At 40.1% G+C, this 65524-nt stretch overlaps 2 non-coding genes across 2 annotated transcripts; one reads left to right on the top strand and one right to left on the bottom strand.

The window, feature by feature from the left end:
* Positions 1-40379: 40379 nt before the first annotated feature.
* LOC130978705 (small nucleolar RNA R71) lies at positions 40380-40487 on the top strand. The gene has a single exon (XR_009086323.1). It is a non-coding gene; the product is annotated as a small nucleolar RNA R71 (small nucleolar RNA).
* A 13481-nt stretch (positions 40488-53968) lies between these two features.
* LOC130977548 (small nucleolar RNA R71) lies at positions 53969-54076 on the bottom strand. The gene has a single exon (XR_009085236.1). It is a non-coding gene; the product is annotated as a small nucleolar RNA R71 (small nucleolar RNA).
* Between the last annotated feature and the right edge of the window lie 11448 nt (positions 54077-65524).

Consider the following 65524-nt stretch of genomic DNA (forward strand, 5'->3'; position numbering starts at 1 on the left):
TAAACGCCGGAACTGGCACCTAATTGGGAGTTAAACGCCCAAACTGGATTAAAAGCTGGCGTTTAACTCCAGAAAACGTCTCTACACGAAATTCCTTCATTGCTCAGCCCAAGCACACACCAAGTGGGCCCGGAAGTAGATTTTTATGTCATTTACTCATCTATGTACACCCTAGACTACTAGTTTTCTATATATAGGACCTTTTACTATTGTATTTTGATCTATCTTTTGATCATGTTTTGATGATTGAACCCTCATTGGGAGGCTGGCCATTCGGCCATGCCTAGACCTTGTTCTTATGTATTTTCAACGGTGGAGTTTCTACACACCATAGATTAAGGTGTGGAGCTCTGCTGTACCTCGAGTATTAATGCAATTACTATTGTTCTTCCATTCAATTCCGCTTGTTCTTTGTCCAAGATATCACTTGTTCTTCAACTTGATGAAGGTGATGATTGACGCCCATCACCATTCTCACCCATGAATAAGGTGACTGACAACCATTCTTGTTCTACAAGCATCTGAGGCTTAGTGAATATCTCTTGGATTCTTCGGAATCTTCGTGGTATAGGCAGGACCTGATGGCGGCATTCAAGAGAATCCGGAAGGTCTAAACCTTGTCTGTGGTATTCTGAGTAGGATTCAATGATTGAATGACTGTGACGTGCTTCAAACTCCTAGCAGGCGGGGCGTCTGGTGACAGATGCAAAAGTATCGATGGATATTATTCCGGCCTGACCGAGAACCGACAGCTGAATTCCGCTATGCCGTGACAGGACATATGCAATCGCTTTCACTGAGAGGATGGGAGGTAGCTGCTGACAACAGTGAGACCCTACACGAGCTTGCCATGGAAAGGAGTAAGAAAGGATTGGATGAAGACAGTAGGAAAGCAGAGAGACGGAAGGGAAGGCATCTTCATACACTTGTCTGAAGCTCTTACACCAATGAATTACATAAGTATCTCTATCTTTATCTTTATGTTATTTTCGTTCATCACCATTATACATTTGAGTCTGCCTGACTAAGATTTACAAGATGACCATAGCTTGCTTCATACCACCAATCTCCGTGGGATCGACCCTTACTCGCGTAAGGTATTACTTGGACGACCCAGTGCACTTGCTGGTTAGTTGTGCGAAGTTGTGTAATGCCATGGTATTGAGCGCACCAAGTTTTTGGAGCCATTACCAGGGATTATGAGAGTTGTGAATAAGTATAGTTCACAATTTCGCCGACCAGTCTCTGAGGTCGGGACGCACCTAAGGAGGGGGTTTGCGAATCCTCTTCTGTATAATACGTCGTGAATTAGTGTATAATTCTGGGCGTCTTTCGTGAGTCTTTTAGTTTCTTTTCTTTCGGCGGGGAGAGTTCCCGACTTCAGGTAGCTGAGTATGGGGGTCATCCATCCTTGCTGCTGGTCTGATATATTTAGCGTTTCTTCCTCTCTTATCACGGAGGGAGATTGTAGGGTTTCCTGGAGGAGACTTCTGTTGTTGCCTCCTGGTTTGGTGCTGGCGAGCTTTGAGAGGGCGTCTGCCCGGGCGTTTTGTTCTCGAGGTATGTGCTGGATCTGTATCTCTGGAAAGTGGCGTAATTGTGCCTGTGTTTGGTCCAGGTATTTTTTCATAGTTGGGTCTTTGGCCTGGTAGCTTCCATTTACTTGTGATGTGACGACCTGGGAGTCGCTGAAGATTGTGATTTTTTGGGCTCCGACCTCTTCGGCTAGTTTTAGGCCCGCTAGTAGGGCCTCGTATTCGGCTTGGTTGTTCGAAGCCTGGAACTCGAATTTTAGGGATAGTTCTATCCGCGTTCCTTGGTCGCTTTCGAGTATAACCCCTGCTCCACTTCCTGTTTTGTTTGAGGACCCGTCGACATACAGGTTCCATGAGAGTGGGGTTCCAGGGGTCTCAGTGTATTCTGCGACGAAGTCGGCTAGATACTGAGATTTTATGGCAGTCCGGGCTTCGTAGTGGAGGTCGAACTCGGACAGTTCCACCGCCCATTGTAGGATTCGTCCTGCCAGGTCTGTTTTTTGTAGGATGTGTCTCATGGGTTGGTTTGTTCGGACTTTGATGGTGTGGGCCTGAAAGTAGGGACGGAGCCTCCGAGCTGTGAATACTAGGGCATAGGCGAATTTTTCTATTTTCTGATAGTTTAATTCGGCCCCTTGTAGTGCCTTGCTTACAAAGTATATGGGGTGTTGTCCTTGGTCATTTTCTCGTATTAATGCTGAAGCGACTGCTCGATGTCCGACCGAGAGGTATAGTACGAGCTCTTCCCCTTTTACAGGTCGGGTTAGGATTGGTGGCTGCCCGAGGAATTCCTTGAACTCTTGAAAGGCTTTTTCGCACTCCGGGGTCCATGAGAAGGGTTTCCCTTTCTTTAGGAGTGAGTAGAGAGGCAGTGACTTTATTGCTGATCCTGCCAAGAATCTTGATAGGGCGGCTAGCCTTCCATTCAGTTGTTGTACTTCTTTGACACACGTCGGGCTTTTCATATTGAGTATCGCTTGGCACTTGTCCGGGTTTGCTTCGATGCCTCTTTGAGTCAACATGAAGCCTAAGAATTTTCCGGCCTCTGCGGCGAAGGTGCACTTTGTCGGGTTAAGTCTCATATTGTGTTTTCTGAGAGTACCGAAGACACTGGTGAGGTCGGTCAGCAAGTTCTTGTCTTCTTGTGTCTTTACTAACATGTCGTCGACGTACACCTCCAGGTGTAATCCGATGTGCTCCGAGAACACTTTGTTCATTAGCCTCTGGTAGGTTGCCCCTGCGTTCTTCAGCCCGAAGGGCATTACTACGTAGCAGTAATTTGCCCTTGGGGTTATGAACGAGGTCTTTTCTTGATCGGGTCCATACATCGGGATTTGATTGTATCCCGAGTATGCGTCCATGAAGGAGAGATATCTGTAGCCGGAGGCTGCGTCTACTAAGGCGTCGATGTTTGGTAGTGGATATGGGTCTTTGGGGCAGGCTTTGTTGAGATCTGTGTAATCGACGCACATCCTCCATTTTCCGTTGGGCTTTTTTACTAGGACCACGTTCGCGAGCCATAGGGGGTATTTTACCTCCCTAATGAACCCTGCATCTAGTAGTGCTTGTACTTGTTCTTCTATTGCTTGCATGCGCTCGGGTCCGAGCTTCCGGCGTCTTTGTTGGACAGGTCGGGATCCCGGGTACACTGATAGCTTATGGCACATCAGGTCGGGACTTATGCCTGGCATGTCGGAGGCTTTCCAGGCGAAGAGGTCGGAATTCTCTCTTAAGAGGGTTATGAGTTCCTCTTTTAGGCCCGCTTCGAGGTTTGCTCCTATGTTTGTTATTTTTTCAGGTGTGTTCCCAATCTGGACTTTTTCGGTCTCTCCCTCTGGTTGTGGCCGAAGATCTTCTCGGGCTTGAACTCGTCCGAGTTCTACTGTGTTGACCTCTTTCCCTTTTAGGCTTAAGCTTTTGTTGTAGCATTGCCGTGCTAGCTTTTGGTCGCCTTTTAGGGTAGCGATTCCCTTTGTGGTAGGGAACTTCATACAGAGGTGTGGGGTCGAGACTATAGCTGCCAGTCTGTTTAGGGTTGGTCGCCCAATGAGGGCATTGTACGCTGAAGTGACGTCGATTACAATGTAGTCGATGTTTAATGTTTTAGATTGCTCGCCTTTTCCGAAGGTAGTGTGTAGCGAGATGTATCCTAAGGGATGGATCGGGGTATCCCCTAGCCCAAATAGGTCGGTGGGATAGGCCTTTAGTTCTTTTTCTTCAAGTCCGAGCTTGTCGAATGCCGTTTTGAACAGGATATCTGCTGAGCTCCCTTGGTCAATCAGGGTTCGATGTAAGTTGGCGTTTGCTAAGATAATGGTGACTACCATTGGATCGTTGGTCGGCGAAATTGTGAACTATACTTTTTCACAACTCTCATAATCCCTGGTAATGGCTCCAAAAACTTGGTGCGCTTAATACCATGGCATTACACAACTTCGCACAACTAACCAGCAAGTGCACTGGGTCGTCCAAGTAATAAAACCTTACGTGAGTAAGGGTCGATCCCACGGAGATTGTTAGTATTGAAGCAAGCTATGGTCATCTTGTAAATCTTAGTCAGGCAAACTCAGATATATATGGTGATGAACGAAAATAACATAGAAGATAAAGATAGTGATACTTATGTATATCATTGGTGTATGAGCTTCAGACAAGTGTATGAAGATGCCTTCCCTTCCGTCTCTCTGCTTTCCTACAGCCTTCATCCAATCCTTTCTTACTCCCTTCCATGGCAAGCTCGTATAGGGTCTCACTGTTGTCAGCAGCTACCTCCCATCCTCTCAGTGAAAGCAATTGCATATGTCCTGTCACGGCATAGCGGAATTCATCTGTCGGTTCTCAATCAGGCGCGGAATAGAATCCAGTGATTCTTTTGCGTTATCACTAACGCCCCGCCCTCAGGGTTTGAAGCACGTCACAGTCATTCAGTCATTGAATCCTACTCAGAACACCACAGACAAGGTTAGACCTTCCGGATTCTCTTGAATGCTGCCATCAGGTCCTGCCTATACCACGAAGACTCCGAAGAATCCAAGAGATATTCACTAAGCCTCGAATGCTTGTAGAACAAGAATGGTTGTCAGTCACCTTGTTCATAGGTGAGAGTGGTGATGGGCGTCAATCATCACCATCATCATGTTGAAGAACAAGTGATATCTTGGTAAAAGAACAAGCGGAATTGAATGGAAGAACAATAGTAATTGCATTAATACTCGAGGTACAGCAGAGCTCCACACCCTTAATCTATGGTGTGTAGAAACTCCACCGTTGAAAATACATAAGAACAGGGTCTAGGCATGGCCGAATGGCCAGCCTCCCAATGAGGGTTCAATCATCAAAACATGATCAAAAGATCGATTAAAATACAATAGTAAAAGGTCCTATATATAGAAACTTAGTAGCCTAGGTGTACAAAGATGAGTAAATGACATAAAAATCCACTTCCGGGCCCACTTGGTGTGTGCTTGGGCTGAGCAATGAAGGAATTTCGTGTAGAGACGTTTTCTGGAGTTAAACGCCAGCTTTTAATCCAGTTTGGGCGTTTAACTCCAACTTTTATTCCTGTTCCGGCGTTTAACGCTGGAATTCCTGAGGCCGGATTGCTTTGCGGGTTTGGGCCATCAAATCTTGGACAAAGTATGGACTATTATATATTGCTGGAAAGCCCTGGATGTCTACTTTCCAACGCCATTGAGAGCGCGCCAATTGGGCTTCTGTAGCTCCAGAAAATCCACTTCGAGTGCAGGGAGGTCAGAATCCAACAGCATCTGCAGTCCTTTTCAGTCTCTGGATCAGATTTTTGCTCAGGACCCTCAATTTCAGTCAGAAAATACCTGAAATCACAGAAAAACACACAAACTCATAGTAAAGTCCAGAAAAGTGATTTTTAATTAAAAACTAATAAAAATATACTAAAAACTAACTAAAAGATACTAAAAACATACTAAAAACAATGCCAAAAAGTATACAAATTATCCGCTCATCACAACACCAAACTTAAATTGTTGCTTGTCCTCAAGCAACTGAAAATCAAATAAGATCAAAAGAATAGAATATGCAATGAATTCCAAAAACATCTGTGAAGATCAGTATTAACTAGATGAGCGGGGCTTTTAACCTTCTGTCTCTGAACAGTTTTGGCATCTCAATCTATCCCTTGAAATTCAGAATGGTTGGCTTCTTTAGGAACTCAGAGTCCAGATAGTGTTAATGATTCTCCTAGTAAAGTATGATGATTCTTGAACATAGCTATTTATTGAGTCTTGGCTGTGGCCCAAAGCACTCTGTCTTCCAGTATTACCACCGGATACATACATGCCACAGACACATGATTGGGTGAACCTTCTCAGATTGTGACTCAGCTTTGCTAAAGTCCCCAATTAGAGGTGTCCAGGGTTCTTAAGCACACTCTTATTTGCCTTGGATCACAACTTTATTTCTTTTCTTTTTCTTTCTTTTCTTTCCTTTTTTTTTTCGATTTTTTTTTTTTTTTTTTTTTTTTTTTTTTTTTGAATAGCTTTTTCTTGCTTCAAGAATCATTTTATTGATTTTTCAGATCCTCAGTAACATGTCTCCTTTTTCATCATTCTTTCAAGAGCCAACATTCATGAACCACAAATTCAAGATACATATGCACTGTTTACACATACATTCAGAGAACAAAAATATTGCCACCACATCAAAATAATTAAACTATTATAAAATTCAAAATTCATGCAATTCTTCCTTTTTCAATTAAGCACATTTTTATTCAAGAAAGGTGATGGATTCATAGGACATTCATAACTTTAAGGCATAGACACTAAGACACTAATGATCATAAGACACAAGCATGGATAACATAAAGCACTAAAAATTTCGAAAAACACGGGAATAAAGAACAAGGAAATCAAGGAATGGGTCCACCTTAGTGATGGCGGCTCTTCCTTGCTTTTGAAGGTCCTATGGAGTGCTTGAGCTCCTCAATGTCTCTTCCTTGTCTTTGTTGCTCCTCCCTCATGATTCTTTGATCTTCTCTAATTTCATGGAGGAGAATGGAGTGTTCTTGATGCTCCACCCTTAGTTGTCCCATGTTGGAACTTAATTCTCCTAGGGAGGTGTTTAGTTGCTCCCAATAGTTTTGTGGAGGAAAGTTCATCCCTTGAGGAATCTCAGGGATTTCTTGATGAGAGGGGTCTCTTGTGTATTCCATCCTTTTCTTGGTGATGGGCTTGTCCTCATCAATGGGGATATCTCCTTCTATGTCAACTCCAACTGAATAACAGAGGTGACAAATGAGGTGAGGAAAGGTTAACCTTGCCACAGTGGAGGTCTTGTCCGCCACCTTATAGAGTTCTTGGGCTATAACCTCATGAACCTCTATTTCCTCTCCAATCATGATACTATGGATCATGATGGCCCGGTCTATGGTAACTTCGGACCGGTTGCTAGTGGGAATGATTGAGCGTTGTATGAACTCTAACCATCCTCTAGCCACGGGTTTGAGGTCATGCCTTCTCAATTGGACCGGCTTTCCTCTTGAATCTTGCTTCCATTGTGCGCCCTCTTCACATATGACTGTGAGGACTTGGTCCAACCTTTGATCAAAGTTGACCCTTCTAGTGAAAGGATGCTCATCTCCTTGCATCATAGGCAAGTTGAACGCCACCCTCACACTTTCCGGACTAAAATCCAAGTATTTCCCCCGAACCATAGTAAGATAATTCTTTGGATTCGGGTTCACACTTTGGTCATGGTTCTTGGTGATCCATGCATTGGCATAGAACTCTTGAATCATCAAGATTCCGACTTGTTGAATGGGGTTGGTAAGTACTTCCCAACCTCTTCTTCGGATCTCATGGCGGATCTCCGGATATTCACCCTTTTTGAGTAAAAAGGGGACTTCGGGGATCACCTTCTTCAAGGCCACAACTTCATAGAAGTGGTCTTGATGCACCTTTGAGAGGAATCTATCCATCTCCCATGACTCGGAGGTGGAAGCTTTTGCTTTCCCTTTCCTCTTTTTAGAGGTTTCTCCGGCCTTTGGTGCCATAATGGTTATGGAAAAACGAAAAAGCAACGCTTTTACCACACCAAACTTAAAATGTTTGCTCGTCCTCGAGCAAAAGAAGAAAGAAAGGAGTAGAAGAAGAAGAAATGAGGAAGAGGGGGAGGGTAGTGTGTTCGGCCATTTGAGGGTGGGTTTGGGAGGGAAAGTGGTTTGAATTTGAAGGGTGAGGTTGGTGGGGTTTTATGAAGGATGGATGTGAGTGGTGAAGAGAAAGATGGGATTTGATAGGTGAGGGGTTTTTGGGGAAGAGGTGTTGAGGTGATTGGTGAATGGGGGAAGAAGAGAGAGAGTGATGGTAGGGTCCTGTGGGGTCCACAGATCCTGTAGTGTCAAGGAAAAGTCATCCCTGCACCAAAAGTTGCTCAAAATCACGTTTTGAGCCATTTCTGGCGTTAAACGCCGGGCTGGTGCCCATTCCTGGCGTTTAACGCCAGGTTGTTGCCCTTTACTGGCGTTTAACGCCAGTCTGGTGCCCTTTTCTGGCGTTAAACGCCCAGAAAGGTGCCAGACTGGGCGTTAAACGCCCAACTGCTAGGCTGACTGGCGTTTGAACGCCAGCAGCATCTTCCTCCAGGGTGTGCTGTTTTTCTTCCTGTTTTTCATTTTGTTTTTGCTTTTTTCATTGTTTTGTGACTTCTTATGATCATCAACCTACAAAAAAGATAAAATAACAAAAGAAAATAATTAATTATAAAACATTGGGTTGCCTCCCAACAAGCGCTTCTTTAGTGTCATTAGCTTGACAGAGGACTCCCATGGAGCCTCAGAAACACTCAGAACCGTGTTGAAACCTCCCAACACCAAACTTAGAGTTTGAATGTGGGGTTTCAACACCAAACTTAGAGTTTGGTTGTGGCCTCCCAACACCAAACTTAGAGTTTGACTGTGGGGGCTCTGTTTGGCTCTGTTTGAGAGAAGCTCTTCATGCTTCCTCTCCATGATGATAGAGGGATATCCTTGGGCCTTAAACACCATGGATTCTTCATTCACTTGAATGATCAACTCTCCTCTATCAACATCAATCACAGCCTTTGCTGTGGCTAGGAATGGTCTGCCAAGGATGATGGATTCATCCATGCACTTCCCAGTCTCTAGGACTATGAAATCAGTAGGAATGTAATGGTCTTCAATCTTCACCAAAACATTCTCTATAAGTCCATGAGCTTGTTTTCTTGAATTGTCTGCCATCTCTAATGAGATTCTTGCAGCTTGCACCTCAAGGATCCCTAATTTCTCCATTACAGAGAGGGGCATGAGGTTTACACTTGACCCTAAGTCACACAAGGCCTTCTTGAAGGTCATGGTGCCTATGGTACAAGGTATAGAAAACTTCCCAGGATCCTGCCTCTTTTGAGGTAGTTTCTGCCTAGACAAGTCATCCAGTTCTTTGGTGAGCAAGGGAGGTTCATCCTCCCAAGTCTCATTTCCAAATAACTTGTCATTTAGTTTCATGATTGCTCCAAGGTATTTAGCAACTTGCTCTTCAGTAACATACTCATCCTCTTCAGAGGAAGAATACTCATCAGAGCTCATGAATGGCAGAAGTAAGTCCAATGGAATCTCTATGGTCTCATTTTGAGCCTCAGATTCCCATGGTTCCTCATTGGGGAACTCATTAGAGGCCAGTGGACGTCCAGTGAGGCCTTCCTCAGTGGCGTTCACTGCCTCTTCTTCCTCCCAGAATTCGGCCATGTTTATGGCTTTGCACTCTCCTTTTGGATTTTCTTCAGTGTTACTTGGGAGAGTGCTTGGAGGAAGTTCAGTAACTTTCTTGCTCAGCTGACCCACTTATCCTTCCAGATTTCTGATGGAGGACCTTGTTTCATTCATGAAACTTTGAGTGGTCTTTATTAGATCAGAGACCATGGTTGCTAAGTCAGAATTATTCTGCTTAGAACTCTCTGTCTGTTGCTGAGAAGATGATGGAAAAGGCTTGCCATTGCTAAACCTGTTTCTTCCACCATTATTGTTATTGAAACCTTGTTGAGGTCTCTCTTGATTCTTCCATGAGAGATTTGGGTGATTTCTCCATGAAGAATTATAGGTGTTACCATAGGGTTCTCCTAGGTAATTTACCTCTTCCATGGAAGGGTTCTCAGGATCATAAGCTTCTTCCTCAGATGAAGCTTCCTTAGTACTGTTTGGTGCATTTTGCATTCCAGACAGACTTTGAGAAATCAAATTGACTTGTTGAGTCAATATCTTATTCTGAGCCAGTATGGCATTCAGAGCGTCAATCTCAAGAACTCCTTTCTTCTGACTAGTCCCATTGTTCACAGGATTTCTTTCAGAAGTGTACATGAATTGGTTATTTGCAACCATTTCAATCAGTTCTTGAGCTTCAGTAGGCGTCTTCTTCAGATGAAGAGATCCTCCTGCAGAGCTATCCAAGGACATCTTAGATAGTTCAGAGAGACCATCATAGAAAATACCTATGATGCTCCATTCAGAAAGCATGTCAGAAGGACATTTTCTGATTAATTGTTTGTATCTTCCCCAAGCTTCATAGAGGGATTCTCCATCCTTTTGTCTAAAGGTTTGGACTTCCACTCTAGGCTTACTCCATCTTTGTGGTGGAAAGAATTTTGCCAAGAAGGCATTGACTAGCTTTTCCCAAGAGTCCAGGCTTTCTTTAGGTTGAGAATCCAACCATATTCTAGCCCTGTCTCTTACAGCAAAAGGGAATAGCATCAGTCTATAGACCTCAGGGTTAACCCCATTAGTCTTGACTGTGTCACAGATTTGCAAGAATTCAGCTAAAAACTGATGAGGATCTTCCATTGGAAGTCCATGGAACTTGCAATTCTGTTGCATTAGAGAAACTAATTGAGGCTTAAGCTCAAAGTTGTTTGCTCCAATGGCAGGGATAGAGATGCTTCTCCCATAAAAATCAGGAGTAGGTGCAGTAAAGTCACCCAGCACCTTCCTTGCATTGTTTGCATTGTTGTTGTTTTCTGCTGCCATGTTTTCTTCCTTGAAGAATTCGGTCAGGTCCTCTAAAGAGAGTTGTGCTTTGGCTTCTCTTAGCTTTCTCTTCAGAGTCCTTTCGGGTTCAGGATCAGCTTCAACAAGAATGCCTTTGTCCTTGCTCCTGCTCATATGAAAGAGAAGGGAACAAGAAAATGTGGAATCCTCTATGTCACAGTATAGAGATTCCTTTAAGTGTCAGAGGAAAAGAGAAATAGAAAGAAGAAGGAGAAGATAAATTCGAACTTTAGTTAGATAAGGTTCGAATTGTGCATTGAGAAGGAGTGGCACTCCATAAATAGAAGGATGTGAGAAGGAGGGAAGAAGATTTTCGAAAATTAATTAAAATACTTTGAAAACATTTTTGAAAAACATCAATTGATTTTCGAAAATCAAAGTGGAAAAGAAACCAAGTGATTTTTGAAAAAGATTTTGAAATTAGAAATTAAAAAGATTTGATTGAAAACTGTTTTGAAAAAGATGTGGTTAAAAAGATTTAATTGAAAAGTTATGAGTTTAAAAAAAAATGTGATTGAGAAGATATGATTTGAAAACATTTTTAAAAGATATGATTTGAAAACCATTTGAAAAGATATGATTTTAAAAATGAATGACTTGCCTAACAAGAAAAGATATGATTTGAAACATTCAAACCTTTCTCAACAGAAAAGGTAACAATCTTGTGATGTTCAATCAAATCATTAATTGTTAGTAAGTATCTTTTAAAAAGGAAAGAAATTGATTTTGAAAACATTTGATTGAAAAGATTTGATTTGAAAAAGATTTGATTTTGAAAAATTTGAAAAAAATTGATTTGAAAACAAAATCTTCCCCCTGCACCATCCTGGCGTTAAACGCCCAGAATGGTATACATTCTGGCGTTTAACGCCCAAAATGCACCCTTTTTGGGCGTTAAACGCCCAACCAGGTACCCTGGCTGGCGTTTAAACGCCAGTCTGCCTTCTTCACTGGGCATTTTTGAATGCTCAGCTTTTTCTGTATAATTCCTCTGCAGCATGTTTTGAATCTTCAATTCTTTGTATCATTGACTTGAAAGGACACAAATTAAAAATATTTTTGGATTTTTGATAATCAAAATGCAAAAGGAATCAATTAACAATGCATGCAAGACACCAAACTTAGCAGTTTGTGTACTACTGACACTAACAACATGAAAATGCATATGAGACACACAAAATACTTCAAGTCAATAGAATTCAAAGATCAAAACAAAGAAATATATGCATGGATTCGAAAAATATAACAAAAACATGCATTTGACACTAAACTTAAGATGAGACTCTAGACTCAAACAAGAAATATTTTTGGGATTTTATGGTTTTGCAAATTTTTTTGTATTTTTCGAAAATTAAGTGAAAAAAAGGTATCAAAATTCTTAATGAGAATTCCAGGAATCAGTGCAATGCTAGTCTAAGGCTCCGGTCCAGGAATTAGACATGGCTTCACAGCCAGCCAAGCTTTCAAAGAAAGCTTCGGTCCAAAACACTAGACATGACCAAGGTCAGCCAAGCCTTAGCAAATCACTGCTCCAAAAGCAAGATTGATACGAAATCAACAAGCTCTTGTGGTGATAAGTTGAAACCTCGGTCCAATCAGATTAGACATGGCTTCTCAGCCAGCCAGATTTCAACAAATCATCATGAAACTCTAGAATTCACCTTCAAGAATTTCGAAAAAAATACCTAATCTAAGCAACAAGATGAACCGTCAGTTGTCCAGCCTAAACAATCCCGGGCAATAACACCAAAAATTTGATGTTGTTGCCGGATCTTGGCTCTGATGTTACCAAAAGCTTGCTCAAAACATGAACAATCCCCGGCAACGGCGCCAAAAACTTGGTGCTGTTGCCGGATCAAAACATGGCACTGTTATTGCAGGGAACAAATGCGAAACTGTAGTTAGGACATTTAATTCCCCGGCAACGGCGCCAAAAACTTGGTCGGCGAAATTGTGAACTATACTTTTTCACAACTCTCATAATCCCTGGTAATGGCTCCAAAAACTTGGTGCGCTTAATACCATGGCATTACACAACTTCGCACAACTAACCAGCAAGTGCACTGGGTCGTCCAAGTAATAAAACCTTACGTGAGTAAGGGTCGATCCCACGGAGATTGTTAGTATTGAAGCAAGCTATGGTCATCTTGTAAATCTTAGTCAGGCAAACTCAGATATATATGGTGATGAACGAAAATAACATAGAAGATAAAGATAGTGATACTTATGTATATCATTGGTGTATGAGCTTCAGACAAGTGTATGAAGATGCCTTCCCTTCCGTCTCTCTGCTTTCCTACAGCCTTCATCCAATCCTTTCTTACTCCCTTCCATGGCAAGCTCGTATAGGGTCTCACTGTTGTCAGCAGCTACCTCCCATCCTCTCAGTGAAAGCAATTGCATATGTCCTGTCACGGCATAGCGGAATTCATCTGTCGGTTCTCAATCAGGCGCGGAATAGAATCCAGTGATTCTTTTGCGTTATCACTAACGCCCCCGCCCTCAGGGTTTGAAGCACGTCACAGTCATTCAGTCATTGAATCCTACTCAGAACACCACAGACAAGGTTAGACCTTCCGGATTCTCTTGAATGCTGCCATCAGGTCCTGCCTATACCACGAAGACTCCGAAGAATCCAAGAGATATTCACTAAGCCTCGAATGCTTGTAGAACAAGAATGGTTGTCAGTCACCTTGTTCATAGGTGAGAGTGGTGATGGGCGTCAATCATCACCATCATCATGTTGAAGAACAAGTGATATCTTGGTAAAAGAACAAGCGGAATTGAATGGAAGAACAATAGTAATTGCATTAATACTCGAGGTACAGCAGAGCTCCACACCCTTAATCTATGGTGTGTAGAAACTCCACCGTTGAAAATACATAAGAACAGGGTCTAGGCATGGCCGAATGGCCAGCCTCCCAATGAGGGTTCAATCATCAAAACATGATCAAAAGATCGATTAAAATACAATAGTAAAAGGTCCTATATATAGAAACTTAGTAGCCTAGGTGTACAAAGATGAGTAAATGACATAAAAATCCACTTCCGGGCCCACTTGGTGTGTGCTTGGGCTGAGCAATGAAGGAATTTCGTGTAGAGACGTTTTCTGGAGTTAAACGCCAGCTTTTAATCCAGTTTGGGCGTTTAACTCCAACTTTTATTCCTGTTCCGGCGTTTAACGCTGGAATTCCTGAGGCCGGATTGCTTTGCGGGTTTGGGCCATCAAATCTTGGACAAAGTATGGACTATTATATATTGCTGGAAAGCCCTGGATGTCTACTTTCCAACGCCATTGAGAGCGCGCCAATTGGGCTTCTGTAGCTCCAGAAAATCCACTTCGAGTGCAGGGAGGTCAGAATCCAACAGCATCTGCAGTCCTTTTCAGTCTCTGGATCAGATTTTTGCTCAGGACCCTCAATTTCAGTCAGAAAATACCTGAAATCACAGAAAAACACACAAACTCATAGTAAAGTCCAGAAAAGTGATTTTTAATTAAAAACTAATAAAAATATACTAAAAACTAACTAAAAGATACTAAAAACATACTAAAAACAATGCCAAAAAGTATACAAATTATCCGCTCATCAATCGTCGTGTCCGGGAATTATCCCTTGAGCATCTTCTCGGGTAAATGAGATAGTAGGTAACTCGGGCAGGGTACTGTCTTCTCGGACATGATAGACTTCTTTGAGGTGTCTTTTTCGCGAGGATCTGGATGTTCCTCCGCCTGCAAAACCTCCATTTATCATGTGAACATGTCTTTCAGGGGTTCGCGGGACTTGTTCGGCCCGACCTTCGTTGTCTCCCCGTCTTCTCTTCCTGGTCTCTTCTCCTTTCTCTGCTATGTATCTGTCGAGCTTTCCTTCTCTGGCTAGCTTTTCTATAACATTCTTTAGGTCGTGGCAGTCGTTGGTAGAATGACCATAGAGCTTGTGATATTCACAGTATTCGGACCGATCTCTCCCCGCTCTCTTGTGTTTTAGAGGTCGGGGTGGTGGGATCTTTTCGGTGTGGCATACTTCTCTGTAGATGTCTACCAGGGAGACTCGGAGGGGAGTGTAGTTGTGGTACTTCCGTGGCTTGTCCGAGTTGGATTCTTCTTTTTTCTTCTGTTCCCGATCTCGATCTCGGAGCGGGTAGGTCGATTCCTTCCTAGAAGAGTCTCTTAGCTGGGAGGTTTCCTCCATATTGATATATTTTTCTGCCCGCTCTTGCACCTCGTATAGGGTGGTCGGGTATCGTTTGGATAGGGATTGGCTAAACGGTCCTTCCTTTAGGCCGTTTGCCAGTCCCATGATAGCTGCTTCAGTGGGTAAGTGTTGTATGTCCAGGCAGGCTTTGTTGAATCGCTCCATGTATTCTCGGAGAGTTTCTTGGTTACCTTGTTTGATCCCGAGTAGACTGGGGGCATGTTTTGCCTTGTCCTTTTGAATGGAGAACCTTGTTAGGAATTTCTTGGTTAGGTCTTCGAAGCTGGTGATTGATCTTGGTGGCAGGTTGTCGAACCACTTCAGGGCTGACTTGGTGAGAGTGGTGGGGAAGGCTTTGCACCGAATCGCGTCGGAGGCGTCCACTAGGTACATTCTGCTTCTGAAGTTGCTGAGGTGGTGACTTGGATCGGTGGTGCCGTCGTAGAGATTCATATCGGGTGGTTTGAAGTTTCGCGGCACCTTCTCCTTCATGATCTCTTGCGTGAAGGGATCATGGTTGCCTTCGGGGGTGGTGTCGCGTTCTGTCCGATCTTTCAGGTTGGCCTCTATTTTCCGCAGTTTTTCTTCTAATTCTCTGCGCTTGCGAGCCTCCCTTCTCAGATCTTGTTCAGTTTCTTTTTGCTTCTTTATGTCCTCTTCGAGTTGTTTCAGTCGGTTTTGTTGTGCCCGGACTGCTTCTAGAATTTCCGAGCTCTTTTCTTTTTCGAGATTTTGTGGATCTTTGTTTGGGAGTGATGTCTTTGGGCGATTCTGTTTGTTTCCTCCTGGAGTGCGTGGTGATAGAGGGCTGTCCGGTCGTTCTCCGGTGTCAACTTCCTCCTCTTGTTCTGATGCAGCGTGGTCATTGTTGAGAGGGTCGTCTGCCATGGTAAAGGGATGACTTCCAGGTTCCCCGGCAACGGCGCCAATGTTCCGGGGGTTACCTGAAACGCGTAGCTCGGTCGTCTGGAGATGCCCGAGGTGGGGGTCAGGGACCCGAGCTTGATGTGTTGGCGATTGGTGGTTGTACCTGCAATGACACTCCGATGCTTAAGTTAGCATGGGTCCAAGCAGATATTGAGTAGAATCAGAGTATGAGTTATACCTGGGTGCTCCAGTGTATTTATAGTAGTTGGCCGTGATCTTCCCTGGATAAGATATTCTTATCTTATCTTATCTTTTGGGGGTTTTATCCCTATCTTTGTGGAACCGCCTTTCCTAGGCCTTTTCGGCCTTTAGGTTTTTGGGCTTCGTTCCTTTTGATGGGCCTTCTTAGCTTATTTGTCCGAGGTCCGACCTCAGGCGTGGGCCTTGGGACAAGGTCGGACCTTCCATGAACTTACCGAGTTTGGGGAGCTCGGTCAGGGTATGAACAGTAACAAACTTGAAATTTTTGAATCAAGATTTTTTTTAAAATTTTGAAAAAGATTTGATTTTTGAAAAAGATATGATTGATAGGAAAAGATATGAAAAAGATAAGATTTTGAAAAATTTTGAAAAATTATGAAGATTTGAAAAAGATTTGATTTGAAAACAAAATTTCTCCCCTAGTGTCATCCTGGCGTTAAACGCCCAGGAGCTGCTTGTTTTGGGCGTTTAACGCCCAGTTGCTGCATGTTTTGGGAATTTAACGCCCAAGTGCTGCATGTTTTGGGCGTTTAAATGCCCAACCAGGTGCCCTGGCTGGCGTTTAAACGCCAGTTTTCCTTCTTCACTGGGTGTTTTGAACGCCCAGCTTTTTCTCTGTAATTCCTCTGCTTTATGTTCTTGGATCTTCATTTTGCTATATCATTTATTCAAGAAGATATATTTTCAATTTAAAAAAAACGACAAAATGAGTCAAAACATATAAATCTTGGATCAAAATACAAGATATATGCAAGAACATTATGAATGTCGAGATGAACATCAAGAACAATCTTGAAGATCAAGATGAATATCAAGAACATAGTTTTCAATAAAAGAGAACATGCTAGACACCACACTTAGAACTTTCTCATGTTTGGGCCATATGCTTGCAAGAATACACATGTAAAACATCATGCAGTGCAAAACAAGAAATCATGAAGATCAAACAAGGCAATTCATCAAGAACAGCTTGGAGATCATCAAGAACATAATGAATGTGTTTCGAAAATTGCAAGACATTTAAAAATCATGCAATTAACACCAAACTTAAAATTTGGCACTAGATTCAAACAAGAATCATGAAATATTTTTGGGTTTTTATGATTTTTTTATTTTTTTGTATTTTTTCGAAAATTATTTTGAAAAGAAAATAAAAATATTTAAAATTTTTAATAACAATTCCAGGAATCATGCAATGTTAGTCTAAAGCTCCGGTCCAGGAATTAGACATGACTTACCAGCCAGCCAAGCTTTCAGTGAAAGCTTTGGTCCAAAATAGTAGACATGGCCAATGGCTAGCCAAGCTTCAGCAGAGCATCACATACAACAGCTAAATTGATAGGAACCAACATGCTCTTGTGATGATTAGTTGAAGCCTCGGTCCAAAAGATTAGACATGGTGTTACAGCCAGCCAAACTTCAACATATCATCATGAAACTCTAGAATTTATTCTTAAACATTCTGAAGAACATAGAATAATTTATAAATTTTTTTTCGAAATTAAAGAAAAATAAAATAAAATTACCCAAGCTGAGCAACAAGATGAACCATCGGTAGTCCAAACTCGAACAATCCCCACCAACGGCGCCAAAAACTTGATCGGCGAAATTGTGATCATCAACAATGGCTCCAAAGACTTGGTGCTCTCAAACGTGAATCACACTTTGTCACAACTCCGCACAACAAACCAGCAAGTGCACTGGGTCGTCCAAGTAATACCTTACGTGAGTAAGGGTCGATCCCACAGAGATTGTTGGTATGAAGCAAGCTATGGTCATCTTGTAAATCTCAGTCAGGTAGATTCACATTGGTTATGGAGTTTTAATAATTAAAATATAAATAAAACATAAAGTAAAGATAGAGATACTTATGTAAATCATTAGTGGGAATTTTAGATAAGTGTATGGAGATACTTTGTTCCTTTTGAATCTCTGCTTTCCTACTGCCTTCATCCAATCCTTCATACTCCTTTCCATGGCAAGCTGTATGTTGGGTTTCACCAGCGTCAATGGCTACCTCCCGTCCTCTCAGTGAAAACGGTCCATCTACGGGTTACGTAGGGCTAATCATCTATCGGTTCTCGATCATGTAGGAATAGGATTTACTATCCTTTTGCGTCTGTCACTACGCCCTATAGTCGCGAGTTTGAAGCTCATCACAGTCATCCCATCCCAAATCCTACTTGGAATACCACAGATAAGGTTTAGACTTTCCGGATCTCAAGAATGCTGCCAATGGATTCTAGCTTATACCACGAAAACTCTGGTCTCAAGGAGTTGAAGGCTTTATTGTCAGGAAAGGCAATCAACATGCATGGATCAGGAATCCAAGAGATAAACGCTCAATCTTAGGTAGAACGGAAGTGGTTGTCAGGCACGCGTTCATAGGTGAGAATGATGATGAGTGTCACAGAGCATCACATTCATCAGGTTGACGTACGCGTGAATATCTTAGAAAAAGAATAAGCTTGAATTGAATAGAAAATAGTAGTAATTGCATTACTACTCAAGGAACAGCAGAGCTCCACACCTTAATCTATGGTGTGTAGAAACTCCACCGATGAAAATACATAAGTGGTCTAGAGGTCCAGGCATGGCCGAATGGCCAGCCTCCCCAATTATGAAAATATGATATGCAGAATGTCAAATACAATAGCAATAGGTCCTATTTATAATGAAACTAGCTACTAGGGTTTACAGAAATAAGTAAATGATGCAGAAATCTACTTTCGGGGCCGACTTGGTTTGTGCTAGGACTGAGCATTGAGCTTTACACGTGCATAGGCTTCTCTTGGAGTTAAACGCCAGCTTTGGTGCCAGTTTGGGCGTTTAACTCCAACTTTTATGCCAGTTCTGGCGTTTTAACGCGAGAAAAGGGTAGAGAGCTGGCGTTTTGACGCCATTTTACATCGTCAAAACTCGAGCAAAGTATGGACTATTATATATTTCTGGAAAGCTCTGGATGTCTACTTTCCAACGCAATTGAGAGCGCACCATTTGGAGTTCTGTAGCTCGAGAAAATCTACTTCGAGTGTAGTGAGATCAGAATCCAACAACATCAGCAGTCCTTCTTCAGCCTCTGAATCAGATTTGTGCTCAGATCCCTCAATTTCAGCCAAAAAATACCTGAAATCCCAAAAAAACACACAAACTCATAGTAAAGTCCAGAAATATGAATTTTGCATAAAAACTAATAAAAACATCCCAAAAAGTAGCTAGATCCTACTTAAAACTACCTAAAAATAATGCCAAAAAGCGTATAAATTATCCGCTCATCAAGAAGCCCAGGAACTCATTGGAATTGTTGCAAATAACCAGTTCATGTACACTTTTGAAAGGAATCCTGTGCATAACGGGACGCCTCAGAAGAAGGGAATTCTTGAGGTTGATACTCTGAATGCCATATTGGCTCAGAACAAGATATTGAGTCAGCAAGTCAATATGATTTCTCAGAGTCTGAATGGATTGCAAGCTGCATCCAACAGTACTAAAGAAGCATCTTCTAAGGAAGAAGCTTATGATCCTGAGAATCCTGCAATGGAAGAGGTGAATTACATGGGAGAATCATATGGAAACACCTATAATCCTTCATGGAGGAATCACCCAAATCTTTCATGGAAGGATCAGCAGAAGCCTAAACAAGATTTCAATAATAATAATAATGGTGGAAGAAACAGGTTTAGCAATAGCAAGCCTTTTCTATCATCTTCTTAGCAACAGACATAGAATTCTGAGCAGAGTCTCTTTAGCTTAGCAACCATAGTCTCTAATCTATCCAAAACTACTCTCAGATTTATGAATGAGGCACGGTCCTCTATTAGAAATCTGGAGGCACAAGTGGGTCAGCTGAGTAAGAAAATCACTGAAACTCCTCCTAGTACTCTTCCAAGCAATACAGAAGAGAATCCAAAAGGAGAGTGCAAGGCCATTGATGTGACCAACATGGCCGAACCTACAAGGGAGGAGGAGGACGTGAATCCCAATGAGGAAGACCTCATGGGACGTCCCCTGAACAAAAAGGAGTTCTCTGTTTGGGACCTAAAGGAATCAGAGGCTCATACAGAGACCGTAGAGATTCCATTCAATTTACTTCTGCCCTTCATGAGCTCTGATGAATTTTCTTCCTCTGAAGAGGATGAAGACATTACTGAAAAGCAAGTTGCTAAGACCCTTAGAGCAATCATGAAGCTGAATGCCAAATTATTTGGTAATGAGACTTAGGAAGATGAACCTCCCTTGCTCACCAATGAATTAAATGCATTGGATAGGCAGAAATTACCTCAAAAGAAACAGGATCCTGGTAAATTCCTAATAACTTGTACCATAGGCACCATTACCTTTAAGAAGGCTCTATGTGACCTGGGGTCAAGTGTTAACCTCATGCCACTCTCTTTGAGGTGCAAGCTGCAAGAATCTCATTAGAGATGCCAGACAACTCAAGAAAAACAGGCTTATGGACTAGTAGAGGATGTGTTAGTAAAGGTTGAAAGCCTTTACATCCCTGCTGATTTCATAATCCTAGATACTGGAAAGAATGAGGATGAATCCATCATCCTTGGAAGACCCTTCCTAGCCACAGCAAGGGCTGTGATTGATGTGGAAAGAGGAGAGTTAGTCCTACACTTGAGTGAGGACCACCTTGTGTTTAAGGCTCAAGGATCTTCTTCTTAACCACTGAGAGTAAGAATGAAAACTTCTCTCAATACAGAGTCAAACAGAGCCCCCAAATTCAAACTCTAAGTTTGGTGTTGGGAGGCCACAGCCAAACTCTAAGTTTGGTGTTGAGATACACCCACATTCAAACTCTAAGCTTAGTGTTGGGAGGTCCCAACCATGCTCTGAATATCTGTGAAGCTCCATGAGAGCTCACTGTCAAGCTATTGACATTAAAGAAGTGCTTATTGGGAGGCAACCCAATTTTATTTATTCATGTTAAATTTCCATTTTCCTAGTTATTTTCTATTTTCATAGGTTGATGATCATGTGGAGTCATAAAACAACTGCAAAAATTAAAAAACAAAATAAAAAAATAGTATTAAAAATAGCAGACCCTGGAGGCGAATGCACTGGCATTTAAACGCCAGAAACAAGCATATGTCTGGCGTTTAACGCCAGAAACAAGCATCAAGCTGGCGTTTAACGCCAGAAACAAGGATCAACCTGGCGTTAAACACCAGAAACAGGCTACATCTTGGCGTTTAACGCCAGAAACAAGCAGCAGTCTGGCGTTAAACGCCAGTATTGCATATTAGGGGCGTTTTGCATGCCCAATTGGTGCAAGGATGAGAAATTGGTGCACGAAATTGTGATCATCAATGGCGCCATCAACATGGTATGCTCAATTGCAATATCAACTCTTTATCACAACTTCGCACAACTAACCAGCAAGTGCACTGGGTCGTCCAAGTAATAAACCTTACGCGAGTAAGGGTCGATCCCACGGAGATTGTTGGTATGAAGCAAGCTATGGTCATCTTGTAAATCTCAGTCAGGATGATTCAAATGGTTATGGAGGATTAATCATTAAAAGATGAATAAAACATAAAATAAAGATAGAGATATTTATGTAATTCATTGGTGAGAATTTCAGATAAGCGTATGGAGATGCTTTGTCCCTTCCGTCTCTCTGCTTTCCTACTGTCTTCATCCAATCCTTCTTACTCCTTTCCATGGCAAGCTGTATGTTGGGCATCACCATTGTCAGTGGCTACAGTCCCGTCCTCTCAGTGAAAATGTTCAACGCACTCTGTCACAGCACGGCTAATCATCTGTCGGTTCTCAATCAGGTTGGAATAGAATACAGTGATTCTTTTGCGTCTGTCACTAACGCCCAGCCTTCAGGAGTTTGAAGCTCGTCACAGTCATTCAATCCTTGAATCCTACTCAGAATATCACAGACAAGGTTTAGACCTTCCGGATTCTCTTGAATGCCGCCATCAATTCTAGCTTATACCACGAAGATTCCGATTAAGGGATCCAAGAGATATCCACTCAATCTAAGGTAGAACGGAGGTGGTTGTCAGGCACACGTTCATAGGTGAGATTGATGATGAGTGTCACGGATCATCACATTCATCAAGTTGAGGAACAAGTGATATCTTAGAACAAGAATAAGCTGAATTGAATAGAAGAACAATAGTAATTGCATTAATACTCGAGGTACAGCAGAGCTCCACACCTTAATCTATGGTGTGTAGAAACTCCACCGTTGAAAATACATAAGAACAAGGTCTAGGCATGGCCAAATGGCCAGCCTCCCATAATCTAAGAACTAGACGTTCAAAGATGATCCTAAGATCTAAAGTGATCAAAAGATCTAAAGTGATCCAAAGATGAAAATACAATAGCAAAAGGTCCTATTTGTAGAGAACTAGTAGCTTAGGGTTTACAAAGATGAGTAAATGACATAAAAATCCACTTCTGGGCCAACTTGGTGTGTGCTTGGGCTGAGCATTGAAGCTGAGTTAAACGCCAGCTTTTGTGCCAGTTTGGGCGTTTAACTCCCATTCTTATGCCAGTTCCGGCGTTTAACGCCGGGCAGTCTTGAGCTGATTTAGAACGCCAGTTTGGGCCATCAAATCTCGTACAAAGTATGAACTATTATATATTGCTGGAAAGCCCAGGATGTCTACTTTTCAACGCAGTTGAGAGCGCGCCAATTGGGCTTCTGTAGCTCCAGAAAATCCACTTTGAATGAATGGAGGTCAGAATCCAACAACATCTGCAGTCCTTTTCAGCCTCTGAATCAGATTTTTGCTCAGGTCCCTCAATTTCAGCTAGAAAATACCTGAAATCACAGAAAAACACACAAACTCATAGTAAAGTCCAGAAAAGTGAATTTTAACTAAAAACTAATAAAAACTAACTAAAACATACTAAAAACATAATAAAAATAATGCCAAAAAGCGTATAAATTATCCGCTCATCACAACACCAAACTTAAATTGTTGCTTGTCCCCAAGAAACTGAAAATCAAATAAGATTAAAAGAAGAGAATATGCAATGAATTCCAAAAACATCCATGAAGATTAGTATTAATTAGATGAGCGGGGCTTTTAGCTTTTTGCCTCTGAACAGTTTTGGCATCTCACTCTATCCTTTGAAATTCAGAATGATTGGCTTGTATAGGAACTCAGAATCCAGATAGTGTTATTAATTCTCCTAGTTAAGTATGATGATTCTTGAACACAGCTACTTTATGAGTCTTGGCCGTGGCCCAAAGCACTCTGTCTTCCAGTATTACCACCAGATACATACATGCCACAGACACATAACTGGGTGAACCTTTTCAGATTGTGACTCAGCTTTGCTAGAGTCCCCAATTAGAGGTGTCCAGGGTTCTTAAGCACACTCTTTTTGCCTTGGATCATGACTTTATTTTTACCCTTGCCTATTGGCTTTTTTTGCTTGCTTTCTTTCTCTTTTTTTTTGTATTCACTGCTTTTTCTTGCTTCAAGAATCATTTTTATGATTTTTCAGATCCTCAGTAACATGTCTCCTTTTTTTCATCATTCTTTTAAGAGCCAACATTCATGAACAACAAATTCAAAAGACATATGCACTGTTCAAGCATACATTCAGAAGTCAAAGTATTACCTCTCCTGATAACAGAGCCTCTCATTCTATGACATCAAAGTCTTCATGGTATAAGCTAGAATCCATTGGCAGCATTCTTGAGAATCCGAAAAGTCTAAACCTTGTCTGTGGTATTCCGAGTAGGGTTCAGGGATTGAATGACTGTGACGAGCTTCAAACTCATGAGTGCTGGGCGTAGTGACAGACACAAAAGGATTATTGGATCCTATTCCAACATGAGTGAGAACCGACAGATGATTAGCCCTATGGTAACACGTAGCCGGACCATTTTCACTGAGAGGATGTACGGTAGCCATTGACAACGGTGATCCCCCAACATACAGCTTGCCATGGAAAGGAATACGCACGACTAGATGAAGACAGTAGGAAAGCAGACGTTCAAGAGCAATATAGCACCTTCACTCGCTTATCTGAAATTCCCACCAATGAATTACATAAGTATCTCTATCCTATTTTATGTTTTATTTATCTTTCAACTATCAAACCATTACAACCATTTGAATCTGCTTGACTGAGATTTACAAGATGACCATAGCTTGCTTCAAACCGACAATCTCTATGGGATCGACCCTTACTCGCGTAAGGTTTTATTACTTGGACGACCCAGTGCACTTGCTGGTTAGTTGTGCGGAGTTGTGACAAAGTGTGATTCATGTTTAAAGCACCAAGTCTTTGGCGCCATTGTTGATGATCACAATTCCGTGCACTAAATTTTTGGCGCCGTTGCCGGGGATTGTTCAAGTTTGGACAACTGACGGTTCATCTTGTTTCTCAGATTAGGTAATTTTATTTTCTTTTGTTCTTCAGAATTTTTAAGACTGAATTTTAGAGTTTCAGATGATACTTTCATCATCACAGGAGCCAATTGTGCTGTTGTATGTAATGTCTGCTGAAGCTTGGCTAGCCATGTCTAATTTTTTTTAGACTGAAGCTTTAGACTAACATTGCTTGATTCCTGAAATCCTTATTAAAAATTTTTGAATTTCTTATTTTCTTTTTCAAAAATAATTTTTGAAAAATACAAAAAAAATTTATAAAATCATAAAAACCAAAAATATTTTGTGTTTCTTGTTTGAGTCTTGTGTCAAGTTTTAAGTTTGGTGTCAATTGCATGTTTTTATTTTTCTTGCATTTTTTAAACATGTGTTCTTGTGTTCTTCATTGATCTTCAAGTTGTTCTTGATGATTTTCTTTGTCTGATCTTTGAATTCTCTTGTTTTGTGTCTTTTGTTATTTTTCATATGCATTCTCAATTTGTTAGTGTCTCTAGTATACAAACTTCTAAGTTTGGTGTCTTGCATGTCTCTCTTTTTCTCAAAAATTTTCAAAAATTTGTTCTTGATGTTCATCATGATCTTCAAAGTGTTCTTGGTGTTCATCTTGGGCATTCAAAGTGTTCTTGCATGCATTCCATGTTTTAATCTTCATTTTTCATGTTTAATTCCATTTAGTTATTTTTCTACCATCATTAAAAAATTCAAAAAAAAAATCAAAAACATATCTTTTCAAGTCAGTAATACAGAGAATTGAAGATTCAGAACATACTACAGAGGAATTACAGAGAAAAAGCTGGGCGTTCAAAACGCCCAGTGAGAAAGGAAAACTGGCGTTTAAACGCCAGCCAGGGTATTTGGCTGGGTGTTAAACACCCGAAAGAAGTAAGGAATGGGCGTTAAACGCCCAAAAGAAGTATCACCTGGGCGTTTAACGCCAGGAAGATGCTAGGGGAGGTAAGTTGTTTTCAATTCAAATCTTTTTCAAATCCTATCTTTTTTAATTCAAATCTTTTTCAAATCATATCTTTTCTCAAACATATCTTTTTCAAAATCACATCTTTTTAATATTTCTTTCAAAATTTTCGAATATATTGATGATTGGTTCAAAAATTGCAAGTTTGTTACTTTCTTGTTAAGAAAGGTTCAATCTTTAAATTTTAGAATCATATCTTTTAATTTCTTGTTAGTCAAGTAATCTATTTTAAAAATCAAATCTTTTTTAAATTGTTTTCTAATCATATCTTTTCAAATAATATCTTTTTAAAACATATCTTTTTCAAAACCATAACTTTTTAAAATTCTAATTTCAAAAATCTTTTTCTAACTTCCTATCTTTTCAAATTTATTATTTTTATCTTTTCCAAAACCACCTAACCACTTTTTCACTCTTAATTGTCGAAAACCATTCACCAATTTTTCAAAAATCTTTTCTATTAACTAATTATTTTCAAACTTATTTTTTCAAAAACAACTAACTCTTTTTCAAAAAAATTATTTTCGAAAATTTTCTCTCAATTATCTCTTTTTATTTAATCACTAATACTTTTCCTCTCTTAATAATTCGAACACTCTTCCCCTCTTTATATATTCGAATTCTTCTTTATCTACCTCATCCTTCTATTCTTTTTTTCCTCTGACACATCAAGGAATCTCTATACTGTGACATAGAGGATTCCATATTTTCTTTGTTCTCTTCTCTTTCATATGAGCAGAAGCAAGGATAAGGGCATTCTTGTTGAAGCTGATCCTGAACCTGAAAGGACTCTGAAGAGGAAGCTAAGAGCAGCTAAAGCACAATACTCTGAAGAGAATCTAACTGAAATTTTTGAAACAGAAAAGACACCCATCGCCGAACCCAACAACAATGCAAGGAAGATGCTTAGTGACTTTATTGCACCAACTTCCAATCTTTATGGAAATAGCATCTCAATTCCTGCCATTGGAGCAAACAACTTTAGGCTTAAGCCTCAATTAGTTTTTCTGATGCGGCAGAATTGCAAGTTTCATGGACTTCCCTTGGAAGATCCTCATCAGTTCTTAGCTGAGTTCTTGCAAATCTGTAATACTATTAAGACCAATGGGGTTGATCCTGAGGTCTACAGGCTTATGCGTTTCCCCTTTGCTGTAAGAGACAGAGCTAGAACATGGTTAGACTCACAACCTAAAGAGAGCCTGAACTCTCGGTTAAAGCTGGTCAGTGCTTTTCTGGCCAAATTCTTTCCACCTCAAAAGATGAGCAAGCTTAGAGTGGAAGTCCAAACCTTCAGACAGAAGGAAGGCGAATCCTTCTATGAAGCTTGGGAAAGATACAAGCAGTTGATCAGAAGGTGTCCCTCTGACATGCTTTCAGAATGGAGCATCTTATGTATATTCTATGATGGTCTGTCTGAACTGTCCAAGATGTCATTGGACAACTCTGCTGGTGGATCTCTTCACCTGAAGAAGACGCCTGCAGAAGTGATCGACAAAATTGTGATCATCAACAATGGCTCCAAAGACTTGGTGCTCTCAAACGTGAATCACACTTTGTTACAACTCCGCACAACTAACCAGCAAGTGCACTGGGTCGTCCAAGTAATACCTTACGTGAGTAAGGGTCGATTCCACGAAGATTGTTGGTATGAAGCAAGCTATGGTCATCTTGTAAATCTCAGTCAGGCAGATTCACATTGGTTATAGAGTTTTAATAATTAAAATATAAATAAAACATAAGGTAAAGATAGAGATACTTATGTAAATCATTGGTGGGAATTTCAGATAAGTGTATGGAGATGCTTTGTTCCTTTTGAATCTCTGCTTTCCTACTGTTCTGAGGGTTACCTGAAACTATAGGTCGATCCTGAATGAGATCTTCTGCGCTGACCGGAGCTGCGGAGTCCGATCTGATGATGGTGGTCAGAGCTGTTGTGTCCGACTTGTTGGACTGGGCGACGATGCTGATCCTTCATCCCCGGAGGGTGGGGGGTACCTACAAGGGACTCCGATGCTTAAGTTAGTAAGGGTATTAAGCAGGTATTGAGTAGAATCAGAGTATGAGTTATACATGGGTGCTCCAGTGTATTTATAGTGATGGGGCGTGACCTTTTTAGATAAGATAAGTTAGTTATCTTATCTTATCTTACCTTCTAGGTGAGGTCAGCTTATCTTCATGGGAACTGCCCTTCTCTTTGTAGGCTTGGGCTGCCTTTGGATTCAGGCCGTGTTCCTCTACCTGGGCCCTTTGTTAGGCTTTCCTGTCAATTTGGCCGAGCTCTTTAAAAAGAGGTCGGATGGTCTGATCTGAAAAGATCGGTTGCTTTATCGCTAGTCATCCCGGGTCGGACAATTCGACCCAGGGTATGAACACCTACTGCCTTCATCCAATCCTTCATACTCCTTTCCATGGCAAGCTGTATGTTGGGTTTCACCGACGTCAATGGCTACCTCCTGTCCTCTCAGGGAAAATGGTCCATCTACGGGTTACGTAGGGGTAATCATCTGTCGGTTCTTGATCATGTAGTGATAGGATTTACTATCCTTTTGCGTCTGTCACTACGCCCTACAGTCGTGAGTTTGAAGCTCGTCACAGCCATCCCATCCCAGATCCTACTCGAAATACCACAGATAAGGTTTAGACTTTCCGGATTTCAAGAATGCTGCCAATGGATTCTAGCTTATACCACGAAAACTCTGGTCTCAAGGAGTTGAAGGCTCTGTTGTCAGGAGAGGCAATCAACACACATGGATCATGAATCCAAGAGATAAACGTTCAATCTTAGGTAGAACGGAAGTGGTTGTTAGGCACGCATTCATAGGTGAGAATGATGATGAGTGTCACGGATCATCACATTCATCAGGTTGAAGTTCGAGTGAATATCTTAGAACAAGAATAAGCTTGAATTGAATAGAAAATAGTAGTAATTGCATTAATACTCGAGGAACAGCAGAGCTCCACACCTTAATCTATGGTGTGTTGAAACTCCACCGTTGAAAATACATAAGTGGTCTGGAGGTCCAGGCATGGCCGAATGGCCAGCCTCCCCAATTATGAAAATATGATATGCAGAATGTCAAATACAATAGAAATAGGTCCTATTTATAATGAAACTAGCTACTAGGGTTTACAGAAATAAGTAAATGATGCAGAAATCCACTTCCGAGATCCACTTGGTGTGTGCTTGGGCTGAGCATTGAGCTTTACACGTGCATAGGCTTCTCTTGGAGTTAAATGCCAGCTTTGGTGCCAGTTTGGGCAATTAACTCCAACTTTTATGCCAGTTCTGGCGTTTTAACGCTAGAAAAGGGCAGAGAGCTGGCGTTTTGATGCCATTTTACATCGTCAAAACTCGAGAAAAGTATGGTCTATTATATATTTCTGGAAAGCCCTGGATGTCTACTTTCTAACGCAAGGAAGAGCGCGCCATTTGGAGTTTTGTAGGTCCAGAAAATTCACTTCGAGTGCAGGGAGGTCAGAATCCAACAGCATCAGCAGTCCTTCTTCAGCCTCTGAATCAGATTTGTGCTCAGATCCCTCAATTTCAGCCAGAAAATACCTGAAATCATAGAAAAACACACAAACTCATAGTAAAGTCCAGAAATATGAATTTTACATAAAAACTGATAAAAACATCCCAAAAAGTAGCTAGATCCTACTAAAAACTACCTAAAAACAATGCCAAAAAGTGTATAAATTATCCGCTCATCACAACACTAAACTTAAATTGTTGCTTGTCCCCAAGCAACTGAAAATCAAATAGGATAAAAAGAAGAGAATATACTATAAATTCCAAAATATCAATGAAAATTAGCTCCAATTAGATGAGCGGGACTAGTAGCTTTTTGCTTCTAAACAGTTTTGGCATCTCACTTTTTCCTTTGAAGTTTAGAATGATTGGCATCCATAGGAACTCAGAATTTAGATAGTGTTATTAATTCTCTTATTTCAGTATGTTGATTCTTGAACACATCTACTTTATGAGTCTTGGTCGTGGCCCTAAGCACTTTGTTTTCGAGTATTACCACCGGATACATAAATGCCACAGACACATAACTGGGTGAACCTTTTTAGATTGTGACTCAGCTTTGCTAAAGTCCCCAATTAGAGGTGTCCAGAACTCTTAAGCACACTCTTTTTTTCTTTAGACCATGACTTTAACCACTTAGTCTCAAGCTTTTCACTTGGACCTTCATGACACAAGCACATGGTTAGGGACAACTTGGTTTAGCCGCCTAGGCCTGGATTTATTTTCTTAGGCCCTCCTATCCATTAATGCTCAAAGCCTTGGATCCTTTTTACCCTTGCTTTTTGGTTTAAAGGGCTATTGGCTATTTCCTCTTGCCTTTTGGTTTAAAGAGCTATTTGCTTTTTCTGCTTGCTTTTTCTTGCTTCAAGAATCAAATTTATGATTTTTCAGATTATCAATAACATTGTTCCTTTTTCTTTATTCTTTCAAGAGCCAACAATTTTAACATTCAAAAATCACAAGATAAAAAATATGCACTGTTCAAGCATTCATTCAGAAAACACAAAGTATTGTCACCACATCAAAATAATTAAATTAATTTCAAGGATAATTTCGAAACTCATGTACTTCTTGTTCTTTTGTAATTAGAAACATTTTTCTTTTAAGAAAGGTGAAGGATTCATGGAATTATTCATAGCTTTAAGGCATAGACACTAGACACTAATGATCATGTAGTGAGGACACAAACATTGATAGAACATCAAGCATAAAATCAAAAATAGAAAAATAAATAGACAAGGAGATTAAGGAATGAGTCCACCTTAGTGAGGGTGGCATCTACCTCCTTTTGAAGAACCAATGGTGCTCTTGAGCTCCTCTATGTCTCTTCCTTGCCTTTGTTGCTCATCCCTCATGGCTCTTTGATCTTCTCTAATCTCATGGAGAATGATGGATTGCTCTTGGTGTTCCACCCTTAGTTGGCCCATGTTGCAAGTCAAGCTTTCCAAAGAAGTGTTGAGTTGCTCCCAATTGTTATGTGAAAGAAACTGCATCCTTTAAGGCATCTCAGGGATTTCTTGATGAGGAGCTTCCTCATGATCTTGTTGAGTGCCATGAATGGGCTCTCTAGTTTGCTCCATCCTCTTCTTAGTGATGGGCTTGTCCTCTTCAATGAGGATGTCTCCTTCTATGACAATCCCAGCTGAATAGCAAAGATGACATATGAGATGAGGAAAGGCTAATCTTGCCAAAGGTGAGGACTTATCAGCCACCTTGTAGAGTTCTAGAGGTATGATCTCATGAACTTCTACTTCCTCTCCAATCATGATACTATGAATCATGATGGCCCGATCCACAGTTACCTCAGATCGGTTGCTAGTGAAAATGATAGAGCGTTGGATAAACTCCAACCATCCTCTAGCTATAGGCTTAAGGTCCGATCTTCTTAATTGAACCGGGTTGCCTCTTGAGTCTCTTTTCCATTGAGCTCCTTCTACACATATGTCCATGAGGACTTGGTCCAACCTTTGATCAAAGTTGACCCTTCTAGTGTAGGGGCGTCCATTTTCTTCCATCATTGGCAAGTTGAACGCTAGCCTCACATTTTTCGGACTGAAATCTAAGTATTTCCCCCGAACCATTGTAAGCCAATTCTTTGGGTTTGGGTTCATACTTTGATCATGGTTCCTAGTGATCCATGCGTTTGTATAGAACTCTTGCACCATTAAGATTCTGACTTGTTGAATGGGGTTGGCAAGAACTTCCCAACCTCTTCTTCGGATCTCTTGTCGGATCTCCGAATATTCGCCCTTTTTGAGCTTAAAAGGGACCTCAAGGATCACCTTCTTCTTGGCCACAACTTCATAGAAGTGGTCTTGATGGACCTTTTAGATAAATCTTTCCATCTTCCATGACTCAGAGGTGGAGACAGTTGCCTTTCCTTTCCTCTTTTTAGAGGTTTCTCTGGCCTTAGGTCCCATAAATGGTTATGGAAAAACAAAAAGCAATGCTTTTACCACACCAAACTTAAAATATTTGCTCATCCTCGAGCAAAAGAAGAAAGAAAGAGGTAGAAGAAGAAAATAGTGGAGATGGAGGGTGTATAGGGTTCAGTTAACGGGGGAGAAGGTGTGTATGATGTGTGAAAATGAGGGAGTGAAGAGGGGTATTTATAGGAAAATGGAGGGGGAGTGGCCGAAAGGGTTTGGTAGGTTTGGGATGGAAATGGTTTTGCATTTTGAAGGTGGGTGGGGGTTTTTGGGGAAGAGATATTGAAGTGATTGGTGAAGGGTATTTGGGGAAGAGTGTTGTAAAAAGGTGTGAAGAGGAGAGAGAGTGAGGTGAGGTTGGTGGGGATCTTGTGGGGTCCACAGATCCTGAGGGATCAAGGAATTCTCATCCCTGCTCCAATGGGCGTTCAAAACCCTTTAGAGTGTAATTCTGGCGTTTAAACGTCAATTTGCTACCCTGTTTTGGCGTTTAAACGCCAGCTTTTCTTCCTGTTCTGGCGTCCAAATGCCAATCTGGTGCCCTATTCTGGCGTTTAAACGCCAGCTTTTCTTCCTGTTCTGGCGTTTAAATGCCACACTGCTACGTGTTTTTGGTGTTTAACGCTAGATTGGTGATCTGTTCTGGCGTTTAAACGCCAGTCTGGTGCCCTATTTTGGCGTTTAAACACCCAGAAAGGTGCCAGACTGGGCGTTTAAACGCCCATTTTGCTACCCTTACCGGCGTTTAAACGCCAGTAAGTCCACACCTTAATCTATGAGGTGTAGAAACTCCACCGTTGAAAATACATAAGAACACAAGGTCCAGGCATGGCCGAATGGCCAGCCCCTTTAAACGTGATCAATAGTCTCCAAAAGACCTAAAGATGAACTAAAGATGTTCCAAAGATCTAAAGATTGTAAATACAATAGTAAAAAGTCATATTTATACTAAAACTAGTTACTAGGGTTTACAGAAATAACTAAATGGTGCATAAATCCACTTCCGGGGCCCACTTGGTGTGTGCTTGGGTTGAGCTTTGAGCTTTACACAAGCATAAGCTGTTTCTGGAGTTAAACGCCAGCTTTGGTGCCAGTTTGGGCGTTTAACTCCAACTTTTATGCCAGTTCTGGCGTTTTAACGCGAGAAAAGGGTAGAGAGATGGCGTTTTGACGCCATTTTACGTCGTCAAAACTCGAGCAAAGTATGGACTATTATATATTTCTAGAAAGCCCTGGATGTATACTTTCCAACGCAATTGAGAGCGCGCCATTTGGAGTTCTGTAGCTCGAGAAAATCCACTTCGAGTGTAGTGAGGTCAGAATCCAACAACATTAGCAGTCCTTCTTCAGCCTCTGAATCAGATTTGTGCTCAGATCCCTCAATTTCAGCCAAAAAATACCTGAAATCATAGAAAAACACACAAACTCATAGTAAAGTCCAAAAATATGAATTTTGCATAAAAACTAATAAAAACATCCCAAAAAGTAGCTAGATCCTACTTAAAACTACCTAAAAATAATGCCAAAAAGCGTATAAATTATCCGCTCATCAAGAAGCCCAGGAACTCATTGGAATTGTTGCAAATAACCAGTTCATGTACACTTTTGAAAGGAATCCTGTGCATAATGGGACGCCTCAGAAGAAGGGAGTTCTTGAGGTTGATACTCTGAATGCCATATTGGCTCAGAACAAGATATTGACTCAGCAAGTCAATATGATTTCTCAGAGTCTGAATGGATTTCAAGCTGCATCCAACAGTACTAAAGAAGCATCTTCTAAGGAAGAAGCTTATGATCCTGAGAATCCTGCAATGGAAGAGGTGAATTACGTGGGAGAACCATATGGAAACACCTATAATCCTTCATGGAGGAATCACCCAAATCTTTCATGGAAGGATCAGCAGAAGCCTAAACAAGGTTTCAATAATAATAATAATAGTGGAAGAAACAGGTTTAGCAATAGCAAGCCTTTTTCATCATCTTCTTAGCAACAGACATAGAATTCTGAGCAGAGTCTCTCTAGCTTAGCAACCATAGTCTCTGATCTATCCAAAACCACTCTCAGATTTATGAATGAGGCACGGTCCTCTATTAGAAATCTGGAGGCACAAGTGGGTCAGCTGAGTAAGAAAATCACTGAAACTCCTCCCAGTACTCTCTCAAGCAATACAGAAGAGAATCCAAAAGGAGAGTGCAACGCCATTGATGTGACCAACATGGCCGAACCTACAAGGGAGGAGGAGGACGTGAATCCCAATGAGGAAGATCTCACGGGACGTCCACTGAACAAAAAGGAGTTCTCTGCTTAGGACCTAAAGGAATCAGAGGCTCATACAGAGACCATAGAGATTCCATTCAATTTACTTCTGCCCTTCATGAGCTCTGATGAATTTTCTTCCTCTGAAGAGGATGAAGACATTACTGAAGAGCAAGTTGCTAAGTACCTTAGAGCAATCATGAAGCTGAATGCCAAATTATTTGATAATGAGACTTAGGAAGATGAACCTCCCTTGCTCACCAATGAATTAAATGCATTGGATAGGCAGAAATTACCTCAAAAGAAACAGGATCCTGGTAAATTCATAATACCTTGTACCATAGGCACCATTACCTTTAAGAAGGCTCTATGTGACCTGGGGTCAAGTGTTAACCTCATGCCACTCTCTTTGAGGTGCAAGCTGCAAGAATCTCATTAGAGATGGCAGACAACTCAAGAAAAACAGGCTTATGGACTAGTAGAGGACGTGTTAGTAAAGGTTGAAAGCCTTTACAGACCTGCTGATTTCATAATCCTAAATACTGGAAAGAATGAGGATGAATCCATCATCCTTGGAAGACCCTTCCTAGCCACAGCAAGGGCTGTGATTGATGTGGACAGAGGAGAGTTAGTCCTACACTTGAGTGAGGACCACCTTATGTTTAAGGCTCAAGGATCTTCTTCTGTAACCACTGAGAGTAAGAATGAAAACTTCTCTCAATACAGAGTCAAACAGAGCCCCCACATTCAAACTCTAAGTTTGGTGTTGGGAGGCCACAGCCAAACTCTAAGTTTGGTGTTGAGATACCCCCACATTCAAACTCTAAGCTTGGTGTTGGGAGGTCCCAACCATGCTCTGAATATCTGTGAAGCTCCATGAGAGCTCACTGTCAAGCTATTGACATTAAAAAAGTGCTTATTGGGAGGCAACCCAATTTTATTTATTCATGTTAAATTTCCATTTTCCTAGTTATTTTCTATTTCATAGGTTGATGATCATGTGGAGTCATAAAACAACTGCAAAAATTAAAAAACAAAATAAAAAATAGTATTAAAAATAGCAGACCCTGGAGGCGAATGCACTGGCATTTAAACGCCAGAAACAAGCATCTGTTTGGCGTTTAACGCCAGAAACAAGCATCAAGCTGGCGTTTAACGCCAGAAACAAGCATCAACCTGGCGTTAAACGCCAGAAACAGGCTACATCTTGGCGTTTAACGCCAGAAACAAGCAGCAGTCTGGCGTTAAACGCCAGTATTGCATATTAGGGGCGTTTTGCATGCCCAATTGGTGCAAGGATGAGAAATTGGTGCACGAAATTGTGATCATCAATGGCGCCATCAACATGGTACGCTCAATTGCAATATCAACTCTTTATCACAACTTCGCACAACTAACCAGCAAGTGCACTGGGTCGTCCAAGTAATAAACCTTACGCGAGTAAGGGTCGATCCCACGGAGATTGTTGGTATGAAGCAAGCTATGGTCATCTTGTAAATCTCAGTCAGGCGGATTCAAATGGTTATGGAGGATTAATGATTAAAAGATGAATAAAACATAAAATAAAAGATAGAGATACTTATGTAATTCATTGGTGAGAATTTCACATAAGCGTATGGAGATGCTTTGTCGCTTCTGTCTCTCTGCTTTCCTAATGTCTTCATCCAATCCTTCTTACTCCTTTCCATGGCAAGCTGTATGTTGGGCATCACCGTTGTCAGTGGCTACAGTCCCGTCCTCTCAGTAAAAATGTTCAACGCGCTCTGTCATAGCACGGCTAATCATCTGTCGGTTCTCAATCAGGTTGGAATAGAATCCAGTGATTCTTTTGCGTTTGTCACTAACGCCCAGCCTTCAGGAGTTTGAAGCTCGTCACAGTCATTCAATCCTTGAATCCTACTCAGAATACCACAGACAAGGTTTAGACCTTCCGGATTCTCTTGAATGCCGCCATCAATTCTAGCTTATACCACGAAGATTCCGATTAAGGGATCCAAGAGATATCCACTCAATCTAAGGTAGAACAGAGGTGGTTGTCAGGCACGCGTTCATAGGTGAGATTGATGATGAGTATCACGGACCATCACATTTATCAAGTTGAGGAACAAGTGATATCTTAGAACAAGAATAAGCTGAATTGAATAGAAGAACAATAGTAATTGCATTAATACTCGAGGTACAGCAGAGCTCCACACCTTAATCTATGGTATGTAGAAACTCCACCGTTGAAAATACATAAGAACAAGGTCTAGGCATGGCCGAATGGCCAGCCTCCCATAATCTAAGAACTAGACGTTCAAAGATGATCATAAGATCTAAAGTGATCAAAAGATCCAAAGTGATCCAAAGATGAAAATACAATAGCAAAAGGTCCTATTTGTAGAGAACTAGTAGCTTAGGGTTTACAAAGATGAGTAAATGACATAAAAATCCACTTCCGGGCCCACTTGGTGTGTGCTTGGGCTGAGCATTGAAGCTTTCATGTGTAGAGACTTTTCTTGGAGTTAAACACCAGCTTTTGTGCCAGTTTGGGCATTTAACTCCCATTCTTGTTCTAGTTCCGGCGTTTAACGCCGGGCAGTCTTGAGCTGATTTGGAACGCCAGTTTGGTCCATCAAATCTCGGAAAACGTATGAACTATTATATATTGCTGGAAAGCCCAGGATGTCTACTTTCCAACGCAGTTAAGAGCGCGCCAATTAAGCTTCTGTAGCTAGAGAAAATCCACTTTGAATGCAGGGAGGTCAGAATCCAACAACATCTGCAGTCCTTTTCAGCCTCTGAATCAGATTTTTGCTCAGGTCCTTCAATTTCAGCCAGAAAATACCTAAAATCATAGAAAAACACACAAACTCATAGTAAAGTCCAGAAAAGTGAATTTTAACTAAAAACTAATAAAAATATAATAAGAACTAACTAAAATATACTAAAAACATACTAAAAATAATGTCAAAAAGCGTATAAATTATCCGCTCATCACAACACCAAACTTAAATTGTTGCTTGTCCCCAAGCAACTGAAAATCAAATAAGATAAAAAGAAGAGAATATGCAATGAATTCCAAAAACATCCATGAAGATCAGTATTAATTAGATGAGCGGGGCTTTTAGCTTTTTGCCTCTGAACAGTTTTGGCATCTCACTCTATCCTTTGAAATTCAGAATGATTGGCTTTTATAGGAACTCAGAATCCAGATAGTGTTATTGATTCTCCTAGTTAAGTATGATGATTCTTGAACACAGCTACTTTATGAGTCTTGGCCGTGGCCCAAAGCACTCTGTCTTCCAGTATTACCACCGGATACATACATGCCACAGACACATAACTGGGTGAACCTTTTCAGATTGTGACTCAGCTTTGCTAGAGTCCCCAATTAGAGGTGTCCAGGGTTCTTAAGCACACTCTTTTTGCTTTGGATCATGACTTTATTTTTACCCTTGCCTATTGGCTTTTTCTGCTTGCTTTCTTTCTCTTTTTTTTTGTATTCACTGCTTTTTCTTGCTTCAAGAATCATTTTTATGATTTTTCAGATCCTCAGTAACATGTCTCCTTTTTTTCATCATTCTTTTAAGAGCCAACATTCATGAACAACAAATTCAAAAGACATATGCACTGTTCAAGCATACATTCAGAAGTCAAAGTATTGCCACCACATCAAAATAATTAATCTGTTATAAAATTCAAAATTCATGCAATTCTTCTCTTTTTTCAATTAAGAATATTTTACCTTTAAGAAAGGTGATGGATTCATAGGACATTCATAACTTTAAGGCATAGACACTAAGACATTAGTGATCATAAGACACAAACATAGATAAACATAAGCATGAAAATTCGAAAAACAGAAAAATTAAAGAACAATGAGATTAAAGAACGGGTCCACCTTAGTGATGGGGACTTGGTCCAACCTTTGATCAAAGTTGACCCTTCTAGTGTAAGGGTGTTCATCTCCTTGCATCATGGGCAAGTTGAATGCCAACCTTACATTTTCCGGACTAAAATCTAAGCATTTCCCCCGAACCATTGTAAGCCAATTCTTTGAGTCCGGGTTCACACTTTGATCATGGTTCTTGGTGATCCATGCATTGGCATAGAACTCTTGAACCATTAAGATTCCGACTTGTTGAATGGGGTTGGTAAGAACTTCCCAACCTCTTCTTTGGATCTCATGTCGGATCTCCGGATATTCACTCTTTTTGAGTTTGAAAGGGACCTCGGGGATCACCTTCTTCATGGCCACAACTTCATAGAAGTGGTCTTGATGCACCCTTGAGATGAATCTCTCCATCTCCCATGACTCGGAGGTGGAAGCTTTTGCCTTCCCTTTCCTCTTTCTAGAGGTTTCTCCGACCTTAGATGCCATAAATGGTTATGAAAAAACAAAAAGCAATGCTTTTACCACACCAAACTTAGAAGGTTTTCTCGTCCTCGAGCAAAAGAAGAAAGAAGAGAGTAGAAGAAGAAGAAATAGAGGAGATGGAGGGGGCTTTGTGTTTCAGTTAAGGGGGAAGAAGTAGTGTTTAGGTTGTGTGGAAATGAAGGGGTGAAGATGGGTTTATATAGGGGTGGAGAGAAGGGTAGGGTTCGGTCATGTATCGGTGGGTTTGGGAGGGAAAGTGGTTTGAATTTGAATGGTAAGGTAGGTGGAGTTTTATGAAGGATGGATGTGAGTGGTGAAGAGAATGGTAGGATTTGATAGGTGAGGGGTTTTTGGGGAAGAGGTGTTGAGGTGATTGGTGAATGGGTGAAGAAGAGAGAGAGTGGTGGGGTAGGTGGGGATCCTGTGGGGTCCACAGATCCTGAGGTGTCAAGGATAATTCATCCCTGCACCAAGTGGCGAGCAAAATTGCCCTTTCTGCCAATCCTGGCGTTAAACGCCAGGCTGGTGCCCATTTCTAGCGTTTAACGCCAGCTTGATGCCCATTCCTAGCGTTAAACGCCAGTCTGGTGCCCCTTTCTGGCGTTAAACGCCCAGAATGGTGTTAGACTAGGCGTTAAACGCCCATTTGCTGCCCTTACTGGCGTTTAAACGCCAGCAAGGTTTTCCTCCAGGGTGTGCTGTTTTTCTTTCTATTTTTCATTCTGTTTTTGCTTTTTCAATTGATTTTGTGACTTCCCATGATCATCAACCTATAGAAAACATAAAATAAAAAAGGAAAATAGATAAATATAACATTGGGTTACCTCCCAACAAGCGCTTCTTTAATGTCAGTAGCTTGACAGTGGGCTCTCATGGAGCCTCACAGATATTCAGAGCAATGTTGGAACCTCCCAACACCAAACTTAGAGTTTGAATGTGGGGGTTCAACACCAAACTTAGAAGTTGGTTGTGGCCTCCCAACACCAAACTTAGAGTTTGGCTGTGGGGGCTCTGTTTGACTCTGTTTTGAGAGAAGCTCTTCATGCTTCCTCTCCATGGTAACAGAGGGATATCCTTGAGCCTTAAACACGAAGGATTCTTCATTCACTTGAATCATCAATTCTCCTCTGTCAACATCAATCACAGCATTTGCTGTGGCTAGGAAGGGTCTGCCAAGGATGATGGATTCATCCATGCACTTCCCAGTCTCTAGGACTATGAAATTAGCAGGGATGTAATAGTATTCAACCTTTACCAGAACATCCTCTACAAGTCCATAAGCTTGTTTTCTTGAATTATCTGCCATCTCTAATGAGATTCCTGTAGCTTGCACCTCAAAGATCCCTAGCTTCTCCATTACAGAAAGGGGCATGAGGTTTATACTTGACCCTAAGTCACACAGAGCCTTCTTAAAGGTCATGGTGCCTATGGTACAAGGTATTGAAAACTTCCCAGGATCCTGTCTCTTTTGAGGTAATCTCTGCCTAGTCAAGTCATCCAGTTCTTTGGTGAGCAAAGGGGGTTCATCCTCCCAAGTCTCATTACCAAATAACTTGTCATTTAGCTTCATGATTTCTCCAAGGTATTTAGCAACTTGCTCTTTAGTGACATCTTCGTCCTCTTCAGGGGAAGAATGTTCATCAGAGTTCATGAATGGCAGAAGTAAATCCAATGGAATCTCTATGGTCTCAGTGTGAGCCTCAGATTCCCATGGTTCCTCATTAGGGAACTCATTGGAGGCCAGTGGATGTCCATTGAGGTCTTCCTCAGTGGCGCTCACTGCCTCTTCCTCCTCTCCAAATTCGGCCATGTTGATGGCCTTACACTCTCCTTTTGGATTCTCTTCTGTATTGCTTGGAAGAGTACTAGGAGGGAGTTCAGTAATTTTCTTGCTCAGCTGTCCTACTTGTGCCTCCAAGTTTCTAATGGAGGACCTTGTTTCAGTCATAAAACATTAAGTGGTTTTAATTAGATCAGAGACCATGGTTGCTAAGTCAGAGTGGCTCTGCTTAGAATTCTCTGCCTGTTGCTGAGAAGATGATGGAAAAGGCTTGCCATTGCCAAACCTGTTTCTTCCATCATTATTGTTGTTGAAACCTTGTTGAGGTCTCTGTTGATCCTTCCATGAGAGATTTGGATGATTTCTCCATGAAGGATTATAGGTGTTTCCATAGGGTTCTCTCATGTAATTCACCTCTTCCATTGAAGGGTTCTCAGGATCATAAACTTCTTCTTCAGATGAAGCGTCCTTAGTACTGCCTGGTGCAGCTTGCATTCCAGACAGACTTTGAGAAATCATATTGACTTGCTGAGTTAATATTTTGTTCTGAGCCAGTATGGCATTCAGAGTATCAATCTCAAGAACTCCTTTCTTCTGATTCGTCCCATTGTTCACAGGATTCCTTTCAGAAGTGTACATGAATTGGTTATTTGCAACCATTTCAATGAGTTCTTGAGCTTCTGCAGGCGTCTTCTGCAGATGAAGAGATCCTCCAGCAGAGCTATCCAATGACATCTTGGACAGTTCAGACAGACCTTCATAGAAGATACCTATGATGCTCCATTCAGAAAGCATGTCAGAAGGACACTTTCTGATCAATCGTTTGTATCTTTCCCAAGCTTCATAAAGGGATTCACCTTCCTTCTGTCTAAAGGCTTGAACTTCCACTCTAAGCTTACTCAATTTTTGAGGTGGAAAGAACTTTGCCAAGAAGGCATTGACTAGCTTTTCCCAAGAGTTCAGGCTTTCTTTAGGTTGTGAGTCTAACCATATCCTAGCTATGTCTCTTACAGCAAAAGGGAATAGCATAAGTCTGTAGACCTCAGGGTCAACCCCATTGGTCTTTACAGTGTCACAGATTTGCAAGAATTCAACTAAAAACTGATGAGGATCTTCCAATGGAAGTCCATGGAACTTGCAATTCTGTTGCATTAGAGAAACTAATTGAGGTTTAAGCTCAAAGTTGTTTGCTCCAATGGCAGGGATAGAGATGCTTCTCCCATAGAAGTCGGGAGTAGGTGCAGTAAAGTCACCCAGCACCTTCCTTGCATTGTTGGCATTGTTGTTGTTTTCGGCTGCCATATCTTCTTCTTTGAAGATTTTTGTTAGGTCCTCTACAGAGAGTTGTGCTTTAGCTTCTCTTAGCTTTCGCTTCAAGGTCCTTTCAAGTTCAGGGTCAGCCTCAACAAGAATGCTTTTGTCTTTGTTCCTGCTCATATGAAAGAGAAGAGAACAAGAAAGTATGGAATCCTCTATGTCACAATATAGAGATTCCTTGGGGTGTCAGAGGAAAAGAAAAATAGAAGGAAGAGGTAGAAGAATTCGAACTTATCAAGAAAGATAGAGTTCGAATTGTTCATTGAGGAGGAGTGTTAGTCTATAAATAGAAGGATGTTAGAAGAGGGGAAGAAATTTTTGAAAATAAATTAAAAAGATTTTAAACACATTTTGAAAAATTGAAGAATGATTTTCGAAAAATATGATTGGGAAAGAAATAAAGTGATTTTTGAAAAAGACTTTGAAATTAGAAATAAAAAAGATATGATTGAAAACTATTTTGAAAAAGATGTGATTAAGAGATATGATTGAAAAGTTATGGTTTTAAAAAGATATGATTGAGAATATATGATTTGAAAAACAAGTTAAAAAAACATTTGATTTTTAAAATTAATGATTTGGCTAACAAGAAATTTAAAAGATATGATTCAGACATTAAACCTTTCTCAACAAAAAAGGCAACATAATTGAAATGTTGAATCAAATCATTAATTGTCAGCAAGTATTTTTGAAAATGGAAAGAAATTGATTTTGAAAATATATGATTGAAAAGATATGATTTGAAAAAGATTTGATTTTGAAAAATTATGAAAACTTGAAAAAAATTTGAGTTAAAAACAAAATCTTCCCTCTTGTGCCATCCTGGCGTTAAACGCTCAGAATAGTATACATTCTGGCGTTTAACGCCCAAAACTCACCCCTTTTGGGCGTTAAACGCCCAGCCAGGCACCTTGGCTGGCGTTTAAATGCCAGTTTTCCTTCCTCACTGGGCGTTTCGAACGCCCAGCTTTTTCTGTGTAATTCCTCTGCTGTATGTTCTGAATCTTCAATTCTCTGTATTATTGACTTGAAAAGACACAAAAAAAAATTTTTTGAATTTTTAATGATGAGGAATAATCAAAATGCAACTAAAATCAAATAAACAATGCATGCAAGACACCAAACTTAGAAGTTAGACATTAGACTCAAACAAGAAATATTTTTGGGTTTTTTATGATTTTATAATTTTTTTTTATTTTTCGAAAATTGAGTGAAAAAGAAAATAAGGATATCAAAATTCTTAATGAGAATTCCAGGAATCATGCAATGTTAGTCTAAAGCTTTAGTCTAAAGGAATTAGACATGGCTAGCCAAGCTTCAGCAGGACATTACATTCAAGAGCTAAATTGATGAGAATCAATCAGCTTTGGTGATGATAAGAACATCGCCTTGAAACACTAGAATTCATTCTTAAGAACTCTGAAGAAAAACACCTAATCTAAGCAACAAGATGAACCGTCAGTTGTCCAAACTCAAACAATCCCCGGCAACGGCGCCAAAAACTTGGTGCACGAAATTGTGATCAGCAATGGCGCCATCAACATGGTACGCTCAATTGCAATATCAACTCTTTATCACAACTTTGCATAACTAACCAGCAAGTGCACTGGGTCGTCCAAGTAATAAACCTTACGCGAGTAAGGGTCGATCCCACGGAGATTGTTGGTATGAAGCAAGCTATGGTCATCTTGTAAATCTCAGTCAGGCGAATTCAAATGGTTATGGAGGATTAATGAACCTTTCGCCTGCTTGTAAATCCCACGACTTTAACCACTCAGTCTCAAGCTTTTCACTTGGACCTGCATGCCACAAGCACATGGTTAGGGACAGCTTGATTTTGCCGCTTAGGCCTGGATTTTATTTCCTTGGGCCCTCCTATCCGTTGATGCTCAAAGCCTTTGAACCTTTTTACCCTTGCCTTTTAATTTTAAGGGCTATTGGCTTTTTCTGCTTGCTTTTTCTTTTTCTTTCTAATTTTTTTGCCACTTTTTTTTTCGCAAGCTTTTGCTATTCACTGCTTTTTCTTGCTTCAAGAATCAATTTCAAGATTTTTCAGATTGTCAATAACATTTCTCTTTGTTCATCATTCTTTCAAGAGCCAACAATTTTAACATTCATAAACAACAAGATAAAAAATATGCACTGTTCAAGCATTCATTCAGAAAACAAAAAGTATTGTCACCACATCAATATAATTAAAATAAATTCAAGGATGAATTTGAAACTCATGTACTTCTTGTTCTTTTGTATTAACAACATTTTTTATTTAAGAGAGGTGAAAGATTCATGGAATTATTCATAACTTTAAAACATAGTCACTAAATACTAATGATCATGTAATGAAGACACAAAACATAAATAAACATGAAGCATAAAAATCAAAAAATAGAGAATTAAGAACAATGAATATCTTAGAACAGGAATAAATCGAATTAAAGTGTCACGGATCATCACATTCATCAATGAATATCTTAGGAACAATGAGTTTCACGGATCATCACATTCATCAATTTGAAGTGCAATGAATATCTTAGAATAGGAATAAATCGAATTGGATAGAAAATAATAGTGATTGCATTGAAACTTGAGGTACAGCAGAGCTCCACACCCTTAATCTATGGTGTGTAGAAACTCCACCGTTGAAAATATATAAGTGAAAGGTCCAGGCATGGCCGAATGGCCAGCCCCCAATGTCTAAGATCGCATAAACTGATCAAAGATGATTAATACACTAGTAAAAAGTTCTATTTATACTAAACTAGTTACTAGGGTTTACATGAGTGAGTAATTGATGCATAAATCCACTTCCAGGGCCCACTTGGTGTATGTTTGGGCTGAGCTTGATCTATCCACGAGCTGAGACTTCTTTTGGAGTTGAACGCCAAGTTGTAATGTGTTTTGGGCGTTCAACTCCGGTTCGTGACGTGTTTCTGGCATTTGACTCCAGAATGCAGCATGGAACTGGCGTTGAGCGCCAGTTTACATCGTCAATTCTCGAATAAAGTATAGACTATTATATATTGCTGGAAATCTCTGGATGTCTACTTTCCAACGCCGTTAAGAGCACATCATTTGGAGTTCTGTAGCTCCAGAAAATCTATTTTGAGTGCAGGGAGGTCAGATTCCAACAGCATCAGCAGTCCTTTGTCAGCTTCCTAACAGAGTTTTGCTCAGGTCCCTCAATTTCAGCCAGAAAATACCTGAAATCATAGAAAAACACACAAACTCATAGTAAAGTCCAGAAATGTGAATTTATCATAAAAACTAATGAAAACATCCCTAAAAGTAACTAGATCATACTAAAAACTACCTAAAAACAATGCCAAAAAGCGTATAAATTATCCGCTCATCAAGCATGCACAAGAGCCTGTGCAACTGCCTCAGTATGAGATCCCTGAGATGCCTCAAGGGATGTATTTTCCTTCCCAAAGCTATTGGGATCAATGGCAAACTTCTCTTGGAGAATTGAGCACTAACATGGAGCAATTGAGGATGGAGCATCAAAGACATGCCACTACTCTCAATAAATAAGAGAAGACTAAAGAGCCATAAGGGAAGACCAAAGGGCTATGAGGGAAGAGCAAAAAAGGCAAAGGGATGAGATAGAAGAGATCAAGCAACACATTGGATCCTCAAGGAGGAGCATTAGATGCCACCATTAAAGGTGGACTCGTTCTCTTTATTCCTTTCATTTATTATTTTTCTGTTTTCTGTCTGTTTTATTTTCTATTCTCCTGTTCTAGTTGCATGATCATTTGTATTGATGTCTTAAAGTTGTAAAATGTTCAATATATCTCTCACCTTGCTTAAATGAAAATTTTTTATTGAAAAGAATTGAGAGATGCATGAATTTCAAGTTTAAAATAAGATTAGTTTAATTAGTTTGATGTGGTGTCATTTGCTTTTGTTTCCTGAATGTATGATTAAACAGTGCATATTTGAAGTTGTGATTTTAGAATGTTGGCTCTTGAAAGAATAAGGAAAAAGAAAATGTATTATTGATAATCTGAAAAATAAAAAATTGATTCCTGAAGTAAGAAAAAGCAGCAAAAAGAAAAAGAAAAAGCTTGCATGCGAAAAAAATGTGGCGAAAAAAATAGAAAAAGCAAGCAGAAAAAGCTGATAAACCATTATTTTATGGTTTATCTTGTACTTAATTGAGTGGATTTTATCAATCTTTCATACACTTATTCATACTAATTGCATGAGTTTACATTCTCCTTCCTGATTTTGTGCTATGATTGAAAACATGAATCTTTGATCTTAATTTTGCTATGTTTAATCCTCTCTTATTACTCTTCGATGCCGTGATATGTGTGTTAAGTGTTTTCAGAGATTACAGGGCAGGAATGGTTCAGAAGATGGAAAGGGAGCATGCAAAAGTGGAAGGAATACAAGAAGTTGAAGAAATTGCTAAGCTGTCCAGCCTGACCTCTTTGCACTCAATTTGTCATAACTTGAGCTATAGAGGTCCAAATGATGCAGTTCCAGTTGCGTTAGAAAGCTAACATCCGAGGCTTCGATTTGATATATAATTTGCCATAACGGACATATAGATAAGCGAAGCAAACGCGTACTCCACGCGGACGTGTCTCATCTGCGAATTTCAATCTACGCAAACACGTGGACGACGCCTTCGCGTCACTTTGCCGCGACCTGTACGAACCAGATTTTGTAATCAATGATTTCTGGGCTGTTTTTGACCCAGTTCTCGGCCCAGAAAACACAGATTAGAGGCTATAAGGTGGGAGAATACTTCATACAACATACATTCATTCATAATTCACTTTTCATAATTTAGATGTAGTTTTTAGAGAGAGAGGTTCTCTCCTCTCTCTTAGGTTTTAGGATTAGGATTTCTTTTAGTCATTAGGATTATTTCTTCATACCAGGTTCAATAATTTATGTTTCTCTTCTACTTTTATTTACTCTAATGCTTTTATTTGTATCTGATTTATGTTGTCCAATTGGCTTATGAATTTTTCATGTTAGGAATTTTCTTAATTAATATAATTTGACGTATTTCAGACTCATGATTGTTTTGCTCTATTTATGATTTATTTTTCCTTTTGGCTTTGGTTAATTAATTGGTAATACTTGAGTTATCAAACTCAGCAGTGGTTGAAATTGGCAGATTGCTAATTAATTTGGATCGCTCTAAAAGTTGACTAAGACTTGAGGATTAATTTAATTAGTCCACTTGACTTTCTTTTATTTAATAAAGGATAACTAAGTGGGATTAAAACTCAATTCTCATCACATCTGATAAGAACAACTAGGATAGGACTTCCAGTTTTCATACCTTGCCAAGAGTTTTATTAGTTATTAATTTATTAATTCCTACAATTTATTTCTCTTATTTAAAACCTTTTCAAAACCCAAAACACTGTTTTCCATAATCAATAATAAAACACACCTCCCTGCAATTCCTTGAGAAGACGACCCGAGGTTTGAATACTTCGGTTTATAAATTTTATTGGGTTTCTTACTTGTGACAAACAAACGTTTGTACGAAAGGATTTTCTATTGGTTTAGAAGCTATAATTACAACGCGATTATATTTTTATAAAATTCTTTACTAGCAAAAATTCTAACGTCAAAATGGCGCCGTTACCGGGGACCCCGGAGGATGCTGGCATTCCAAACACTGGTGGAGATTTCTGGACGAATTCAAGCACAAGCCACCATAACAGGAAGCTCTTCCAATGTCCAACTTAAGGACTTTATCTAAAAGTGCTAGGTGGGAGACAACCCACCATGGTATGATAGTTCATTTTTCAGTTTTAATTTTAGTCTGTTTTTGAGCTTTTATTTAACCTGGAATCATGCCTAACATTCATATTAGCATTGTATTCTGCATACTGCAAAAAAAAATCTCGCACACGACGCGACAACGTCGCCGACACATCCACGTCATAGGTGCGTTGGGAAGAAAACAAAATTGAATAGAGAGTCACGCGAAAAGCGCTGCTGGAGGCGTGCCTTTGGCACAAATTGGTCCATGCGACCGCATCGTTGACGCGTCCACGTCATGTGGGAAAAATGCCTCCGACGCATCCGCGTCACCCACGCGACCGCGTGGCCCTGTAAAATCGACGTAAAAAGGGTGTATAGCCGAAAGTTGAGCTAGAAATGGGCTGGACTCGTGGTGGAAGCACAAGCCCTACCACAAAAATGCGTGTCTCACGCGTCCGCGTCATTTTACAAAATAGGCCATCCACACGATCGCGTCACCCACGACCGCGTCACCCTAAATTTTGGCAATATGCATATAAAACAGAGAGTTGTGCGTGCGCGAGGCTGCACTTGCGCCAATAGCACATATCAGGTCACGCGATCGCGTGACTCACGCGTCCGCGTCACCTGAACTTACCGCACACCACGCGAGCGCGTCACTCACGCGTTCGCGTCGCCTGCGCCGCACAGCTTATCCAGATCAGCCAAATATCTTATCTTTTCTTCCCCAAATCTAAATCATTTCTTCTCTCCTTTTTACTTCTTTCTTCCTTCTTTCTTACTTTCTTCTTCTTCATCTCTTTAACTTCTCATCCCTCTTCACTTCCATTCTATTTCATTTCATTTATTTGCATACTTTCATTCATTGCATTATTTTAATTGGTGTTGGAAATTTATTTGGGTCATTATTTTGCTTGTGCATTGTTAAGAAATTGTTTGACAATTATATATTATTTTTTTATAGGGTTGCTTGCATGTTCAATTTAATACTTTCCATACCTTATTTAACACGCATGCTATGTGTTTGTGAAAACGCCCGTATGGCATTGTGCATTATTTTTAGATTTCTTTTAATCTACTACTCTAAATGCTTGATTTTCACAAAACCCTTTCTCTATTTTATTATTTTTATATAATTGTTATTACAAGCATATTGTTAGTTTGGAAGACTTGTTAATCTAACTTAGACATTGAATGCTTGATCTATGCTACTCATGCCTTTGCCAGCATGCCAATAAATATCTTGCATTTAATTGTCATTACATGCACTTGATATATTTCCATTGATGACTTTTCACATGTAGTCATGACCATGTGTTAACGTTATTCTTCTTTACTGTGCACTGATTACCACCTTTCCCATTTTCTTTCTTGCTCTAATCCTTGAAGTTTTAACGTCTTTACTCTTTTCCTTTCAGGATGGCCACCAAGAAAGGTAAAGAGAAAGCTACTCCCAAACCACCGGCAAGGAAAGGAACAAAAAGAGCACTAGCTGCGGAGCCACCCATCCACCTGTACATCTTAGCATGCACCGAGGACGGTACAATCTTTAAGTGTGGGGAAGTCGATACCGACTTCCAGGGGTTAGTTACCTTCTTTTCAACACCAATATTCTATTTTCTTTGTTTGTTCATTATTGCATTTGCATATTTAATTGCATGTTTGTTTGATTTTATGCATTTAGTTACTACTTGGTTGAAGTAATATTTTCTTTTTCAAGAATTTTTTTATAGTATTTCACTTATTTAAATTGAAAATTTTTTGATAAATTTGTTTGAAGATTGTAAATTGGAACATGGTTTTTGAGTCAAAGAACACACAACCTGTGAGATTTTGAGCTTATTTACATGGTAACATTATTTAACCATAAATATTTTATTCTTGTGTGTTTTCTTCTCTATAACTGCAATCTATATTTTGTTCCATTCTATATGTCCATTATTTAGTGTATTTACATGCTTGCATATGATTAAGGCCATTACTTGTTTTTGCTCACTTATCTCAAATAAGCCTACCCTTTTATGTTACCCTTGTTAGCCACTTTGAGCTTTTTAATCCCCCTCTATTCTATAACCACATTATTAGCCTTAAGCAGAAAAACAAAATAAAAATTCCAAGTTGAATCCTTGGTTAGCTTAAGATAGATATTGTGTATAATTTAAGTGTGGGGAATTTTATGAGAACATGGGATGATAAAAAAATATGAAAAGGGAAATTAAATTGAATAAGTTATTTGAAAATTTGGAAAGCATGCACATGTGAAATCAAAATAATTAAATTACCATGTGCATTGATAAAAACAATTTAATTAAATAAGGGGATACAAAAAAAATAAAAAAATAAAAATATTACCCCAAATGCAAAATAAAAAAAAAAAGAATCAATGCACATGGGACAAAATTCAAAAAAATTAGTTTGATACATGAGCATGTAATACAAAAGTGGAAAAAAATTTGGGTAGCTAGGTGAAGAATTATGAAATTATATAAAATATGTATATGTTAGGTGAGATCTTAGACTAATCAATGATTCACTTTGTTAGCTCACTTAGCCTTATATATATCCTTACCTTTACCTTAGCCCCATTACAACCCTAAAAAGACCTCATGATGTTTGCATTGGTATGCTAAATATTTGTTGATTGGTTAGATGAAGAACAAAGTTTAGAAAGCATGATTAGAGAAGAGTAGAGTGAATGACCCTTGACACTTGAGAGTTAGAATGATATACACTACCAGTAAGGGTTCAGTGCTTGATTCTATGTTCCCTGCTTTCATGAGCTATCTTCTTACAAGTTTACTTGTCTTTTATTGTGTAATTTGAATTAGTGAAATTTGATTCATATTTGTCTTGGAGAACTTATTTACTTTTAACTAAGTAATTAAAAACATTTTGCATGTAGTTGCATTCACATAGATAGGTTGCATTGCATACTCTCTATCATTCCTCTTCACTCCTTTATAGCTTCTCTTGAGCTTAGCATGTGGACATGCTAATGTTTAAGTGTGGGGAGGTTGATAATCACTATTTTATGGTTTATATTGTGCTTAATTGAATGGATTTTATCAATCTTTCATACACTTATTCATACTAATTGCATGAGTTTACATTCTCCTTCCTGATTTTGTGCTATGATTGAAAACATGCTTCTTTGGTCTTAATTTTGCTATGTTTAATCCTCTCTTATTACTCTTCGATGCGGTGATATGTGTGTTAAGTGTTTTCAGAGATTACAGGGCAGGAATGGTTCAGAGGATGGAAAGGAAGCATGCAAAAGTGGAAGGAATACAAGAAGTTGAAGAAATTACTAAGCTGTCCAGCCTGACCTCTTTGCACTCAAACTGTCATAACATGAGCTATAGAGATCCAAATGATACCGTTTCATTTGCGTTGGAAAGCTAAAGTCGGGGGCTTCGATTTGAAATATAATTTGCCATAGTGGACTGATGAGCGGATAATTTGTACGCTTTTTGGCATTGTTTTTAGTATGTTTTTAGTATGATCTAGTTAGTTTTTAGTATATTTTTATTAGTTTTTAGTTAAAATTCACTTTTCTGGACTTTACTATGAGTTTGTGTGTTTTTCTGTGATTTCAGGTATTTTCTGGCTGAAATTGAGGGATCTGAGCAAAAATCTGATTCAGAGACTGAAAAGGACTGCAGATGCTGTTGGATTCTGACCTCCCTGCACTCGAAGTGGATTTTCTGGAGCTACAGAAGCCCAATTGGCGCGCTCTCAACGGCGTTGGAAAGTAGACATCCTGGGCTTTCCAGCAATATATGATAGTCCATAATTTGCCCAAGATTTGATGGCCCAAACCGGCGTTCAAAGTCACCTCAAGAAATTCCAGCGTTAAACGCCGGAACTGGCACCTAAATGGGAGTTAAACGCCCAAACTGGCACCAAAGCTGGCGTTTAACTCCAAGAAGAGTCTCTACACGAAAATGCTTCATTGCTCAGCCCAAGCACACACCAAGTGGGCCCTGAAGTGGATTTTTATGTCATTTACTCATCTTTGTACACCCTAGGCTACTAGTTTTCTATAAGTAGGACCTTTTACTATTGTATTTTCATCTAGGAATCTTGGTAGCTATCTTTGAGTTTCATGCTATCTTAGATCATTTGGGAGGCTGGCCATTCGGCCATGCCTAGACCTTGTTCTTATGTATTTTCAACGGTGGAGTTTCTACACACCATAGATTAAGGTGTGGAGCTCTGCTGTACCTCGAGTATTAATGCAATTACTATTGTTCTTCTATTCAATTCCGCTTGTTCTTTGTCCAAGATATCACTTGTTCTTCAACTTGATGAAGGTGATGATCCGTGACACTCATCATCATTCTCACTCATGAACAAGGTGACTGACAACCATTCTTGTTCTACAAGCATACGAGGCTTAGTGAATATCTCTTGGATTCCTGATAACACGATGCATGGTTGATCGCCTGACAACCGAGTGCTCGCCTGACAAACGAGCCAGCCATTCCGTGAGATCAGAGTCTTCGTGGTATAGGCGAGAACTGATGGCGGCATTCAAGAGAATCCGGAAGGTCTAACCTTGTCTGTGGTATTCTGAGTAGGATTCAATGATTGAATGACTGTGACGTACTTCAAACTCCTAGCAGGCGAGGCGTTAGTGACAGACGCAAAAGGATCGATGGATTTTATTCCGGCCTGACCGAGAACCGACAGCTGATTAGCCATATGCTGTGACAGAGCATGGGAACATTTTCACTGAGAGGATGGGAGGTAGCCATTGACAACGGTGAAACCCTACATGAGCTTGCCATGGAAAGGAGTAAGAAGGATTGGATGAAGACTGTAGGAAAGCAGAGAGACGGAAGGGAAGGCATCTTCATACACTTATCTGAAGCTCCCACCAATGATATACATAAGTATCTCTATCTTTATCTTTATGCTTTATTCGTTTATCACTATACCCATTTGAGTCTGCCTGACTGAGATTTACAAGGTGACCATAGCTTGCTTCATAGCAACAATCTCCGTGGGATCGACCCTTACTCGCGTAAGGTTTATTACTTGGACGACCCAGTGCACTTGCTGGTTAGTTGTGCGAAGTTGTGTTTATGCCATGGTATTGAGCACCAAGTCTTTGGAGCCATTACCGGGGATTATTTGAATATGGACAAAGTAGTGATCACAATTTCGTGCACCAAGTTTTTGGCGCCGTTGCCGGGGATTGTTTGTGTATGGACAACTGACGGTTCATCTTGTTGCTTAGATTAGGTATTTATTTTTTTTCGAAATTCTTGAAGATGAATTCTAGAGTTTCATGATGATTTGTTGAAATCTGGCTGGCTGAGAAGCCATGTCTAATCTCATTGGACCGAGGTTTCAACTTATCATCACAGAAGCTTGTTGATTTTTTATCAATCTTGCTTTTGGAGCAGTGATCTGCTAAGGCTTGGCTGGCCTTTGGCCATGTCTAGTGTTTTGGACCGAAGCTTTCTTTGAAAGCTTGGCTGGCTGTGAAGCCATGTCTAATTCCTGGACCGGAGTCTTAGACTAGCATTGCACTGATTCCTGGAATTCTCATTAAGAATTTTGATATCTTTTTCCACTTAATTTTCGAAAATCACAAAAAAATTCACAAAATCATAAAAACCAAAAATATTTGATGTTTCTTGCTTGAGTCTAGTGTCTCATCTTAAGTTTGGTGTCAATTTCATACATTCATTCATGTGTCTTAAGGATCTTCAAGTAATTCTTGATGATTTCTTACTCTGATCTTTGAATTCTTTTGACTTGAGTGTTTATGTGTCTCATATAGTGTCAGTAGTACACAAACTGCTAAGTTTGGTGTCTTGCATGCATTGTTATTTGATTCTTGTTGTATTTTGATTATTAAAAATCCAAAAATATTTTTAATTTGTGTCTTTTCAAGTCAATAATACAAAGGATTGAAGATTCAGAACATACTGCAGAGGAATTATACAGAAAAAGCTGGGCGTTCAAAACGCCCAGTGAAGAAGGACAGACTGGCGTTTAAACGCCAGCCAGGGTACCTGGTTGGGCATTTAACGCCCAAAAAGGTAGCATTTTGGGTGTTAAACGCCAGAATGGATACCATTCTGGGCGTTTAACGCCAGGATGGCACAAGGGGGAAGATTTTGTTTTCAAAATCAATTTTTTTTTAGTTTTCAAAGTTTTTCAAAATCAAATCTTTTTCAAATCATATCCTTTCAATCAAATGTTTTCAAAATCAATTTCTTTCCTTTTTCAAAGATACTTACTAACAATTAATGATTTGATTGAACATCTCAAGTTTGTTGCCTTTTCTGTTGAGGAAGGTTTAATGTTTGAATCATATCTTTTCTTGTTAGGCAAGTCATTAATTTTTAAAATCAAATCTTTTAAAAAAAAAATTGTTTTCAAAACATATCTTTTAAAATTGTTTTCAAATCAAATCTTTTCAATCATATCTTCTTAACCTCATCTTTTTCAAAATAAGTTTTCAATCAAATCTTTTTAACTTCTAATTTCAAAATCTTTTTCAAAAATCACTTGATTTCTTTCACTCTTGGTTTTCGAAAATCAAATTAAAGTTTTTCAAAATATTTTCAAACTTTTTCACTTAATTTTCGAAAATTTCCTTCCCCTCTTCTCACATCCTTCTATTTATGGAGTATCACTCCTTCTTAATGCACAATTCGAACTCTATCTGATCAAGTTCGAATTCTCCTTCTATTTTTCTTTTCCTCTGACACCTCAAGGAATCTCTATACTGTGACATAGAGGATTCCACATTTTCTTGTTCTCTTCTCTTTCATATGAGCAGGAGCAAGGACAAAGGCATTCTTGTTGAAGCTGACCCTGAACCTGAAAGGACCTTGAAGCGAAAGCTAAGAGAAGCTAAGGCACAACTCTCTGTTGAGGACCTGACAGAAATCTTCAAAGGAGAAGAAGACATGGCAGCCGAAAACAACCATAATGCAAGGAAGGTGCTTGGTGACTTTACTGCACCTACTCCCGACTTCTATGGGAGAAGCATTTCTATCCCTGCCATTGGAGCAAACAACTTTGAGCTTAAGCCTCAATTAGTTTCTCTAATGCAACAGAATTGCAAGTTCCATGGACTTCCAATGGAAGATCCTCATCAGTTTTTAGCTGAGTTCTTGCAAATCTGTGACACAGTCAAGACTAATGGGGTTGACCCTGAGGTCTACAGACTGATGCTATTCCCTTTTGCTGTAAGAGACAGAGCTAGAATATGGTTAGACTCACAACCTAAAGATAGCCTGGACTCTTGGGAAAATCTAGTCAATGCCTTCTTGGCAAAGTTCTTTCCACCTCAAAAATGGAGTAAGCTTAGAGTGGAAGTCCAAACCTTCAGACAGAAGGATGGAGAATCCCTCTATGAAGCTTGGGAAAGATACAAACAATTAATCAGAAAATGTCCCTCAGACATGCTTTCTGACTGGAGCATCATAGGTATTTTCTATGATGGTCTCTCTGAACTATCCAAGATGTCTTTGGATAGCTCTGCTGGAGGATCTCTTCATCTGAAGAAGACGCCTACAGAGGCTCAAGAGCTCATTGAAATGGTTGCAAATAACCAATTCATGTACACTTCTGAAAGGAATCCTGTGAACAATGGAACAAGTCAGAAGAAAGAAGTTCTTGAGATTGATACTCTGAATGCCATACTGGCTCAGAACAAGATATTGACTCAACAAGTCAATTTGATTTCTCAAAGTCTGTCTGGAATGCAAAATGCACCAAGCAGTACTAAGGATGCTTCATCTGAGGAAGAAGCTTATGATCCTGAGAACCCTTCAATGGAAGAGGTGAATTACCTAGGAGAACCCTATGGAAACACCTATAATTCTTCATGGAGAAATCACCCAAATTTCTCATGGAAGAATCAAGAGAGACCTCAACAAGGTTTCAATAACAACAATGGTGGAAGAAACAGGTTTAGCAATGGCAAGCCTTTTCCATCATCTTCTCAGCAACAGACAGAGAATTCTAAACAGAACCCCTCTGACTTAGCAACCATGGTCTCTGATCTAATCAAAACCACTCAAAGTTTCATGACTGAAACAAGGTCCTCCATTAGGAATTTGGAGGCACAAGTGGGACAACTGAGCAAGAAAATTACTGAACTCCCTCCAAGTACTCTTCCAAGCAATACAGAAGAAAATCCAAAAGGAGAGTGCAAAGCCATAACCATGGCCGAATCTGGAGAGGAAAGAGAGGAGGAGAACGCCACTGAGGAAGACCTCAGTGGGCGTGCACTGACCTCCTCTGAGTTCCCCAATGAGGAACCATGGGAATCTGAAGCTCAAAATGAGACCATAGAGATTCCATTGGACTTACTTCTGCCCTTCATGAGCTCTGATGAGTATTCTTCCTCTGAAGAGGATGAGTATGTCACTGAAGAGCAAGTTGCTAAATACCTTGGAGCAATCATAAAGCTAAATGACAAGTTATTTGGAAATGAGACTTGGGAGGATGAACCTCCTTTGCTCACCAAAGAACTGGATGACTTGTCTAGGCAGAAATTGCCTCAAAAGAGACAAGATCCTGGGAAGTTTTCAATACCTTGTACCATAGGCACCATGACCTTCAAGAAGGCTCTGTGTGACTTAGGGTCAAGTGTGAACCTCATGCCTCTCTCTGTAATGGAGAAGCTAGGGATCTTTGAGGTACAAGCTACCAGAATCTCACTAGAGATGGCAGACAACTCCAGAAAACAAGCTCATGGACTTGTAGAGAATGTTTTGGTAAAAGTTGAAGACCATTACATCCCTACTGATTTCATAGTCCTAGAGACTGGGAGGTGCATGGATGAATCCATCATCCTTGGTAGACCCTTCCTAGCCACAGCAAAGGCTGTGATTGATGTTGATGGAGGTGAACTGATCATTAAAGTGAATGAAAAATCCTTGGTGTTTAAAGCTCAAGGATATCCCTCTGTCACCATGGAGAAGAAGCATGAAGAGCTTCTCTCAAATCAGAGACAAACAGAGCCCCCACAGTCAAACTCTAAGTTTGGTGTTGGGAGGCCACAACCAAACTCTAAATTTGGTGTTGAACCCCCACATTCAAACTCTAAGTTTGGTGTTGGGAGGTTCCAACATTGCTCTGAGTATCTGTGAGGCTCCATAAGAGCCCTCTGTCAAGCTACTGACATTAAAGAAGCGCTTGTTGGGAGGCAACCCAATGATTATATTTTATATATTTCTCTTTGTTATTTTATGTTTTTTGTAGGTTGATGATCATAAGAAGTCACAAAATCCATTGAAAAAGCAAAAACAGAATGAAAAACAGGAAGAAAAATAGCACACCCTGGAGGAAGAATTCACTGGCGTTTAAACGCCAGTGAGGCTAGCAGTTGGGCGTTTAACGCCCAGTCTGGCACCAATCTGGGCGTTTAACGCCAGAAAGGGGCACCAGACTGGCGTTAAACGCCAGAAAAGGGCAAGAACCTGGCGTTAAACGCCAGGAATGGGCACCAACCCGGCGTTTAACGCCAGAAATGGCTCAAAACGTGATTTTGAGCAACATTTGGTGCAGGGATGACTTTTCCTTGACACCACAGGATCTGTGGACCCCACAAGATCCCCACCTACCCCACCACCACTCTATCTCTTCCTCCCCCATTCACCAATCACCTCAATACCTCTTCCCCAAAAACCCTTCACCTATCAAATCCCATCTTTCTCTTCACCACTCATATCCATCCTTCATAAAACCCCACCAACCTCACCCTTCAAATTCAAACCACTTTCCCTCCCACACCCACCCATAATGGCCGAACCCCATCTCCCCTCTCTCCTATAAATACCCTTCTTCACTTCTTCATTTTCACACAACCTTAAAACCACTTCTCCCCCTCTTTGGCCGAATACACCAAGCCATTCCGTTCTTCCTCATTTCTTCTTCTTCTACTCTCTTCTTTCCTCTTTTGCTCGAGGACGAGCAAACATTTAAGTTTGGTGTGGTAAAAGCGTTGCTTTTTCGTTTTTCCATAACCATTTATGGCATCCAAGGCCGGAGAAACCTCTAGAAAGAGGAAAGGGAAGGCAAAAGCTTCCACCTCCGAGTCATGGGAGATGGATAGATTCATCTCAAGGGTGCATCAAGACCACTTCTATGAAGTTGTGGCCTTGAAGAAGGTGATCCCCGAGGTTCCCTTTTCACTCAAAAAGGGTGAATATCCGGAGATCCGCCATGAGATCCGAAGAAGAGGTTGGGAAGTGCTTACCAACCCCATTCAACAAGTTGGAATCTTGATGGTTCAAGAGTTCTATGCCAATGCATGGATCACCAAGAACCATGATCAAAGTGTGAACCCGGATCCAAAGAATTATCTTACAAGGGTTCGGGGGAAATACTTGGATTTTAGTCCGGAAAATGTAAGGTTAGCATTCAACTTGCCCATGATGCAAGGAGATGAACATCCTTACACTAGAAGGGTCAACTTTGATCAAAGGTTGGACCAAGTCATCACAGTCATATGTGAAGAGGGCGCTGATGAGCGGATATTTTGTACGCTTTTTGGGGGTAATTTCATGTAGATTTTAGCATGTTTCAGTTAGTTTTTAGTAAAATAATATTAGTTTTTAGGCAAAAATTATATTTCTGGACTTTACTATGAGTGTGTGTATTTTTCTGTGATTTCAGGTATTTTCTGGCTGAAATTGAGGGAGTTGAGCAAAAATCTGACTTAGGCTGAAAAAGGACTGCTGATGCTGCTGGATCCTGACCTCCCTGCACTCGAAATGGATTTTCTGGAGCTACAGGAGTCCAATTGGCGCGCTCTCAACGGCGTTGGAAAGTAGACATCCAGGGCTTTCCAGCAATATATAATAGTCCATACTTTGCGCAAGGATAGACGACGTAACTTGGCGTTGAACGCCAAGTACATGCTGCTGTCTGGAGTTAAACGCCAGAAAAACGTCATGATCCGGAGTTGAACGCCCAAAACACGTCAAAACCTGGAGTTTGACGCCAAGAAAGGCCTTTGCACGTGGAAAGCTTTAGTCTCAGCCCCAGCACACACCAAGTGGGCCCCAGAAGTGGATTTCTGCACCAATTATCTTAGTTTACTCAATTTTCTGTAAACCTAGGTCACTAGTTTACTATTTAAACAACTTTTACAGACTTATCTTGTACCTCATGCTATTTTCAGATCTGAATTACATACTTTGTGACGGCATGAGTCTCTAAACTCCATTGTTGGGGGTGAGGAGCTCTGCAGCGTCTCGATGATTTAATACAATTCCTTTGTTTTCCATTCAAACACGCTTGTTCTTATCTAAGATGTTTATTCGCGCTTAACTGTGGAGAAGGTGATGATCCGTGACACTCATCACCTTCCTCAATCCATGAACGTGTGCCTGACAACCACCTCCGTTCTACATCAGATTGAATGAATATCTCTTAGGTTCCCCAACAGAATCTTCGTGGTATAAGCCGGATTGATGGCAGCATTCATGAGAATCCGGAAAGTCTAAACCTTGTCTGTGGTATTCCGAGTAGGATTCCGGGATTGAATGACTGTGACGTGCTTCAACTTTAACCTGCTGGGCGTTAGTGACAGACCAAAAGAGGGATTCTATTCCAGTAGGAGCGGGAACCAACCGGTGATTGGCCGTACTGTGACAGAGTGCGTGCATAGCTTTCACTGCGAGGATGGGAAGTAGCCACTGACAACGGTGACACCCTACATAGAGCTTGCCATGGAAGGAACCTGCGTGTGAGAAAAGGATTTCAAGGAAGAGTTGAAGTCAGAGGACAAAGCATCTCCAAACTCCAACATATTCTCCATTACTGCACAACAAGTAACTCTATTGTTCTTTTTTACTCCTCTAATCAAATCTGTAATTCACTTTTAATCCAAATAATCCTATTGACATCCTGACTAAGATTAATAAAATAACATTGATTGCTTCAAACCATAATCTCTGTGGATTCGACCCTTACTCACGTAAGGTATTACTTGGACGACCCAGTACACTTGCTGGTTAGTTTGAACGGAATTGTGCCCACTCGTACCAAAATCCTAAGTTCCACAATTCTACAATAAATACATTATGCTATATTGATGTGATCACAATTTCGTCCACCAAGTTTTTGGCGCCGTTGCCGGGGATTATTGAGTTTGAACAATTGAAGGCTTATTTTATTTCTTAGATTAGGAATAATTTATTTTTATTTTTATTGTTATAGAGTCATTAAATTTATATTGATAGGATAGGATAGTTTCTTTTCAAAATTATTATTTTTCTTTTAATTAATTGTTAATTTTCGTGAGTTTAGTGTCTTGTTCTAAGTTTGGTGTCAATTGCATATCTCATATTTTTCTTTAAAATTTTCGACTTGTTCTTTGTTCTTCATTGATCTTCAAGTGTTCTTGTTTATTTTTCTTGTTTGATCTTTAATTTTTCTTGTTTTGTGTCTTTTCTTGTTTTCTTGTGCTTTTTCAAAACATTAGTTTTCAAAAATTTATTTTATTCATAAAAATAATACATCTTTAAAATACATTACATTTTTAATTCAGTTGGTTATAGTGTTGGCTTATGTTCTTGGCAATTGGGCACCAGTTCTTTTGAAAATCTTTTTCAAAATAATTTTTCTTGGTTTAATCTGTGCCAAACTTTAAGTTTGGTGTTTTCTTGTTAATTTTAATATTTTCGAAAACTTGTCTTGATTTTCTAAAATTTTAAGTTTGGTGTTCTTTCTTTTGTCCTTGGTGTTCTTGTGAATCTTCAAAGTGTTCTTGAGTTTTTCTTGTGTCTTGATCTTAAAATTTTTAAGTTTGGTGTTCCTTGGTGTTTTCCCTCCAAAATTTTCGAAAATAAGACTAGATCTAAAATTTAAGTCTTGTGTCTTTTGTGTGTTTTTTCTCTTTCATCATAAAATTCAAAATTCAAAATTTTATATTTTCTAACTAATTTTGAACCACTTTTTTCGAAATTTTTATAATTTCAGATTTTAATTTCAATTTTTTTCGAAAAGTTTTCAAAAAAAAAAAAAAAAAAAAAATTTATTATCATATTTTCTTTTATATATTTTGTTTTACTTATTCCATTTTTCTAAATCAACATATAATTATCTCTTGTATTCCAATTCTAAAGTAAGTATGAATGGACAAGACAAGAGGACTCTGGGGTCATATGCTAACCCCACTACTGCTTCTATGGGAGTAGTATTTGTATACCCTCCATTGGAGTTAGTAGCTTTGAGCTGAATCCTCAGCTCATTATCATGTGCAGCAAAACTGCCAGTATTCTGGTCTTCCACATGAAGAACCTACAGAGTTTCTGGCACAATTTCTGCAAATTGCTGATACAGTACATGATAAGGAAGTGGATCGGATATCTACAGATTACTACTGTTTCCATTTGCTGTAAAAGATCAAGCTAAAGGTGGTTAAATAACCAGCCTAAGAACAGCATAAAACATGGAAACAGCTGTCAGAAAAATTCCTGAATCACTATTTCCTCCCAAACGGATGACACAGCTAAGGCTAAAATCCAAGGCTTCAAACAAGGAGATAATGAATCCCTTTATGATGCTTGGGAGAGATACAGAGAGATGCTAAGAAAATGCCCCTCTGAAATGTTTTCAGAATGGTGCAATTAGACATCTTCTACTATGGGCTTACAGAAAAAGCTCAGATTTCTCTAGACCACTCAGCTGGTGGATCTATACACATGAGAAAAACAATTGAAGAAGCTCAAGAGCTTATTGATACAGTTGCCAGAAATCAACATATGTATCTAAGCAGTGAATCTTCTAAGAAAGGAGAAGCTAAAAGTAACTGCAGACTCAGTCCGGTGGATCAGGCTAATGAATTTAATCAGCAATTAGACTTTCTAACTCAGCAGCTAGCCGAATTCAATGAGATATTACAGGAAACAAGATGGCAAACAGGAACATGGAAGTGCAATTAAAGCAAACAGAAAACGACTGTCAAACAAATAGTAGAAGAATGCCAAGCAGTTCAATTAAGAAGTGGGAAAACATTAAATACCTCACTTCAAAGCAGCAAGAAGCAAGGACATGAACGAATAGCTAATCAAATCCCTCTGAGGACAAGCAGAGCCCAGAAAGGGATAAAGCTGGCGCTGAACGCCCAGACCATGCTGATTCCTGGCGTTCAACGCCAGAAACAAGCTTGAATCTGGCGTTGAACGCCCAAAAGGAGCATGGTTCTGGCGTTCAAACGCCAGTAACAAGCAAGGAATTGGCGTCTAACGCCACTCCAGCTCCTACCTCTGGCATTCAAATGCCAGTAGGGAATCAGTCACATACAAGTGCTGATAACAAGGCTTCCCAACCCACTTCTGTAGGTAATAAACCTGCAGCAACTAAGGTTGAGGAATACAGAGCCAAATGCCTTATCCTCAAAAACTCCGCCAAGCGGAACAAGATAAGCAATTGCCCGCTTTGCAGACTATCTCAGGACTCTTGAAATAAAGATTCCGTTTGCAGAAGCACTTGAGCAAATACCCTCTTATGCTAAGTTTCATGAAAGAGATCTTAAGTCTAAGAAGGATTGGAGGGAGACTGAAAAGGTTTACCTCACTGAAGAATGCAGTGCAGTCATTCTAAAAAGCTTACCTGAGAAGCTTAAAGATCCTGGGAGCTTTATGATACCATGCACATTAGAAGGTAATTGCACCAAGCAAGCTTTATGGACCTTGGGGCAAGTATCAACCTAATACCTGCATCTACTATCAGAAAGCTTGGTTTAACTGAAGAAATCAAACCAACCAGGATATTCTTCAACTTGCTGATGGCTCCATTAAATACCCATCAGGCGTGATTGAAGACATGATTGTCAAGGTTGGGCCATTTGCCTTTCCTACTGACTTTGTGGTGCTGGAAATGGAGGAGCACAAGAGTGCAACTCTCATTCTAGGAAGACCTTTCCTAGCAACTGGCCGAACCCTCATTGATGTCCAAAAGGGGAAGTAACCTTGAGAGTCAATGAGGAGGAATTCAAGTTGAATGTGGTCAAAGCCATGCAACATCCAGACACCCCAAATGACTGCATGAGTGTTGACATGATTGACTCTCTGGTAAGAGAGGTCAATATGGCTGAGAGTCTCGAATCAGAGCTAGAGGACATCTTTAAAGATGTTCAGCCTGATTTGGAGGAGTCAGAGAAGATAATAGAACCTCTGAAAATCCCTCAGGAAGAGGAGAAACCTCCAAAACCCGAGCTCAAACCATTACCACCATCCCTGAAATATGCATTTCTGGGAGAAGGTGAAACCTTTCCTGTAATTATAAGCTCTACCTTGGAGCCACAGGAAGAGGAAGCACTAATTCAGTGCTAAGGACGCACAAGACAGCTCTTGGGTGGTCCATTAGTGATCTTAAGGCATTAGCCCAGCCAGGTGCATGCACAAAATCTTGTTGGAAGATGACGCCAAGCCAGTGGTTCAACCACAAAGGCGGCTGAATCCAGCTATGAAAGAAGTGGTGCAGAAAGAGGTCACTAAATTACTAGAGGCTGGGATTATTTATCCTATTTCTGACAGCCCCTGGGTGAGCCCTGTCCAAGTTGTCCCTAAGAAAGGCATGACAGTAGTTCACAATGAAAAAATGAACTGGTTCCTACAAGGACAGTTACAGGTGGCGTATGTGTATTGATTATAGAAGGCTCAATACAGCCACCAGAAAGGATCATTTTCCTTTACCATTCATAGACCAGATGCTAGAAAGACTAGCAGGTCATGAATACTACTGCTTTCTGGATGGATATTCAGGTTATATCAAATTGCAGTAGATCCCCAGGATCAAGAGAAAACGGCATTCACATGCCCTTCTGGAGTATTTGCATACAGAAGGATGCCATTTGGCTTATGCAATGCACCTGCAACCTTTCAGAGGTGCATGCTCTCAATTTTCTCTGATATGGTGGAAAAATTCCTGGAAGTCTTCATGGATGACTTTTCAGTATTTGGAGACTCATTCAGCTCCTGCCTTAACCATTTAGCACTTGTTCTGAAAAGATGCCAAGAGACTAACCTGGTTTTAAACTGGGAAAAATGTCACTTTATGGTGACTGAAGGAATTGTCCTTGGCACAAAATTTCGAACAAGGGGATAGAGGTGGACCAAGCTAAGGTAGAAGTAATTGAAAATTACCACCACCTGCTAATGTTAAGGCAATCAGAAGTTTTCTGGGACATGCAGGGTTTTATAGGAGGTTTATAAAGGATTTTTCAAAAATCGCCAAACCCCTGAGCAACCTGCTAGCTGCAGACATGCCCTTTATCTTTGATGAGGAGTGTCTGCAGGCATTGAAACTCTGAAAGCTAAATTGGTCCAGCACCAATCATCTCTGCACCAGACTGGACATTACCATTTGAACTAATGTGTGATGCCAGTGACCATGCCATTGGTGCAGTGTTGGGGCAAAGGCATGACAAGCTTCTGCATGTCATTTACTATGCCAGCCGTGTGCTAAATGATGCACAGAAGAATTACACAACCACAGAAAAAAGCTACTTGCAGTGGTTTACGCCATTGACAAATTCAGATCCTACTTAGTAGGATCAAAAGTGATTGTGTACACTGATCATGCTGCTCTTAAATATCTACTCACAAAGCAAGATTCAAAACCAGACTCATCAGATGGGTGCTGCTTCTGCAAGAGTTTGATATAGAAATAAGAGACAGAAAGGGACAGAAAATCAAGTAGCAGATCACCTGTCCCGAATAGAACCATTGGAAGGGGCGTCCCTCCCTCTCACTGAAATTTCTGAAACCTTTCCGGATGAGCAATTACTAGCCGTCCAGGAAGTGCCATGGTTTGCAGACATTGCAAACTACAAGGCAGTGAGATTCATACCCAAGGAGTACAGTAAGGTGCAATCAAAGAAATTAATCACAGATGCAAAATACTATCTCTGGGATGAACCATATCTCTTTAGATGTGCAGACGGAGTAATCCGTAATGTGTGCCTAAAGAAGAAGCACAGAAGATCCTTTGCATTGCCATGGATCACAGTATGGAGGACATTTTGGAAGTGAACGAACAGCCACAAGAGTCCTCCAGAGTGGCTTCTACTGGCCTACTCTCTATAAAGATTCCCGAGCATTTGTGCTTACGTGATAGTTGCCAGAGATCAGGCAACCTGCCCCACAGTTATGCTATGCCTCAACAAGGAATCTTGGAAATTGAGTTGTTTGATGTATGGGGTATTGACTTCATGGGACCTTTCCCACCATCATACTCAAACACCTATATTCTGGTGGCAGTGGATTATGTATCCAAATGGGTGGAGGCTATTGCAACACCCACTAATGACACTAAAACAGTGTTAAAATTCCTCCAGAAACATATCTTCAGCAGATTTGGTATCCCCAGAGTGTTAATCAGTGATGGGGGTACTCATTTCTGTAATAAGCTCTACTCTGCTCTAGTCCGTTATGGAGTCAACCACAGGGTGGCTACTCCATATCACCCACAGACTAATGGCAGGCAGAAGTCTCAAATAGATAACTTAAAAGATCCTGGAACGGACCTGTAATTAACCGCAGAAAGGATTGGGCAAGAAGCTTGGATGATGCTCTGTGGGCATACAGAACAGCATTTAAGACCCCTATAGGACCTCTCCATACCAGCTTGTGTATGGAAAGGCGTGTCACTTGCCAGTGGAACTGGAACACAAGGCCTACTGGGCAACCAGATTCCTGAACCTTGATGCCAAATTAGCTGGAGAAAACGATTGCTCCAGTTAAATGAGCTAGAAGAGTTTAGACTCAATGCTTTTGAAAATGCAAAAATTTACAAGGAAAAAGCAAAAAATGGCATGATAAGAAATTGTCATCCAGAGTCTTTAAACCGGGCAGAAAGTTCTGCTATTTAACTCTAGCTCAATTATTCCCCGGGAAATTAAATCCCGGTGGAGAGGTCCATATGTAATTACAAGTGTATCACCATATGGCTACATAGAGCTTCAAGATAATGACTCTAACAAAAGTTCATTGTCAATGGACAAAGAGTTAAACATTATCTTGAAGGCAATTTTGAGCAAGAATGCTCAAGACTGAGACTTAATTGAAGAATCAGTGATAGTCCAGCTAATGACATTAAAAGCGCTTGCTGGAGGCAACCCAGCCATATACAAAGTTTAATTACTAATTAAATAATTTTCTTTCTTTACAGGTTTAGGTATAAGTATCTTCAAAGGTGAAATAACAAATTAACTGAAGTCCCAAGAGTTACGAGAAATTTGGAAGTTCACTGGCATGAAAAGCCAGTAAGAACACTTTGGGCGTTAACGCCCAAAAGAAGCACCCCTGGTTTAACGCCAGTAAGGGTAGCCTTCTGGGCGTTAAACGCCAGAAAGGAGCATCTTCTGGGCGTTAACGCCAGAAAGATGCACCTTCTGGGCGTTTAACGCCAATCTGCTAGCATTCTGGGCGTTTAGAAAACGCCCAGTAAAGAAGGACCTCCTGGCGTTCACGCAGAAGAAGCATCACATGGGCGTTGAACGCCCAGGAGAAGCACATGTGGCGTTAAACGCCCAAACCATGCACCATGTGGGCGTTTACGCCAGGATGGTGGGAGGAGTACAATTTCGTTTTTCTTTGCAATTTTTCAAATTTTTATGTTTCAATTCATGATTTCTTGCATAAACATATTTTAAATTATCACTTTCATTCCAAAAAGTTTATCCTAATTTCTAAAATCCAATGATTGCAAATTTTTTTTTTTATCTTAACCCAAAGAATAAATGCTTTCCAATTCAATCCATCATCTTTTCAAATTGTTTCCAACACATCTTTAACTCCTTTAAAAATCCTTTTCAAAATTAAATTCAATTCTATCTTTTAAATTTTGATTCATATCTTTTCTTTTTTAAAATTATATCTTTTTCTAATCCAATT

This window comes from Arachis stenosperma, chromosome 4 (genome assembly GCF_014773155.1).
Source record: "Arachis stenosperma cultivar V10309 chromosome 4, arast.V10309.gnm1.PFL2, whole genome shotgun sequence".
Classification (NCBI taxonomy): domain Eukaryota; kingdom Viridiplantae; phylum Streptophyta; class Magnoliopsida; order Fabales; family Fabaceae; genus Arachis; species Arachis stenosperma.